At 41.7% G+C, this 72,089-nt stretch overlaps 3 protein-coding genes and 1 pseudogene across 5 annotated transcripts in view; 3 read left to right on the top strand and 1 right to left on the bottom strand.

Annotated features, from left to right (window-relative positions):
• FBXO32 (F-box protein 32) overlaps window positions 1-3,459 on the top strand; it is a 41,462-nt gene extending 38,003 nt beyond the window's left edge. The window contains exon 9 of the mRNA XM_019631392.1: window positions 3,152-3,459. Within this exon, the coding sequence (XP_019486937.1) occupies window positions 3,152-3,208 (57 nt within the window). The 3' untranslated portion in view covers window positions 3,209-3,459. The remainder of the gene's footprint in view (window positions 1-3,151) is intronic.
• A 15,759-nt stretch (window positions 3,460-19,218) lies between these two features.
• LOC109375871 (small nuclear ribonucleoprotein-associated protein N pseudogene) lies at window positions 19,219-20,284 on the top strand (annotated as a pseudogene).
• Window positions 20,285-36,110: 15,826 nt separating this feature from the next.
• On the bottom strand, window positions 36,111-45,775 carry NTAQ1 (N-terminal glutamine amidase 1). 2 transcript variants are annotated; one of them, XM_019631384.1, is made up of 5 exons: window positions 45,368-45,775; window positions 43,713-43,872; window positions 40,675-40,774; window positions 39,863-39,913; window positions 36,111-36,290 (listed from the first exon to the last, which is right to left on the bottom strand). In XM_019631384.1, the coding sequence occupies exons 1-5, from the start codon at window positions 45,444-45,446 to the stop codon at window positions 36,138-36,140; spliced, it is 543 nt and encodes a 180-aa protein (XP_019486929.1). In that variant the 5' UTR covers window positions 45,447-45,775; the 3' UTR covers window positions 36,111-36,137. The 2 variants fall into 2 exon arrangements, with proteins under 2 accessions (XP_019486929.1, XP_019486930.1); XM_019631385.1 differs by lacking the exon at window positions 43,713-43,872 and having other exon boundaries at window positions 45,368-45,748.
• A 7,013-nt stretch (window positions 45,776-52,788) lies between these two features.
• Window positions 52,789-72,089, top strand: part of ATAD2 (ATPase family AAA domain containing 2) — a 55,092-nt gene continuing 35,791 nt past the window's right edge. Inside the window, exons 1-8 of one of the 2 annotated variants that reach the window (XM_019631382.1) lie at window positions 52,789-53,547; window positions 61,779-61,909; window positions 65,728-65,777; window positions 67,726-67,891; window positions 68,206-68,308; window positions 68,572-68,659; window positions 69,505-69,675; window positions 70,283-70,400. In XM_019631382.1, coding sequence (XP_019486927.1) covers window positions 53,380-53,547; window positions 61,779-61,909; window positions 65,728-65,777; window positions 67,726-67,891; window positions 68,206-68,308; window positions 68,572-68,659; window positions 69,505-69,675; window positions 70,283-70,400 — 995 coding nt within the window. In that variant the 5' untranslated portion in view covers window positions 52,789-53,379. The remainder of the gene's footprint in view (window positions 53,548-61,778; window positions 61,910-65,727; window positions 65,778-67,725; window positions 67,892-68,205; window positions 68,309-68,571; window positions 68,660-69,504; window positions 69,676-70,282; window positions 70,401-72,089) is intronic. The other variant, XM_019631383.1, reaches the window with a different exon arrangement.

The following is a 72,089-nucleotide window of genomic DNA, read 5'->3' as shown; positions in this document are numbered from 1 at the left end:
AAGGCAAGAAAAATCTAGAGGAAGGCTTCAGAGGGCAGGAAGGAAAGGGAGAAAATCCAGAGGGAGAGCAGAATCTAGTGGCTGCAAGAGGCAGTCAGCCAACTACCACATCCTGAGAAATCATATTCGGCAGGTGCCAAAGAGTGCAACAAAACAGTCACTCATAACCCACATACAAGTGTTTCAGTGGCTCCCCTTCTTTGTACTTTTAAACTTGCATTGAATTGTTTTAATTATATTTAATGATTTAGCTTTTTTTTTTTTTCAAAATGATTCCAAGGAGCCCCCTACTGCCTTCAGAGAGGCAGCACAGCACAGGGGTCAAGAGCAAGGAATCTGAAGCCACACTGCCTGCGTTCAAACCCCACTCCGCCACTTCCTAGTTGTATCGGACACCGTGCTAAATCTTGACATGCCTCAGTCCCCTTATCTGTAAAATGGGAATGATGACAGTGCCTGCATCATAGAACTGCTGTGAGGAGTAATTGAGTTGATACATTTGATGTGATTAATACATTTTGTGTGGTTAGAGCAGTGGTTAACACATACTAAGCTTCATATAAACATTCGTTATTACGGATCACAAGTCCTACTTTCCATTTTGTTTTTACATCATGTGCTCCAGGCAAAAAAACCATGTAGACTTCACTGTCTATAAAGAGAGGCATAATGAGTAAATCAAAGACACCCACCTCGCCGCAAATCTAGCGCTTGTTTATTGTTTGAGCCAGTGGTCTCCAACCATCCCATCAGTAAACATTTTTTAAGCATAAACCCAAATATGTGCATTTATGAAGGGCAGGCAAGCACTATTTTTATTAACTAATATTTCAAAGCATAATGAACACTTAGGAGAGTCATCATTAGTAATGATGGATATATACCATATTTCAAAATAGTTGTGAGTATTTTGAACTTTTTGGCCAATTTCTTGGTCAGATCTCATTAGCTTATCATCGATTTTACCTCACGCTGCAACCAACCAAGTGGAGAGCTACGAGTCAGATCTGAGAGAGACATTATAAAATAAGCCAGACTGAGGCTGAGATATTGGAGTGAAACCACTTATTACCAACAGGAGATGAAAAACTACAGAATTTGGCCTGAAGGTCATCAAGGGAGATGTTCCCATGAAGCCTCGGGAAGAGCCATATGAGATGGTTGAGAGTCAATACTGAAAAAAAAAACATTTGTTTTTCATGTTTATACCTCAAACTGTGACTTCACAGTAAGCTATTTCAAATTTATTCAAGATTATTTACCTGCTGTGTGCCTGGCCCCAGGTCTGCCAAGTCAAAAAAGACAGCTAGAGTCATCATATTTGAGGAGCATATATATATGCTATATATGACATATTTTTTCTATGTTTTTCGTTGCAAAAATGAATCATGACGTTTCTGACATTAAAAGGTTTTTGTTTTGTTTTGTTTTTTAAATTGGGTGACAGTGTGTTTTTTCCAGGACCCATCAGCTCCAAATCAAGTCATTGTCCTTCAACCTAGTTGTGGAGGGCACAGCTCAGCTCCAAGTGCAGTTGCCATTTTCAATCTAGTTGCGGGGGGCACAGCCCACCATCCCACATGGGAATCGAACCGGCGACCTTGTTGTTCAGAGCGCATGCTCTAACCAACTGAGCCACCCGGCCGCCCTAGGAATCCATATATTGATGGGAGAGAGCCAGGCATATAGACCAACAGTTTTCCTATTCTACAATCAAGTATAGATGAGGTTTAGCAGAGACGCAATAATACTTACATTGAATAGACTTTTCTGTGTTTCCATTTCTTCATCTATAAAATGAGAATAGCACTAGCACCTAACTCATAGGATGGGAAAATGAGCTATTTTGAGTAGAACAGCGCCTGGCACAGAATAAACGGGACACTTGTTAGTGTTCAATATTATAGTTATTATTGTTATTTTTATATCAAATAACTAGGCATTCATTCTAAGCATGCTACATGCTCGATTATCCCAACAAGTCTATAACATAGGTACTATTGACTATGCCCACGTTGCAGAAGAGGAAAGTGGGAAGAGGGAGGATAAGCAGCTTGCCCACAGACACACAGTAGAAGTGGGATTCAAACTTAGACCATCTAAATCCAGAGGCGCGCTCAATGTGTAGCGGAGGGGGTTAAGAGCGGCCAATTTTGCTGGGCACTGGCGGGAATGCGAAGGCGAAAGTACTTTTTCCAAAACAGCAACCGATAAAATGTAGTCCTAAAAATAACTTGCAACCAAAAAGTCTGGCTCTGAACGTTTTGAAAACATTCGCATGAATTTTTCAATCCAATTACAATTAGAAAAGACAAAAAAAATTCATTCCGGGGTTCTGGGCACACAGATGTGAGCTCACTGGCTGGTGCGACTGGGGCCCATCCTGACATGTTGATTCTTTAACCTTACATCCAGCTCTTCTGCAGAAAGCTGTGCCCCTGCCCCCTCAGCCAAGTGCCTGGTTTGGTTTTGGATGCCACACCCTCCAAAGGGGGAATTTCAGGTCCTCAAAGTGCAGCCTGGGCAAGCTATGCCTGCTCTTGTTGTTTATATAACCATCCCAGCTCTGAAACAAGGGATGCTGGTGCTCTGTAATTACAGACTTCCCAGCCTGTCGCTGGGGAGAAGGAAACACGGATAATAGCTCCATCTGCCTGCGAAATCCAATCTCTCTCCAGAAGCCCAAGAAAGCTCCTGGAAAAGGAAGCAGCAGGCAAGGTTCCCTAGCACCACCATTCAAAGCATCCATTTTTATTAAATAAACAGAATTTGGCTGCCCCCAAACTGAGCGTGACTGTGGCCTCGTAAATGACATCATCACATCTGGGTAGCATTTTGTTAAATGGAGAGGCTCCTATAAATTTCCCAGCCACATATACATCCCCACCCCTCACTCCTGCCCAAAACATGTTCGTTAATCAAGAACAGCAAGAGTTCAACTTAAGAAGCATAAAAAAGGCATGTTCATTAATCCATACTGTGTATCAGAATTCCAGACACCAAAATCATGCTTCTCTTTTACACACTAACAAATTGTGAGCGCGTGTCCCCTGTTCCCATGGGGGGGGTTGCTGTCCCAGCTTTTCATTCTAATGCATTTTATCAATTCTAAGGTCAACATTCTTTTCGTCTTTAATGTCTTTGAATTCAGGCTGCATCTTACAATCCATGGCCTCTTAGACTCAGTGCTACACAGACTCATGATTGAAACACATACAGCCCATCAAGTCTACCATTGAAGCGCCCCCTGATTGGCCCTTCTCTGCTCCGCTGCTGCCTCCCCCACGAGAGCCCTCAGCATCACTTGCCTAGAAGTCTGCAAGAGGTGCTTGACCTCTTCTCCATGGAGATGTCTCCTCCTCTCCAGCCTGAATCTCTGCAACACATCAACTCTGCTGCCCAAGAGGTCTTTCTAGAACACGTATCTAATCATGCCACACCCCTGCTTAAAGTCATTCAATAGATAATAAAATCTGGGTGACAGGTAAATGAAAATTCTTTGTACAATTTTTTAAATTTTTTTTTTGGTACGGGTCTTAGTCTCAGGCTGCCATAAAAAATACCATAGACTGACCTTAAACAACAGAAATTTATTTTTTCACAGTTCTGGAGGCTGGAAAGTCCAACATTAAGGTCTGGCAGGGTTGTTTCTACTGAGAGCTCTCTTTCAGGCTTGCAGACAGCTGCCTTCTCACTGGGGCTTCATAGGGCAGACCATCTGAACTCAATTCATCTTTATTTTTTATTGAGATATAATTGACATAGAGGCATACCTTGTTTTATTGCACTTCGCAGATGTTGCCTTTTTTTTTTTTTTTTTTTTTACAAATTGAAGGCAAGACCCTCAACCAGCAAAAACATTACTATCCGCTTCACTGTGGTGGTGTGGAACTGAACTGGCAATATCTCTGAGGTGTGCCTGTATACCATTATATTAGTTTCAGGTGTACAACATAATGATTTGATATGTGTATATACTGCAAAATGATCACTCTAATAAGTCTATTGAACATCTATCACCACACATGGTTACAGTATTTTTCTTGTGATGAGAACTTTCAAGACCCACTTTCTTACCAACTTTCAAATATACTACACTATTGTTAACTAGTCACCATGCTGTATATTACATCCCTAGGGCTTATCTATGTTGTAACTGGAAGTTTGTACCTTTGGACCACCTTCACCCATTTCACCCACTCCCCACCTGCCTCTCTCTGGCAACCACCAATCTGTTCTCTGTATCTGTGAGTTCCCTTTTTGTTTTTGTTTTTTTAGATTCCACATATACGTGAGATCATAAAGTATTTGTCTTTCTCTGACATATTTCATTGAGCATAATCCCCTCGGGATCCATCCATGTTGTCACAAATGCATTTAATCTTAATTTCCTCCTAAAGACCCTATCTCCAGATACAGTCACATTGGGCTTAGGGTTCCACACATGAACTTTGGGGGGACACAATTCAATCTATAGCAGTAAGTCTAAAAATTTACATAATAAAATTTGTAACACATCAGTGGGGAATACCCCAGGCCATTAACAATGGCTACTTCTGTGGCGGTGGGGATGGGTTAGGGGGGATGCCAATTTGGATGGATACAGCTGTAAAAGGCAGCTTTCACATTTTAATATAAAATAATTCTGGGTTGTTTGAAAGTGTGGCAAGAGTTACCTTTGTCATTTTTATAATAGTTTTTCAGATCATTTCGAGGCTTCCTATTAACTGGTCTAACACGGAAGCTCACCCCCACGGCAGCAGGCCCGCTTATAATCAAGCCCTGCCTCTCCCAAAGCCTCATCGAAAGCCATAGCATCCTCTGCTCCAGCTCCTCCAAAGCATGTGCTGTTTCCTACTTCATGCCTCTGTTGCCTGTGCTGTTCTCACTGTTTAGAATACCCTCCCCTGTCTTGTCTGCCTGGTAAACTCCTACACTCCCTGCAAGGCCCAGCTCAAATGTCACCTCTTCCATAAAGACTTCTCTGAACCCCGCCCCCCAATTCCTGAGGCACTGTGTTCACAGTCCAATTGTAGACCTGATCTTGCCGTATTATAATTATTTGATTGCAGAGTTGTCCCTCCCAATAGACTAAGTCCTTAAAAACCTGTATTACAATTCATTCATTTTTGTATCCACAGCGCCTAGTTGAGTGGCTTCCACGTCATAGTGGTAAGTTACATATATACAGTACAACTACGATTAATGAAATGGACTTCTTTGTTCATACAAAACTGTGTTTGGTGAATTTAATTCCAAACACAACCTAGCTGACTGAAAGCAGAACTGGGTAATCTTTTGTAGAAGGTGGATTAAGATTAATAAAAATCCTGCTTTCACACAATATGTAACTAAAAAGTCTATTGTTAGTTTGCCATAAGAAGTGGTCTGGCTCTAAAGTACCTGTTGCTCATAATAATCTCAGGACAGGGGGAGAGGGGGAGGGCGCATTTCAAAAAGAGACCCATAGTCCTTACTGCAGGCTTGCTAAATCAGAATCTCCAAGGATAAAATCCCCAAATCTGTGAAATCTTAAAACATCCCTGGGAATCCTGATGTAGTCCATCCAAGGATAGATGTTTTGGGGCCTCAACTTTCGGGGAAAATATGAACAGTGTCAAAAAAAATTCAGGTAAATTCATTTGTGATACTGTTTGGTCTTATATTTATAGTAAATAATGCACTAACCTTAATTCATGTCATTTCCTTTGAAAACTTGCTACATCACACTGAGGGGTGAATTAGGTATTAGAAACAGGTGCACTGACATCATTATTCTGTGCTATAAACATATGAGGTAAAACCAAAGAAGTTAGAAGCCTGTACAATTCACAAAAGAGAGGGCAGCAGTAAGCAAGGGCGCCACTCTGAAGTTCCTACTTTATTATAAGCTCCCGATAAAGGGCAAACCACTCAGCGTGGTAACTACACTGGGCTGGATATTTTCTATCTGCTGCTTCAGACCCACTCTTCACTCTTCATCCCCTTCGTGGCCTGGGAGGAACTTCGTGGACTCCATCTGTGGGTCCCTTGCCTGTAGCTTCTGGTTAGACTGGCCAGTGGGAGGAAGACAAGGAGATCTGGAGGGTGAGGCAGGGTGGAGGAAGACTATTTATTCCTGGTGACACCTCCCTGCCAGGCCACAGGCTAGCTGCCTCCCTCTCCTGAAAGCCACAGTGGCTGTCAGTTGACCCACTCCATGTAGCTTTCTCAGTGGGTTCTGGTCCCACTTTTCCTCCGCTCACTCCTTTAGGCTTCAGGGCTGTAAAGTTTCCTGTATCCATTTCCAAAAAAAGCAAAGAATATTTATGATTTCGCTCTCTGTAGGTCAGAAGTCTAAAATAGGCTGGCAGGGCTGTGTTCCGTCTCGAAGTTCTAGGAGAGAATCCATTTCTTCGCCTTTTCCAGTTTCTAGAGGCTGCCTGCATTCCTTGGCTCTTGGCCCCACATCACTCTGACCTTGACCTCTACTCCCATCATCACATCTCCTTTTCTGTCTCCAACCATCCAGTCTCCCGATTATAAGGACTACTTGGTCCCAACCACCATAGTTTTTTATACAGACAACCCCAGCAGCATTCTGATCCTGTCTAGTCCATTCTTCACACAGCAGCAAATCAGATCATGTCACTCATCTATTTAGAACACTTTGGTGGGTTTCCATCACACTTAAAATAAAACCCAATTTCTTACCACAAGCTGCTCAGGCCCTCCATGATCTGCTACTGCCTTTTTTTAGTCTCCTCTCATCCCATTCTCCCTGTGATACTCCGGCCACTCTCACCCTCTCTCAGGCCCTTGAACTTCTCAAGCTCTTTCCCGCCTCAAAGCCTCTGCATTTGCTCCCTCTTCCTATGCTCTTTCTCACCATCAGGTCTTAAATGTCACTACTCAAGGAAGCCTTCCTCAGTGTGGAGATGCCTCAAAAAATTAAAAATAGAATTGCCATATGACCCAGCAATCCCTCTCTTGGGTATGTAACCCAAAAAATCTGAAAACATTTATCCATAAAGATAGATGTTCTCTGATGTCCATTGCAGCTTTATTTATGGTGGTCAAGACATGGAAACAACCAAAGTGTCCTTCAATAGATGACTGGATAAAGAAGTTGTGGTATATATACACAGTGGAATACCATTCTGTCATCAGAAAAGACGAAAAAGTGCCATTTGCGACAACATGGATGGATCTTGAAATTATTATGCTAAGCGAAATAAGTCATACAGAAAAAGTCGAGAACCATATTTCACTGATACGTGGTATATAAAACTGAAAACAACAAAGGAACAAGACAAACAAATGAAAAAACAAAAACACACAGACAATAGTTTAGTGGTTGCCAGAGGGTAAGGGGGGGATGAAGGTGGTAGATGAGGGTAAATGGGGTCAAATATATGGTGATGGAAAGAGAACTGACTCTGGGTGGGGAACACACAAAAGTAATATATAGATTACGTATTACAGAATTGTACACCTGGAATCTACGTAACTTTACTAACAATTGTCACCCCAATAAACTCTAATTAAAAAAAAAAAGAAAGCCTTTCTTTACTACCCCATGCAGAGCAGAACCTGAACCTTCCTCCCCCATCCCAACCCCCTTATTCTATAACTCAACTCTTTAAGTACTTCTTTGATATCACTTATCATACTTTGTAATGATTTCATTTGTTGTTTTTAATTTATTCCCTACTAGGTTGTAAATTCTGTTTCATCTAACATTGTATCGTTACAGCCTTTGAGTCTGACAAAACAGGCCCTTAACATCATAATTGTTAAATGTAGTATATGGTCATCTCTTAGACTCTAAGAAGCAATGGTTAATGAGGCCAAAATTATGAACTTGGTTGCAGTGTGGGCCAGTTCCCTGCACTTGTTTACAAACCCTCTAATCTGACCAGTTGTTGCCACGATTGTATCTCCAACCCCACTATAATGCCGTGCATAATAAATACATATGTTGAGGACAAACCCTCACCACTACTATCATTTTAATTCAATAGCTACTTAGGAGCGCTGAGTACTGTGTGTGTCTTAACAACAGGCGGATGAGTAGCATTATCTACTTCATACTGAAGAACAGCATTATTTTGCTTATACATGTAAATAATAGCAGGAATTAATTGTGATGCGTATTACGGGCTAAGAATTGTGATGTTTGTTACATACATCATCTCCCTTAATCATCAAACAACCCTACACAGTCCATCGTTCCTACTAAGAATATATTAATAGGTTCTAGAAAATTACATTGATTTGGGCTCAAATGCCAGCTCTGCTACTCTTGCAAAGTTCCGTAACTTCTCTGTGCTTCTATTCCTTCATGGGTAAACTGGAGTGATGACAGTAACCACATCTTTGGATTGTTGAGAGGACTAAATGAGATAATATATGTGATATGCTGAACTCAGTGCCTGGCACATAGAAAGCATTCCATAAATACCAGCCGCTTCTTCGGAGCTTGCTCTTCTGGGCACATTTGATGTCCTGCGGCACCAAACTATGCATCAAGCACAGAAGGGGAAGGCATTCTCTAGGTTGAGTTCCTGTCCTTGCTCAGCACACCATCGATCAGAGACAGCTGTGAGCACATCCTGAGGATTCAGAAGGAGACAGTGAACATGTTCGTCCAAATGGCTCCACTCGTGTTATGGTCCAAGCACGGTAAACCCATGTTCTCATTTCCTTTTCCACCAAAATAGCCATCTCGGCTCCCTGAAGAGGCCCTGGATTATTCTAGTTCCTTAAATGCCCTGAAATTCTCAGGGGATAAGGAATGTTTTTTTAAAAAACAAGCAGAGCTTGGAGCTAGAAGACAAAAGGTTAAATTCTCTTAAGCTACGACAATGTAACTCATTTCCTGTTTTTCTCAACTGTCTAGACACAGATCTCATAAGCATTAGCCATGAATCCCACCATCAGGTTAAAAATAGAAGGTTTAAATATGAAATGCTGTGGTGGAGGAAAGATTGTAGGTTTCTACCTTCATCCACAAAATGACTACTTTGAAAAAGGATTTTTTTTCTTTGTTCCATAAATTCTGTGAAGCTATATTTCAATGGTAGGAATAGAGAAGACCTTTTTTCTAAAGAATATATTTGCCCCTTGATAAAGCGAATGTAATTTCCCTGCAATTTAAGGTTTTAAAAGTCACTTGAAGACGTATCTTCTGGCAGCTTCTCTTAACAAGAAACATGGTCACATTTGAAAATCTTCAGGTGATTGTGCATTTTGTCCCAAATACATTTGTGGGACAGAAAATGCATATAGATGTGACATATTTACTTTTTCTTGTATCTTCTGCTTCCATAACGTCTGATGAACATTTTGTTTTGAACTTCATTTTTGAACATAATTTTTCTGGAAGACACACTTTAAAAACTTCCTTTAATGATCCATGGGCAGTGTTACACAGTGTGGGGGATCTACCATGCGGAATTTCCCAAACTTTTTGAATCACAGAGCTCTTTTATCATGATAATAAGCTTGTTACCACCACCCAGAACAGTATTCCACGGAATACCAGCCTAGGAAATGTGAATTGGATACCTCTATTATCTTTATTTCTGGTTTCAGAATTATATGAGGTAGGGCCTGATCTCTGACCACCTCAGCTATCTGCATGATAACATAAACTTGGAAGTAAACAAGTACTATTGACTCTGCAATATTGCAATGGACTTGTTCTCTTTATTATCATAAGACAAGAAGCCTGCCTTACACATACTCATGCACGTACCTCAGAATGAATGGCTTCATCATGGCTTTTAATCTTTATCCAGATACATATTAAAATATATGTAGATGTGTGTGTATGTTCGTACACATACAAATATTTCCTGTCCACAGAGAGGACCTAAAAGCAATGATGCCCCAGGAGCAAGGAGCTCACCCACCACCAAGATCTGGATTTCTAAATCCATTCTCCAGTAAAAGAAACTTGTGTTTCTTGGAGAAAATTCTGATTCCACGGCAGGGCCAGGGAAATATAAGACAAGACTAAAACAAAAAGTGCCAAAAAAAAAAATTGAAAAATGATGGGCACCTTGAAAGGAGCCTACCTGATTAAGCTCCCAAATGGCCAGAGCTGGAATAATTTGAGCAGCAAAATAAATAGTGATAATATTAGATTATAACCGCTAATAAAATAAATATACATAAGCCCATTCTAGTGTAAATACATAAATAGGGACAGCTCTTCCTTACGGAGGAATTCCAATTGATAAATAGAGAAGGCATAAAGGAAATAGAAAACCACCAGTAATCAAACATTACAGTGATAATTGTTGCAGGCAAGAATCATCCATAGATGCTACAACTAGCAGGCGAAACGTGTGAGAAACAGGATAGTTTCATTGTCTCAAAGTCTCTCCCCAAGATATGTGTTAGTTACAAAAAGAAAAAGGATAATGTACAGTGGAGAAAACTGGCAGGCACCACTTCAACCGAGAGGTCAAGGTTAGCATCACCAGTAATAAAGTATATTGACATTGCATACCTCCTGATATGGTGTATGGAGAAGAACATACTATCGCTTCTGAGGTATTCATCCCCAAACTGCATTTCCTCAATTTAATTGGAGAAAACACAGACAAACCCAAATGGAAGGACTTTCCATAAAGTAATGGACAATCTATCTTCAGAACTGTGGAGGTCATCAAGGAAAAACTAAGAGAAGACTAAGCTAGTCTCCTTCTCATAACTAAGTTTAATGTGGGATCCATGATTGGATCCTGGATCAGAAAAAGATCATTAATGCAAAAACGAGCAAATTTAAGTAAGACCTGCAGTTTGCTTAGTATTGTATCAATGTTAATTTCCTAGTTACGATCATTGTGCTCTATATAAGATATTAACATTAGGGGAAGGTGGTGAAGTAATATGGGAATTCTCTGTAATATTTTTGTAACCTTTTTTTTAAGTCTACAATTATTTCAAAAATGTTAAAAAGTTTTTAAAAGGAACAACTATGTTCAAAGCCAAGTATCTGTCACTCAGTGCCTATGCATACCAATGGCATTAAAAACATGAATAGTAATAATAATAATGTGATTATTTTTTAAACTTTCACTTCCTGACCATATATATATACTGCATCAGGAGCTGTAGTTGAGCTTGTGTTTGTTCTTTCCTTTAACCTTCACAACCTGATGTTATAAAGTAACATGAATAAGGTGTCAAAGTCATGGAAAACAAACAAAGATTGAGGAACTGTCACAAACCAGAAGAGACTAAAGATACATGACAACTCAATGCAACATGGTACCTGAAATTGAACTGTGGTACAGAAGAAAAGGACATTAGTGAAGAAACTGGTGAGCTCCAAATAAAGTCTGGAGTTTAGCTAATAGTAGTATATCAATATTGGTTTCTTAGTTTTTGACAAAAGTACCGTGAAAATATGTTAATACTAGGGAAAAATGAAACTCAGTGAGGGTTATAGGGTAACTCTGCAACTTTTCTGTAAAGCCAAAATATCTCAAAGTAAAAAGTGTATTTAAAAAAAAAAGATTGGACCTACGTTATGGAGTAAGAACTATATACGAGTTAAGGGACAGTTAACTTAAGCATAAATAATTTGTTTACAACAAAAATTACAGTTGGGTTTCTCATATAAACTTGACATACCTCTCAATGCTACTGAAAACCCTTCATCATACAGAGTTAAGAGAAGTTGTGCTGAGGGAACAGTCAATGCAAAACAAGACTCCAATTCACACCCGCATACCAACTTCACTAAAAAGAAATAAAACACCTAGCCAAATATATGGCTGCAAAACAAAGCATCTTGTTAACTCATACACAACTGCCATTGCTCAGCCCAAACGAGGGTGCTAGTGAATGTCTCTGTTAGTCTGTGACTTGCAAAAGCCATCTCTCTTTTTACCCAATTTTTTCTGTGTTTCTTAAATGGGGCACTTAGGTCCCTGAAACACCAGAAACTTTGGTTTCAATCAGTGTGGGATGCATCTGGGGAGACAGCGAGAATCAGCTCTACAGATGGAACACGGACTCCTTCAGAGATCTGGACAAAGCCCTCAGCCTCTAACACCTCATCGCCTTCATTCTCCAAGCCATGAGATGGGTCTGTCTCATCAGGTACCAGCCCTTAGCGAAGAGCAATGAACACAGAGGGGACCTGGGAGCTGTGATAAGAGGAAGCTCACAGGGGCCCTTGAGAGCAAGGACAGTGACCCACAGTCCCTTATATGCCTCTCTAAACTCCTAGCAGAAGGAGGGCAGGCACACACCTTTTTGCGGATGCTGCTAACAGAAAATGAGATTCTGCACAGAAACACATATCAGGGACTCTTCTCTTACACACACCTGTATTCCCTTGACCTGAGTAACGCCTGTATCGTAGGCACACAATAATCACTTGCTTGGTGAATTAGTTTGTCAATCAACAGACTCTCCCTTGGCATCGATGACATCTTATGAAAAGGTGTTACTAGGTCCCCATCTAATAGTCTCAAAGTTTTATTTACATTTCATGTTTTTATTTTGACCTCTCCACTTCATGCAAAGAGTCATGATAGCCCCCCAAATCTACCTTAAAAAAGAAGAATTCTGTGACCTTGTTATTTTTCCACCAATAAAAAATAATAATAACAACCTTTGATCATCTTTGACAAGGTTGCCAATACCACACAATAGGGAATGAATAGTCTCTTCAAAAAATGGTGTTAGGGGGGCAGCCGAGTGGCGCAATGGTTGAGAGCTCTGCTTGGGATGCCGGAGGGCCCCGGTTCGGATCCCACATATGAGGGCCAGTGACACTGCCCTCCACAGCTAAGATGCTGAACAACAGCTCAACCTGGAGCTGGGCGGCTGTGAGTCGCCGGCGACGGCATATGCTGCAGCCCCTGTGGCAGTGGGTTGCCATGGGCTACCGTGTTTAGCCAGCAGCCAGCGTGAGTGGCCAGCAGCCGCCGTGAGTGGTCATCCAGAAGCCGGCGACTGATCTGCCTCGCCTGGGAAGAGCGCAATGATGGTGCCAACTTGGGCCAGTGAAGCAACGTCCTCCACAACTAGACTGAAGAACAAAACGACAGCAACTTGTCTGTTCCCCTTCCCCCAATTCCCCAGCACTGTTCCCATCCCCCCAATTCCCCAATAAAAATCTTTAAAAAAATGGTGTTAGGAAAACTGGATATCCACAGGCAAAAGAATGAACTTATCTTACATCATATACAAAAATTAACTCAAAATGGATTAAAGACTGAAAACTATAAAACTCCTAGAAGAAAACAGAGGGGAGAAGCTTTATGACATTGGACTTGGCAATGATTTCTTAGATATGACACCAAAAGCACAGGCAACAAAAGCAAAAATAGACAAAGGGGATTACAACAAACTTTAAAATTTTGTGCATCAAAAGATATAGCCAACAGAGTAAAAAAGGCAACCTATGGAACAGGAGAAAATATTTGCAAATTATATATCTGATAAGGAGTTCATTTCCAAAATATATAAAGAACTCCTATAACTCAACAACAAAAAATAAAACAACCAGATTTAAAAACGAGCAAAGGACTTGAATAGACATTTCTTCAAAGATAATATACAAATGGCCAACAAGCACATGAAAAGATATTCGACATCATTAATCATCAGGGAGATGAAAGTCAAAATCACAACCTATTAGGATGGCTAATATGGGAAAAACAAACAAACAGAAAATAAGGTGATGGTAAGGATGTGGGGAAGCCGGCACACTCGTGCACTGTTGGTGGGGTTGTAAAACGCTGCTATCACTATGAAAAACAGTATGGAGTTTCCTAAATAAGTTAAAAAATAGAACTACCATGGGATCCAACAATCCTACTTCTGGGTATATATCCAAAAGAATTGAAACCAGGGTCTCAAAGAGGTATGTGCACATGCACGTTCATAGCAGCACTACTCACGATAGCCACAAGGTGGAAGCAACCCAAATGTCTATCACAGATTAATGGATAAACAAAATGTGGTCTCTACATACAGTGGAATATTATTCAGCCTTAAGAAGGCTGAATACCACACAACATGGATGAACCTCAAGGACGTTACGCTAAGTGACATAAGCCAGTCCCAAAAAGACAAATATTGCACTTATATGAGATATCTATAGTAGCCAAACTCATAGAAACAGTAAGTAAAATGGTGGCTATCGGGGCTGGAGGAAGAGGACAGGGGGTGTTGCTCTTCAAAGGGTAAAGAGTTTCCATTTTGCAAGATGAATATGTTCTGGAGGTGTTTCACATCAATGTGAATGCTTAGCGCTACTGAACCACACACTTAAAAATGGTTCAGATAGCAAATTTTGTGTCTTTACAATAAGTAAATTTTGATGCATTGATATTTGGGGAGGGGAGCATATTTCCTACCCCACTGCCTTGCTTGAGGTGTGGCCAGAACCTTCATCTCCTGAGTTCCTTTCCCACCTCATGTCCCAACCTCATGTCCATCTATCTCCTTTGTTTTTTAAAGATTTTTATTGGGGGTTGGGGGATGGGAACAGCACTGGGGAATTGGGGGAAGGGGAACAGGCAAGTTGCTGTCCTTTTTTTCTTCAGTCTAGTTGTTGAGGACATTGCTTCACTGGCCCAAGTTGGCACCACCATTGCGCTCTTCCCTGGCGAGGCAGATCAGTCGCCGGCTTCTGGATGGCCGCTCACTGCGGCTGCTGGCGGCTCACGCTGGCTGCTGGCTATACACGGTAGCCCATGGCAACCCACTGCCACAGGGGCTGCAGCCTATGCCGTCGCTGGCAACTCATGGCCACCCAGCTCCAGGCTGAGCTGTTGTTCAGCATCTTAGCTGTGGAGGGCAGTGTCACTGGCCCTCATATGTGGGATCCGAACCCGGGCCCTCTGGCGTCCCAAGCCAGCTCTTAACCAACACGCCACTCGGCCAGCCCCATCTATCTCCTTAACTCCTGGTTTCTTGTTTCAATTATTACCTCTCCCTCCTAGCCCTTGAACCTGTGTCTTGTATTCACTGGTTCTCTGGTCGTTACCTTTCCCTTTCCTCCTTGCCCACAAACCCTACAGGATTTGATCTTCTTAGTGCTCCAGGAAACCCTCTGGCAGCTGGATATGAACAGCCAGTAATTCATTTATAAAATCAGACCTTTAGCAATAATCTATACTCAAGATATAAATGCCAAGCTTAAAGAGATTGCTAAAACACCTAATGCGGGAATTGTCATATTATAAAAGCACTTTAAAAATGATTCCAAACCTCCAATAGCATTGAATCCCATTACGTTAACAATCTTATATTATCCTGTACCATTAAATATGTGATAAAACTTTCGTACAGTATCTGGTGGGAATGCAAATTGGTGCAAACTCTTTAGAAAAGCGATTTGGCAATGTGTGTTGAGAACCATAAAAATATCCATGCCCTTTGACCTATTAACCCCATTCCCAGGAGTTTACTCTAAGGAAATTATACTACAAAACAAGAAAAGCGCTTATGTATAGACATCTATTTCCAATTTATTTATGTAACTACTGTGTGGACATAATCAAAATACACTTTACCATTCTTTTCCCACCATCTTTTTAAAATGTATTCATTGTGATGGGGGGGGTGGCAGTAGGAAGGGAAAAGGAGCTTGTCCTTGACCCTAGTGACAACTCTTGCAGTACCCTGACTGCTCAGGTCATTTTCAGATGATGACAATCTGATGGTCACATCAAGTCACAAACATGGTCTTGATAGAGTAATTGAATGTGTCAGTTAGTTCATTACATTAGCTAACAATGCAGTTTTCATTCCAAAGATTTCTGCCTCTTTTCAGATAGAGCCAGTAGCTCAGTGAGAGGTGAGTAGAAGGCGGACTTACTTATATGCAGTCAATTTCCTCTCTCTTCCACTACGTCTTCACATCTCCTCCCCTGCTCACTAGCTGCCCTTTTGGATTCCGTGTCAAAATGGAAGGTGAAGACATACGTGGTTCTGTCTGGAAATACTGTAATTGGCTTGTGACTGCTGCTGTTGAAAGCAGACTTCACGCTCACTGGGCTTTGCCAATATATAAAAATGCCTCTCGCTTGTGGCACTGTTCGTGGACTCTTCGGAGATCCCCATCTTTGGGGACCTCTCCAGTTTTAATTCTCGGGACAAAGAAGAAGTATTTCATCCCAGCTGCCACTACCCACTCTGCCCCTGGTTCCCTGGTAATCCTCTTCATTCAGACTTCATTGAGTTCCTCTACACTCCCACAGGGTCCTCTTGGTTAGGACTTAAATGACTCCCACTGGGAAGGGATAAGCAAACTGGACCAATATACGATTGAATACTACTGAGATACAAAAAACGAATGAACACACGCAACCACATGGAACTCAAGGATGTTACACTGAACGAAAAAGCCTATCTCAAAAGGTTACGTGCTGCATGATTCCATTATAGAATACTCCTTGGAATGATAAAATTGTAGTGCTGGAGAATAGATCAGTGGTTGCCAGAGGATACGGTTGGCTGGAGGGTCTGACTGCAAAGCTGTAGACAGAGGGAGGTTCTTTGTAATAATGGAACAACTATTGGGTTGTCGGAAAAGTCATGACGCATGTTTGCAACAGATGGCATTAGTCGATTTTTGGAAGTACTAGAGTCATTAGCATCTGTGTTATTGCTTTGTCATTTGACAGGTGACAGGACTAACTTCATTCTAAAAAAAATTGAGAGATTTGGTTGAGTTTTGGAGATTTTACAACAACTTGAAGATGGAAGACCAAACTGTGCATTTTCGCCATATTTTACTGTTTTACTTCCATAAAGGGAAGAACACGCGTCAAGCTTGTGAAAATGGCATAAAGTTTACCGTGAAAATGCTCTACAAGAACGTCAGTGCCAAGGATGGTTCACAAAATTCCGCGCTGCTGATTTTGACCTCAGCGACGCTCCTCAGTCAGGGAGGCCCACCAAGGTTGATGATGACAAAATAAAGGCATTGTTTGATTCAAACCCACATTACATGACACGAGAGATTGCAGAAACACTGAACATCCATCATTCAAGCGTTCACGACCACCCAAAGAAGCTGGAATATGTAAGCAAGCTCGATATTTGGGTTCCGCGTGAACTCAAAGAAGTTCATTTGACGGCGCATATAAACATCTGCAATATGCTCATTAAACGTGAGGAAAACGATCCTTTTTTGAAGCGACTGATAACTGGTGATGAGAAGTGGGTTGTTACAAGAATGTGGTGCACCAACGTTCTTGGTCCCGACGTGATGATTTGCTTCAAACAACATCGAAAGCAGACATTCATCAGAGGAAGGTTCTGCTCTCAGTGTGGTGGGATTTTGAAGGTGTCGTGTTTTTCGAGCTCCTAGCAAGCAACCAAACAATCGATTTGAATATGTACTGTCAGCAATTGAACAGTTTGAATGAATCCATCATCCAGAAATGTCCAGAGCTTGTTAATGGTAAAGGAGTTGTGTTCCATCGTGACAACGCGAGAACACAGACAAGTCTAATCACCCGTCAAAAAGTATTGGAGCTTGGGTGGGATGTGTTGCCACACCCACCATATTCGCCTGACCTTTTGCCATCAGACTTCCACTTGTTTTGCTCTCTTCAAAGCTCCTTGCCGTGGTACAATGTTCAATTCAGATGAGGCTGTAAATCAGCAACTTGTTCAGTTTTTCTCAAATAAAGACAGGTCCTTCTATGAACAAGGAATTATGAAGCCCACTGAAAGATGGCAAAAGGTTATCGAACAAAATGGGCAATATATCATTGATTGATCTTTGTTCTTTATATAAATAAATGACCTTTGAAAAACAGAGACAAAATACATCATGACTTTTCCGACAACCCAATATGTATCCTGACTGTGGGAGTGATTACACAAATCCACAAATCTATTTCATGTGATAAAATTTCATACACACACACACACACACACACACACACGGGTACATGTAAACATTGATGAAAACCATGTAAAGTCTATAGATTAATTCATAGTATTGTACCGATGTCAATGTCAATTCACTAGTTTTGAGAATGCCCTATGGTTTTAAGACGTTACTGGGGAAAGCTAGGTGAAGGGCACACGGGAACTCTGTTTTATTTTTGCAACTTCTTGTGAGTCTTAACTAATCTTTTTTCTAAGGTTCTTTTTCAAATCTCTCGAACCCAGTCCTCTCTTTCCCAGGGAGCCCCAAGAAACCCTGGGAGGGCAGAACTAGACCCCACATTCTGTGTCCTGCTGTCACAGGCCACTCTTGCCAGTTCTTTGCCACCAACTATATATAGAAACTGTTTTTCAAGTTCAATAGGTGACCCTAAGGAAGACCCCATCATACACCTTCAAAAAAGGAGGTAGCACCCCAGCCTTTCCCCTGGGGAGTGAGGGAGGGGTCACGACATGCCACGCTCTCTCCAGGGGCATCGCTCAGCCCTCCCCCTCCTCCCTGTTTGTGCATTCAGTCTGGCTGCGGGGGTCCAAGATTTCACAACAGGTTCATGAGACCCCCTGGACCCCCTGGTATAGTGGATGCTGTGGTCTCTGCCCACATCTCCCCTCAGGACTGAGGCCCTCGGTCCCACACTGAGTCTCTGAAAATTGCTCTAAGGTGAAGAGAGCTACCTCATCTAAGGTCACATCCCCTCCCCTGGGGTAGTCTGCTTCTGAGACTGGTCCATGGTCCATATAGGCATATAAAGACCCGCCTCTTTGCCTCAGTAAGGGACAACTCTGCAAGACCATCTCAGCCCCAGACCTAGCGGAGGTCAGCAGAGGCCTTTGTGGTGACCGCATCCAAGTTCAACTACTCCCTCTGCCCAGTCCCACTTTCTTTATTCTTCCACAGGTGTTGATCCCCAAGCACTCTCCAATAAACCTCCTGTACACAAATCTCCATCACAGAGTCTTTTCCTGGGCACCTGACCCACTGTGACACTTGGTGAATTCTATGTATGATGGTCAGTCTCATTCTCACTTTGGAATCTGATTATCTATTGAATTGGTTCCTGAGTCAAAACTGAGGGGAAAAAAACGTTCCACTTAGCACATTGTATTTATAATAGGAACCACCAAGGAGAAATTTATTAATAAATCATGGCAAATCAGCTTCCTGGAATAGTAAAGAGCCAGTAAAAACATTTTGCAGCAAAATATTCCAGAAAAATGGCCATGATCTAACACAAAATTGAGTTGGCCCTGCGTCTGGAGATGCCTGACGTTCTGTTCTGAGGGATGGCCAGCAGCACGATGCAGTGGGCCAGGGGCGGCTTACACCTGAGGCGGACCACAGACCAGCACCTACCAGAGGTGGAAGTCCAAGTCAAATGTAGAAGGGCAGCCTCACTGAGCAACAGAGGGCGTCAGCTGTCCCGGAGGCGATCTCAGCAGCACCAAGGACCTGTGGTCAACTTCCAGGCAGAGCTGAGGCAGGGATGCTTAGCCGAGACACCCCAGAGGTGGTTAAAGCAGTCTTGGAACATTCCAGGTGCTGATTCCACGTGAAAAAACAGGTTCCCACCTACTGATTGAAGCTTCTGCCCCAGGTGGCATTCTTTGTAGCAGAACCTTTATCGGCAGCCTTCCCTTAGGTCTTAAGGATTCCTGTCTTTATTGTGGACATTGGATTTGGTGGAACAGCCATCGTGACTGTGGGAAAGAGCAGACAGAATAAGGTGTATCCTGTACAACAGCCGAATCTTCACTGGCATCTTTTAAGGCTTTTGACAAGCCAATGAACTTGATCCTCTGCGACTGTGATGAGTTCAGGGAGATCAATCCAAAGAATGCGAAGCAGCCAGAGCAGGTTTTGGGTCTGGTGTTGCTACGCGGGGAAAACTTGGTCTCCATGACTGTGGAGGGGCCATCCCCCAAAGATACTGGCATTGCTCACGTACCACTTGCTGGAGCTGCAGGAGGTCCTGGGCTTGGCTGGGCTGCTGGCAGAGGGGTGCCAGCTGGTGTTCCAATTCCCCAGGCTCCTGCTGGGTTAGCCCTGTCCAAGGCGTTGGGGGAACACACCGCAGAAAAGAGGCACCATAGCAGCTGCTGCTGTTGCTGCTTCTGCCAGCATTGCTAGAGCCCTGACGATGAAGTACCCACCAGGTCGGGAGACTCCCCCACATCTGTGGGCCAAGCACCCCCACCTCCAGGCATTATGGCTCCTCTACCTGGTATGAGACCACCCACGGGCCCACCAAGTGGGCTTCCCCCTGCTGGAGGAACACCAATAAGCATGCCCACTCCAGGAACGAAACCCCCTCCACCAGGAATTAGAGGTCCACCTCCCCCAGGAATGCATCCAACAGGGCCCTAGGATACTATTGATCCTTAGTCACTTTTACCTGCAATGCATCTCGTGAAACTGTAGAGTATTTGTGAGCTTTTGTCCCCTCTTTGCTGCATTAATATTTACTAATACATGCATAGAGCAATTTAAAAACACACACAAGATTGATTCAGGACTGACAAAAGGCAATAAAGGACATCTTGGGGAGATTTGGAAAAATTTGAATACAGGCTATGTATTAGATAATATTGTTGCATCAATGTTGAATTTCTTGGACATGATAATGATACTGTGATTAGACAGATTAATGTTCTTAAGCAATCCTGCTGAAGTATGTGTAGGTGATGTCTCATGATGTCTGCAACCTACTTTCAAATGGTTCAGCAAATAATCATGAGAGAGAGAGGGAGAAAGAGGGAGAGAGAGGGAGGGAGAGGGAGGGAGAGCGCTCTTCCTTGCAAAAAGCAAAATCCCTTCTGCAGCGATCTTACTCCCATTCCTGGGCTAAATGCTCCCCCTTGTGTACCAAGAGGGCAGAATGCTGTCATCAAAACGCATTATAAAACTCCCCTGTACAGTGAGAATGCAAGACCCTAAGACTTTTAAAGGAGGCCATCCAAGTGCGGCATGTTTTAATGTACTTTTTCCCAACTCCCAGCCAACAATGTAATTCCCATGTCCCGTGTGCTCTCCATGATGTCAAATCTGAGTATCAGACGGCATGGCTGGCAAAGAGGCGGGGAGATGGGTAGCTATAGCCTTGCCTGTAAAGGGCATGGGCTCCAGAGTCACACAGCCCCGGGGCTGAATCCCACTTTGTCCACTTACTAGCTGGGCAACCTCTGAGCATCAGCTTGCTTGTGTGTGAAGCAGTAGCGCCTGTATCATAGGACAACTGGGTGGATTGAGATCATGCAGACCAAGACATAGCACAGGGGTTGGCCCATGGTCTAATTAGAGTTCAGTAAGTGTTAATCAACAATGAAGATCTATTAACCTCTCCTTGAGGAGGCTTCTAAGAAAGTTCCTTAAAAGTCCTACTGCCTTGTAGAGTACAGTTCGAAAATTACTGCCCCAGAATATCTGATTTGCAGAATTTACTCTTTGGTGAGAATCCAGCCAATTTTGCCTACAAAGCTAAGATTACTAATCACATGTTAAAAACAAAAAATAAATAAGAAAAAATTCCCTTTCACGGTTACATGCACTAAGACTTCCGGGCTATTTCACTCAATTTATCTTTCCTCATGAGTGATTTCCAAGAAAAATTGACTTTTTGAGCTCACCAATGTTTCTGCTCACCATTGCGCCTCCTTTGGGTCTTCTGCTTTTGATGCTTTAATCGTAGCCTCCTCCAAGGCAAGTCACTCTCACACCCCATGTCAAGAGGCCCAAAACAGGACATGCAATGGGGACTGGGGTACTGTGTATATGTGTGTAGGAGGGTTGACAACATCTGCTATACCTTCTATATGGCGGACATGTGAGACTACGAAAGCCCTGAGCAGAGAACCTGGCAGAGCATTAAACGCACCTGAATGTATGAGAATGAAGCCCCTCCTCAGCCCATCCCTGGACCACAGAGCACGCGAAGCATGTGATGCTCTCTTGCTTCCCTTTCAACCTTCAACTTCTAGGAACCCTAACAAATCCTCAAAACACAATCTGCCAGATACATCCTCCCTCCCATTTCCACAGCGGCCTTCCATTTGTATGCAGGGGTCTCTTTCCTCTAGTCTTCCCTCTCCCCTCTGCCAACCCCAACCTGCCAACCAGTCGATGGACAATCTGCAAAATGCTAGTTCTCCCACATCCCTCCCGTCGAAGAACTTGCCACCATAGGCCCGCCCCTTTTTCCTAGGAGGTTAAGCCCTAAATCTCCGGCGGTTCGAGGCTCTCCAGGAGTAAAGACAGCCCCTATAGCAAAGACAGGCCACCCCATTCCTTCCCTAGGCTCTCACTTTCATATTCCACCCTGTCCCTCAACCCCGAGAGAGACCAGCATGAGAAGTAACGCTGTGGTTTTGCCTTTGGACGCATTCCAGTGTGTCTGGATCTTCATTTTACGAGGTAGTAATTCTGGAGTCGGACCCAGGCTCAAATGTATGAACTGGATGCCCATGCCTCAACTGAAAAACAGAGATAGTCATCATCCCTACTTCATAGGGCTGCTGTGAGGATTAATGATTTTATACACAAGTAGCTTCGAGCAGTGCTTGGTATAAAATGAATGCCCAGTAAATGTCAGCTATCATCATGGGTTCCCGGAAGGTGTTATGTCCAGATTCTCAAAAGAATTCGAGAGCTATCTAAGAAGGTTTTCTTGCTTTGCAATGAGCTCATGGGCTTCCTGAGCCCTGCTGTCCCCAGACTGCAGCTCAAGGTCACATCTGACACAGAAACACACCCCTCATTAGCACGCACAGCTCCTCAGCTGTTGAAAGGTCTCATCTTTATCTCCCAGCAGCGAAATCAAAGGTTAAAACTGTTGAGCAAAAGGCTAAGAACAACAGAATAGAAAACCAACGTGAGGCATTTTTTTCCTCATTCCTCAGCCTCCCGTCATGTGAATGGAACCTTCAGGTTCCGTCTGTGTGCATCACACATCCTGGCTGTTCCCGCTGTTGGTCAATGCAACCTTAACTATGCAGAGCCTCTGAAGCTGCCCCTGTTCAATGCTGTGTTTGTTTAAAAAAAAAAAAAAAGAGTTGTGCGGGTACATGTGTGAAGGAAGGTGTGGCTTACTCATGCTTTTAAATGTTTAAATCTATTTTTAGTTAAGTAATATATCCACAAGCTCACAGCTTTTAAAAACACGAAAGGCTGTACAGCGACGTTTCTCGCCCCCTCTGATCCAGCCATGCACTGTCCTCTCCAGAGGCAACCAGCATGACCAGTTTCTTTGGGATATTGGATGATCTTTTAGATAGTCTGCACAAACACAGGCAAAGACACATACATTGTTTCTCTTTAAATACATACTTTTTCACTTGCGTTTTAAACTTAATTTTACTGATTTAATACATGCAAAAGAATACACCATAAGCTTAAGTGTAAAAGAATAAAAACACTACGACTCCGCTCAAGAAACATAACCTTCCTCATTGATTTTCACGGCATCATCGTTTTCTTCAGCTGTATCGTAATTTATATCCTCAGTCTCCAGTTGGTGAACCCCCACCCAGGCTGTTTCCAATCTTTTGAGGTTATCCACAACACTATTCTGACGAACCCTGTCTGTCCATCATCTTACGTAGATCTATAAGATAAATTCCTAGGTGGGGAATTACTAAGTCAAAGGGTATGTTCATAGGTCAGTTTTACAGATAAATATCTGGATTGCCCTCCATAGAGATGGAACCAAATTGACTTGTTGGTTTTTATAAGTTGCCAAGAAGCCTCGAAGTTCAATAGGTGACAAAGACCTTTAGCTGACAAAGCTAAGAGGGTAGGAAAGCAAAAGGAACCTCTTTAAAGTGACATTCAAAAGAATAAGCACTATCTTTTTTTTTTTTTTTAACCTGAGGTAATCATATAAAAACAACTCCTGGCTTCTCCTTCACTGCTTGGTGAAGAGTCCAACTATATACTTTCATTCTGGTGTAATTCTTATAAGGATTGATACTGCTTGGCACTGATCAACATTATTATTTCCTGTAATGAGGTAATTATTGAATCAAGTTCTGCAATACTTTTTTTTGTAACTTTGTTTACTTTAAAATGCCTAATGCCTTAGATACTTAAGATGTGCATCTTGGGTTCCAAGTTTTGGAATAAAAATCCCGGCCATAGATAAGTTCACTCAACATTCAAAAGCATCAGGAACAAGCAGGATGATTATTAACTGAAGTGTTTACCCGGAAATATAACCACCATCGGCTTATAGGAAACCTTGAAATGCAATGTCACAGACTGTGGAATGTGGCACTGGAGACTCGTGTAACTAAATACAGTGAGTTACAGTAACTTACCCAAAGTCAACATTGCTTCCGATCACGAATCCATTTACAGAAAAAGAAGTGAGTCCGTGTGCTGGCTCTGCCCCAGGATTCTCTGGTCTTACTGTGCTCCCTTAACCCGGAAGTAGCTGATCTTCTGGATGGTATAACGAATGGCCCCTTGAAGGCTGAGGCACGGCACCAGCTTGGAGACTACTGGTGACATGGGGAGTCTGTCCTTTAGGATGCAGTGTATGCTCTCAGTCCGTCATGGTGCTGCCCGAATTCATGGGACCAGGCACCAAAAGGGAGAGAAGTGAGGCACCTCATGACCCCTGTCTCCAAATGTTTGCTTCCCTTCTCTGTGACTTTGAACCAAATCCCTTTTGGCTTCAAGTAGCCAGAGGGGGACTTCTGTTACCATCTGTAGCTGAAGCCCAACCAGTGTGCTTACAGAACCAGCATCTCTCAGGGAGGGGTCTGAGCATGCGCTTTTTTTTTTTTTTTAACACACCGTTTGATAAATCTTAAGCTCGCAAAGCTTCAAATTCACTGATAAATATTCTTTGCAGTAACTACAGGGTAGGTTACTTCAGTGACTAGCTCTGAAGGAAACTTTGCCCAGGACATCAAGGAGAAGCTGGATGCCCCTGTTCTGCCCCACAATAGAGAACACCTCTTTAGTGACTGGAATGTGGAATTCCAGAATTCCAGCTGGTCCTAGGGGGGGATTACCTGGATTCAAATCTGGCCTCACTAGCTATGTGGCTTTGGGTAAATGACTTTAATTCACTGTGCCTTGGTTCCTCCATCTATAACATGGAAAGAATAAAAGTATCTACCTCATATTGTTGTTTTGAGGATTAAATGGATTAATACACAGAATTAGGCACAGAATAAGTGTTAGCTATTTAAAACTTTACAGTTTAGAGTATGAAACATTCTCTCTCTCTCTCTCTCTCTCTCTCTCTTTTGAGCTTTTACAATAACTCTTTCTTAAGGCAACCAAGGCCCAGAGAGGTTAAGTGACTTCTCCAAGGCCACACAGCAAGTCACTAACAAAAGCACATCTGTAACAAGGACTACTAAGGACTCCAACCTGATTTTTCCTGTATTCTGAGTACAGGGACTAGGTGACACCTGGCCTCAAGGAGGTCCTACACAGCTCAGCACCCTGTGTGCCTTGAGGGGGAAGTGACTCATCCATCACTCATGGTTCTAGAAAGATGTGTGCTAGAACAGTGTATGACTCTATTAACATTTTGCCCCTTAATTTCTTTCCAATGTTCTTCCCAGAAATTGCTCTAAAACTCCAGGTCCCCATGGAAACCTCAGGCAAGACTATATTGACTCTAAGTGAAATTCTGCTACGACTGCTCCCCTGATAACAAATGGATGTTATTAAAAGCCTGGCTCCAACAGATGCTCATGGCCAAAGCCACGTTCTCCTCAGACTGAGACTGTAGAAGAGACAGTTCACTCTCCAGTGCTCAGCTGTAGTCAGCTCGGAAGAAAGCGGGAAAACGTAACCTGAGCCCCAATGTCATGATCAGACACAGGACAAGGTGCTTTCCATACACATTTTAGACAGGAGGCTGGCGTGAGGTGCCCACTGAGAGTGTGAGAGCGACACTAAATGAAATCAACACCTGATCATTTCTGCTATCCGCAGAAGTCATGCTTTCCATACTAAAAGGTGAAAGAGTAAGGCTTGGACTTGCGGCTTGAGAGACTGCAAAAGAAACCTATTTTTTGAAAAAGGTTAATATAATCTAAAAAAGGAACAGAATCCAGTCAAAGGGAGGAATTCGAAGAGCAAGAATTTAGCAGCATTTTTCCAGCATTATCCAGAGATCAGTGGAGGGGGGACTGGGTCTTTCAGACTTCTTTATTGACAGGGATTGTTCCGTCATTAAATCATCCAGGGATATTTGTGGAGTGCCTACACTGTGTCACACACCGTACTAGGCACCAACATTAGAGTGGAGAATAAGGCACAGAGAGAACGTGCAGGCTGGTGAAGGGAGACAGAAAACAAGCTTTTCAACAAATAAATACACAAGATCATTTCAGCTAGTGATCACTGCTACGAAGGAAAGAAACATCGTGAAGTCACCTGACATTGATTGGGACGATCAGCTTTCAATAACTGACCCGGGAAGGATTAAACGACTTGGAGCTGAGACCTAAATGTCAGGGAGAGGTCAGCCAAGAGGAGATATGGGAAAGAAAGGTCAAATCAGGGCAAACAGAACATGAGGTCCCTAAGAAGGAGTGAGCTCATCCTGCTCAAGGACAGACACCAAATGGAGGAGGCAGGGCGGGGAACGGTGGAGCTGGAATCAGAGGTAGCCACACTCCAGGCCCACAGGGCCGGGAATTGTTGCAGCCATTGTAAAGTGGCTGTTGTTGTTGTTGGTTTAAAGCAGAGGAGTGAGATGAACTGATTTATGTTTTTAAAAGATCACTCTGGCTGCTTTGTGGAGAAAACGCTGCAAGGTGGGAAGGGGACAAGAAAAAAGGCAGGGAGTCTATTAGGGGTGGTGCCCAAGGCTTCTCCATGACCTGGATGAAATACCTTTTCCTCCAAGTCGATGCTGAAGGACTGTCTGAACCGAAGGATGGATCTAGTCAAAGGCAGTACCACCCAGAGCAAGAGCTGAGCAGGGTTTGAGCTGCGTGAGAGAAGAGTGGACCTGGAGGACAGGTCTTTGATGTCACTAGCAGTCTCCTTGGGAGGAGTAGAAACGGGTGACTTGTTCATCACAAAGGAAGAACTGGATGAGGGCCAGGCACAGAACGGGCTCCCCTGAGCCAGGTCCCTGCTGCAGCACGGTCCCATTTCTCCGCTCCCTTTACCACCCCACTCTCTTTCTTGTCCCCCATGGTCTCCTGAACCCTTCATTCCCATCTCTCTACTGAAAGTGCCTCTGAAGACACTGCCAAAGCCAAGGTCATTTCAGCCCTCAGCTTACTCAACTGATGAGTGCCATCTCCCTCTGGAACTTCTTTCTCCTCTGGGCTTTCCTCGTTTCTCCGGCTTCTTGCCTGACCATCCCCTGTCCCTGCCTCATCTCCTGACATCTAAATGTAAAAGCTCCCAGGGCTGGGTCCCCAGACCTCTTCTCCATCTACACTCATTCTCTCAGTGACCTCACCGAGGCCTATGCCTTTAAATACCATCTATTAACTGATGTCTCACAACTGTATACGGCCCGCCGGAACTTCTCCTGAATCCCAGTCTCGTTTATCCAACTCCTATTTGACGTCTCCTCTTAGCCATCTGACTTCTCAGATGTATCATGTCTGGAATAAAACTCCTGATCTTCCTCTCCAAAACTGCTTTAACCACAAGGCTCCCCAACTCAGTACATAGCAACCATCCTTCCACACATAGTGTGTTCATTTTGTCTTCTCCACCAAAATGTGAGCTCTGTGTGTCCAGGGGCTTTGACTTCCTCACTGCTGAGTTACCAGGGCAGGAACAGTGCTTGGCCCTCTGCTTTACTTGCGAATGAGAGTAATGTGGCAGCCATGTCCCTTGAACCTGGGCACTTTGCATCTGTCTTCTTTTAGGACAGTTGTCTTGTTCATCAAGGCCTAACAGCAAATGGCAGGCACGCAATAGACGGGTGAGTGGGTGGATAGTTGGATGGATGAATGGATAAAGTAGAGAAAAATTGGTGAAACCTTTCTCCCTGTAACTTCTGTGTTCCCCAAAATTTATTCAAGGCAAATGACCAAGATTTCCTCTTCCCTGAATAGTATGTATCTGGTATGTCCCATGCTTCCAAACACTGGTGAGTGCAAACCTGTCACATGTATAGTAATCCCAAATCTTGATGATTTAAGCACACACTCACCGACACTAAATCCAGCTTTTTAAATACGTATTCTCTGCCCAGCATTTCTACAAATTATCAGATGTACTCAAGCCCCCACTAGCTTGTAAATACCATGCAAGGTCATTTTTTATTTTAAAGTCCTCATGAAATGGGGATTCACTGAGAATCAGAGTCACAGCCTACAGACTTTATCATGCCTTAATGCATGATAAAGACCAAACACCAAAATTTCAACCACTGTCAGACCATTAATCTCCACTGTCCTTCTACTGCCCAAGACCAGCTAGTTCCAAAGTTCCTACAGAGCCATGTTGAGCCCGTGCTTGAATGAGCATTGTATTATTTAGAGAGGGCTAAACTGCTGAATCAAGACTCACCAGTAATTCTGTGACTTAAAAAAATATACGTTGTCTCTTAATGAACAGTTCCATGCAATACTTGTCAGGCAGGCATACAACTTGGCTCCATTGGGTCATTCAGGAATCCAGGCTGGTGGTGGCTCTCCTATCTTCAATGGATAACTTCTGAGGTCATTCTAGTCATCACCATTCCAGCCAGTAGGAAAGGGAAGAAAGGTTTGAAGGAGAAGGCAGGCAATGTTTCATAAGTCAGTCCTGTAAGTGGTCCCATCTTCCCCCTACAGTCCAGTGGTGAGAACCTGGCCACACAGCCACACCTCGCTGCAAAGGAGACTGGGAAATGGGATCTCTGGCACAGCAGCCGCAAGCCAGGCATAACTCTATTCCTCTAGAACAGCGGTTCTCAACCTGTGGGTTGCGACCCCTTTGGGGGTCGAACTACCCTTTCACAGGGGTCACCTAAGACCATCGGAAAACAGAAAGATACTTACATGACGATTCATAACAGTAGCAAAATTACAGTCATAGAGTAGCAAGGAAAATAATTTTATGGTTGGGGGTCACCACAACATGAGGAACTGTATTAAGGGGTTATGGCATGAGAAAGGTTGAGAACCACTGCTCTAGAACAAGAGACAGCCCAAGGGTCAAATCTTTGAGCCCCAGCCCCACCCCTCCACCCCCCATTTTGTGAATGGGTGTGACTGGATCACATGCATTCATTTACACATTGTCTACAGCTGCTTTATCTGCTACAGAGGCAGAACTGAGCAGTTACGACAGAACTTATGGCCTGCAAAGCCTAAAATATTTATTATTCAGCCCTTTATAGAAAATATTTGCTATCCCCTTCTCTAGGAAAAAAAAATGGGAGAATGGATTCGGTTGGCAACTAGCAGCCAACACTTTCAAAATTTATCTGGGTCATTGTTAAAAAGACACAAGGACAAAAATATCCCTTGATGCATTTTCTGCCATACCAAAAGACTAAAAACAACTTATAAAGGACTGTTAAATTTTGGACCATGCATACCACAGAATACATGTAACCTTTAAGAAGGATGAGGAAGTTCAACATGTACTGATTAGAAAAATATCCAAATATATTAGCTTTAAAAAGTAAAATGCACAATGGTATGTTTAGAATGTTACCCCTTGTGGGAAGGGGAAAAAACCCCAGAATTTAATCCATAACATCTATATGCTCACACGGGCATAGAAAGCTCCTAGAAGGATATAAAGGAAACTGAAATCAGACGTTGTTTCTGGCTACAGAAGTCAAAAGATTGAAGGACAGAGGGAAATTTACTATTTACCATATACCCTTTTACATGTTTGTTTGTTTTTAAAAAAACAGTGTTTTTTTCCAGGACCCATCAGTTCCAAGTCAAGTAGTTGTTTCAATCTAGTTGCGAAGGGCGCAGCTCAGCAGCTCATGTGGGGATCGAATCAGCAACCTTGGTGTTGTGAGCACTGTACTCTAACCAACTGAGCTAACCGGCCGCCCCCACTATCTACTTTTTAAATAATCACTTAAAAATTAAACTGAGAAAAACCACATACACAAGAGTTTGTCTTTATGCTCACTGCTAGCATAAAGACATTATCTGAAAGACATTATCCTTCTTAAAAGCCATGGTAATATCTTCGTTCAGGAACAGTCAGTCCTACTGACCTGGAAACCACTTCACATTATTGTTTGCTTCTCTGCTCCACTGTCTATCAGATTCTCAGAGATACATTTTTTCCTCTTATTTTCATAGTCAACTTACAAATTCTATCTTAGTCCCCTGCTTTTCTTGCAAGTTCCTCTTTCCGAAAAGACAGTATTTATCAGTGTTTATGCAGTTCTCTCACATATTAAGTAACAAGAGAGGCAAATCTGACCTCAGAGAAGAATTAAGCCACGGAAAGACGAAAGTAACAGTTTTTAAGCCTGATAAAATGAACAGCTTGGGGGAAAAAAATCTTGTAAGGGAATTCACCTTTCAGTTAAAACTGACAGTGCTAAAACTTACACAAGCTGAAGAAAAAAAGGAAATCCACTGGTTAGTGTAACTGGAAAGTTCAAAATGTGGGCTGGCTTGAAACACAGCTAGATCTGGCTGCTCAGAAACGGCCTTGGGGCTGTTGCTCTGCTGGGCTGCGTTCTGCGTTCAGGCTCTTCTCCTGTGGCAGCAAGACGCCCACAGCAGCCGCTAAGTCCTGGGCACCTCGCTTAGCAATCCCGGTGGAGACAGACTTTCTCTCTCTGACCTCAACACAGTAAATCCAGAGAACACTGTGACAGACTATTCCTAGACTTGTCCAGGAGTGGGGTCCAAGCCTGGTCCAGCTCAGGCTATATGCCTTTACTTTTGGACACCAGGACTATATGGATGCGCAGAGATAGAAGGGTTCCCCAAAGGGCACTGGATGAGTGCTAAGTATAATAGAAAAACAGCAAATGTCCTCTGTTGCTTCTAACAAGACAGGACTGTGACCACTGGATATCTTAACAGACTTAAAATGATAAACCTTGCTCCCTATGCTGGTGAGAAGTTAGGGGATTTTCAATTTCAAGGCAAGGTGGCTGAGGACTTCACACTTAAACATACACATCGTCTATCTGTGTGCACTAGACATAATTGTAAACACCAGATTAGAAACCTGCTCATACATTAGCCAAAACGAACCTCCAAAAATGCAGTTTGTAAATCAGATTGCACCGCTTCGGTCCCTCTGAAACGTTTTGCTCAGGACCAAGTATTTCCGTGGTGCAGCCTGCCAAAATGCATCTTCTTCATTTTAGCCACATCCTTTTTAAATCGCCATCTAAGCCAATGAAAATACCAAAGTATGAGGTCTAAATTTAGATCTAAATTATAAAATAACTTAAGAGGTTGTATTTGTATTCCTCTTATCAAAAGTTCATTCGCTTTCTCCCAGAATCTTCCTGGTCAGCTAAACCAAATGGATATGTGATATTTCCTTAGATTGCTTGATTCTTGAGTAAATGTTGTCCCTCCATAGTACAAGGCAGGAGATTTATATTAAGTGAAAGTTTCTTAATAAGCAGAAAACTCACCTGAGATCAAAAGCTCAGACATCCTTACCATGAGAAATTACTAATTTTTACAGTAGAATCATGAAGACATGAACGACAGCTAGTGCTATATGCTGGTTTAATGCCAAACATTTTTTAAGTGGAATTATATGATTAAAGGCACATTTCCAAAGTATCATCGAGAAGGAAGATGGATAAATGTATTGTAAAGCAATGCTTCCCATCTACAACTGAGATACTCTTGGGTATCTCAGGTCATCAAGAGTGATGCAAAATCTTTAAAACAAAATTAATTTTAAATCAATTTTATTAAAAAACAACAACAACATATATAAACAGACCAAATAACACTCAAGCCTGGGAGGGCTGCAATCTTTTTTAACAACATAATAGTCCAAAAAGACTAACACTTATTGCTGATGCAGCTCACAGTATCAGCCCTCCTCAAGCAGCAACACAATCACGCGCACACATTTGATGGGCACCTGTCATGAGTGTCGGTGATTCGCTGAGCAACGGGCCACAGCCCGGCCCTTCCGGAGCTTCCAGTGGAGCTGAGAGAAACGAAACATCCAGAACAGAAATACAGTCCACACACAGCTATCCCAACAAAAGCAATTACTGGCGTAAGTCACCACATGTTTTAACAAATGAGCCATAGGACTATCTTAGCAGATAAACACTACATCAAGTTTCAACCTGACATATCAAAATAAAAATAAAAAGGTTTTCATTTAGCTAGTTTTTGTTCACTCATGTTTCAACTGAATTGAATTAAAAAGAGGAAAACACAATTCGAAGCCAAATGTACCATAGCGTTTACTTTCCTGTTGTTCATGTCCTAGATAGAGCTGCTCCACAGTTGAACATCCAGATGTCAAGTTCAGAAGTTCTGACTGCCAAACCGATGTACAAATTCAGATAGCGAGTAGACAGCTCCCCACCCTACCTCAGGATCCATACTGATAAAATCATTCAGGTTCATTTTGGATTCTAAAAAATACATGAAAGAAATGTCCACTGAAAACACAATTTTGGTTTAACAGCAATAAAACAACCGAAAAGACCAAGAGTAGAGAAAATTATTCAGTGAATAAGGGTTCTATATCACTTCTCTGGTATTCTTGTCACAAATGTGTAACCTTGATCTAATCATGACAAAACATCACACAAACCCAAACTGAGGGATAGTCCACAAAAGAACTAATGAGAACTCTTTAAAAATGTAAAAGTTCTAAAAGAAAAAAAATTCACAGATTAGGAGGACATGGGGGAGACATGACAACTAAATGTTAATTTCCTGGGTCAGAAAAAAAAAATTAGTGGGAAAACTTGCAAAAATTTAAATAAGGTCTAAAAGTTAACAGTATTATGTCAATATTTTTGTTTCAGTTGTATCATTTTCTTGGTTTTAAAAATTATACTATGGTTTACTCAAATACTCAGAATCTGAGTGAAGTGTATACAGGAACCCTGTCCTATTATGGCAAATTCTTTAGAAGTCCAAAATTATTTCAAAATAAAAAGTTAAATGAAAACACTGCATGAATCATCAAACTGCCAATGTACTGGATTCAACTGCCAATTTACAGGAAATTCAGAGGATAAAAGAGATACAATCAGCAAAATCCAAAGTTTCTCCCAGACTCAGTTTCTTCAACAAATAAATTACAAGGAAAAAAAAAAAAAAGAGTTGGACAAGGAATCTATATATTTAAAAAGACCACCCTTACAACAAAAAAAGCAGGATAATCAGCAAAACCAGAAGTTTCGCTGAAGTCATCAGAGAGCTGGGATGCAGGATGACCAAGTAACCAAAAGAAAGGAAAGACAGATACGTCCAAAGAGAAAGGGGGTGGAAACTCTTGCTTATTTGGGATAGATGCCAGATTCCATATGAGCTGGTAAGTCAGTCAGCTAAAATTTGTAACAGATTGCTAATGGAACCTCAACTTCTGAAATATGATAGTTATTTGTTTTCTAGGACTTTCAGCCCAAGACTTGGGAAATGTCTTTAAAAACTCAGTCACTGGTAGCTGGTGCCAGAACTGAGTCTTTAGAGCAAGGCTATACGACTGTAAATCTCAGCTTCCTCCTTATCAGGAAAAAAAAAAAGGGGGGGAGGATTCCTTTCTTTAAAATATATTAAATGCTAAATTAAAAATAGTGGTCCTGCAGACCCATGACCACCAAAATTGTTAAATGTATAGGCTTAATCATAAAACACAATACGCATATATAAAATGTATTAAATTTTAAGTCATAACAGTCAACCCCTAACTGAATGCAGAACTGAGTGAAGTTGCTTTTAAAATATCTAAAACATACATTAATTTCATGTTCGATGTTTTCTTGAACCACTTTTTTCCTTTTGGAACCTTTTTTTAAAAAAATAAATCACTACTAATTAGCGAAAAGTAATTCCCACTTATCCTAACTTTGGACATATTCCTTTGACAAATACAGGTCGTAAGGAATTTACCACATGAGAGAACATTATAATGTGGTTAAACTATTACATGAGAAACCGGTATGTTCACGCCATATCTCAGAGCAGATTCCTTTTAGTTTCAATCTCAAGTTCAGGAAGCCCCTGATGAACTAATTACATGTGCGATAGAAAAAGACACACCCTACTCATAAAAAAACTCCTCCTCAAGCACAGTGTGCTGACCCTGCCACTTTCTAGAGCCGTATACCTTAGGCAAAGGGCTTAACCTTCACATGCTTCAGTTCATGTGTCTATCAAATGTGAAAAATACAGCTTGACACGTTGAGTTGGGGTGAAAATTAAACTAATATGAAAGAGGGTTGGCACAAAGCCTGGCACAAAATAGCACCTGCTGGATCGTAATCATCAAAACCCAAAGGAATGGCTCAAAGAGGATGAGGGCCGACGAGGCGATGTTTACTGAACACCTACTATGCGTTAGGCTCTGTGTTAGTGCTCACGTCAAAGAGAGAGCTGGGGAGCTGCTGGGGCATACTGTCCAAGACCACGCCCTGTGCAGCACGTTGTCCAAGACTGAAAGGTAGACCTATGGAGCCCTCTCCTAACCCAGGAATGGTCCCAATTCTAATACTAAGCCCAGGAAGCAGGCTGGTGGACCAAAAAGTAATTCCGCTATAAATTTTAAAAATGATGAGAGCTTTTCACAGAGGACCTCAAAAATCAGAGTTTGGATCCTCTTTTAGTTCCAAAATATGCCAAATATATTTTTTACTTTTTTCCTTGCTGAACTCTGAATACTTTTGTCCTGTTTTTCTGGCATGCTGCACAGCTTACAAAGCGCTTTCACACAGACAGTATCACCCATGTGATGGGATGATCTCACCGCAAAACAGCAATGCTATGAATTCCATACAACCATGAATGATGTTTCAACTCACGTGAAGGCCAAACAATAGTTAAGAGGCTGAAGGATCCTTTATTGCCTCAAATCTCAAAAATTATTAGTTGGACGGATGCCTAAAAGCACACAAAGGAGATGAGTGGTACATAAAACCTGCCAGCTCTCACCTCCCCCTAATGCAGATTTAATATTTAATCCGAGAGCCGGGGAAATGCCATTTCACCAAGAACCACGGGACATTTGCTCTTTTCTCCCCATAGCCGGACCCTTCCCCGGTCCAACGTGCTCCCTTTCTAAATGACACGAGAAAACAGAACACAGAACTCCTAAGTCCAATGACCCAGAACCCCGAACACCCAATACCTATCAAGTTTTTCGTCCTAACGCTTACCGTCTCCTCTGAGCTCTTACTCCTTCCACCCCCCAGTTCTGTTCCTCAATCCCTGATTTTAGTACATAATAAGAGCTATGCACCATGCTTCCTCTTACCACTTAGGAGGTTGTAGCCATTAACCAAAGACAAATGCTAACTTTGGTCAATGGCAAAGGTATATCTGCTCACTCCACGGACACCCGTATACCGAAGCATGTAGCATTTATGGCCCATTTCAAGGTTCGATTCTGGGATAGGATGCTGGCTCCAGTTTCCGCTGGCCTCTCGCATGTCTCATGTGACATAAGTCAGGTGCTACGTATTTGAAATTTCGCGGTTCACGCGACATTTCATGCTGACTGATCAGCATTCAGTAATCACTTAGAGGAGGCACATATGACATTCGAAATTAGAATTCAGCTAGACTCTATACTCATTTCCCACGCCATGCAAAAGCAGACATCAGGAGTAATGTGTAAAAAGATATGCAACTTGCTGCCCTGTTACAGGAGCCATGAGCAATGAGCAGTGAAAATCTGAAATCACAAATGCACAGAGATCTGCAAGGTGCCTGGTATTTACTAATTAGTCAATTGGGGATCAAGTGCAAAATGCACAAGTGCTACGTGTGGCCGTGATCGCCTTATGGTTACAGAATAATTCGCACTCTCATCCCACACCCACAACACTCCCTCACACACAAGCGAAAATGTATAATTCCTACAAAAACTGACATAAAGAATTTGATAGTATCTCACACACTAATTATTGACAGCCAGCCTTCGATTGAAACAATGACCATCCTTCCAAACAGTATCAACTGTCTAGCACGCCCATCTCTCTCTCAACTCACTGGTTAGTCCAGCCCAGATAACCTGCACTAAAAAAACAACTAACAAAACAAACAACTCCATATGATTGTCGAGGTCTCACTTCAGAAAGTAGGCAAATCCATCCTGAACTTCCTCACCTTCTGAACTGTGGATGGATGTCCTCGTCCGATTTAAAGGCATCTTCCACGTAAGCGTCAAAAGCACAGGGAAACGGCAAGACAGTGTCGAGATCATAAATGAAGCTTTCTCCTCCACTTGAAACGTGAAGCAAGACAACATGGTAATCCTAGAAGGAGAAGTTGCTAAGTTAACCAAGTTACTTTATGATGGTGAGTTCCAGGATTACATGATGTATAATGCATGTATTATACATCACCGAAAACGGATACAAGACTAATACAGCCCTCCTTATAGTAACAAAATAAAAAAACACAAACCCTGAAAACAGACCAAATGTCCAGTGACAGGGAACACTGAACTAAATAGTGGAAATGTTCATAGACATTAGGTGTATATCCATTAACCCAGCAATTTTACCTCTAGGAATCCATCCTACATAAAAACGGCCATACACATGTAAAGGTATATAGACTAAGAAAATCTCTGCAGCACTGTTTGTAATAGTGAAAATTCAGAAACAACCAAAAGTCCAAGAGGGAAATGGTTAATAAATCATGATGCAGCCACATGACGGAATACTACTCAGCTGGAAAAAAGATTTGGGTAAATTTATGTGGGAAACAGAAAAATGCCATTACCAAGTTGGATGGAAGAAGCAAACTGCAGAATGTGTGTAATATATTATTTTATAAAAGCTGTACATGTATAAGGACACACGTGCACGCTCAGAAGTAATCAGCATGCATATGAACAGGGGAAAAATCTGTAAGGATATTCTCCAAACTATTAACAAAGGGGAAAGCTTGAGGTTCTCCCAAAGCAGGAACGAGGGCTTTAACTTCTTGATTTATACTACATTTGCAGTTAAAAAGAGAAAAGTGTAGGTTTCAAGTTTGGGTTTTTTTAATCAGCTAAGCCCTCATCCGTAACCCTTAAAGGAGAGGGATAGAGAGAGCTTCTCCCGCAGAGCTTGGCCACGGTGTGCACGTGACTTCTCACTCGTGTGACTCCCAGATACCTGGCACTGCTGCAAGGGATGTCAGGGGGGTTATCAAGGGATACGAGGACCGTCGGGTGCTGTGAGTCCCTCAGAAGAAAAACGCCCCCACTGAGAACAGCTCTGTGAGATAAAAAGTTCAGCCACATCAGGACAACATTCATAATGCTGTCTTCCATTTCTAGCACTTCAGAGCTCACAGAGCACTTTCTCAAACGTTATTTCATTTGACTCTGGGAGGCGGGCAAGAGAATTAATCGAAACTAGAGATGTTGGACCATCAGAGCCTAAAGTGCTTCCTTTGGCTCCAATTCTATCTTAGTAAAGCAGAAAGAGCATCAGAATTGGATGCTTATTCCCTGTACGCGCCTTAATGCACCCTGCCCTCCAGGTATAAAACACAGGGCTCTCCCTCTAACAGTCCACAGTTTCCTCCCCCTGGGCTTGTTCATGCCATTCCGCCATCCGTAGCAACCTTCTCCACTTCTCTCCCCAGACCCATCATTCAAGCTCTGGCTCAAGTGCTCTCTCCCCCATGGACCCATTTTCTATCTTCTCACACCCCCTGCCAGGAGTAGTCTCTGCCTTATCCAAAATCTGTTTCTCTTTGACATTTTCTAACTGATAATGCAGTGTGGTTTTTTGAAGCACATACTCCCTATTATTTGTGGGAAACTGTGCTGTTGAAACACAGCTATAAAGATGAGACAGACTGGCCCTTACCCTCAAGGAGTTCCCAGAGGAGTGAGTGGGAAACACAAGCCAACAATGCATGGGAGTGTGAGGACACGAGAGAATGAAGGCGGCAGGCGAGGATGCAGGGAAGGCGTTCTGAAACCAGACCACCTGGCTCACACTTCAGCCCCTGCACTAACCTGCCTCAGTTTCCTCCTTTATAAAATGGAAATTGGAAATAGCTTTAGCGCTTACCTCAGAGTGTTACTGGGCAATTAACGAGATTATGTATGTAAATGTATTTTTAAAAGCCAACCAAGAAACCGAGGGGATGGGGGCCCAACAGCCAAGGAGGGTCTCACTGAGGAAGGGCTGCCATCACTGAATCTCACCTGAAGGGGAGAGCTTTCCAGAAAGAAGATACAACTTGTGAAAAGGCATAAATGATGACTATCCACAACCTTCTAGTTAGTTCAGGTCCATATTCCTACATACCACATGGATGATGAACTTGAGGGAAAGCAGGCCTCAACGTGGAATCACCTTCCTGGCATAGAGGTGAAGCCACGGAATGCAGATTTAAGCAGTGGCCTTACTCTTGAGTTGGCTTCAGTGCTTACCCAAATGCCAGGAAAGACCCAGCGGGGCTGGGGGAAGGGGTGCCCACCCCGAAGTGATCTGCTCCTTGGGGTTTGGTGTCTCTACCCACTCAGGGAGGCCTCCTCATTTCCTACAAGAGGACAGCAGTGAGGCAAAGATAATATGCTAGAGGGTGTGGGGAGACGTGCCATATCAAGATTCCCCACCCTGAGCTGCCATGAGATGTTGTGTAAGGGAGACACGGCCCCAAGTCCTTTCCCTGCGAGCTTCCTCAAGACAGGAAGCAAGGCCATGACTCAGAATCAGCTGAGCGGTTTAGCAATGGGGATGACCTCTAGGGCAGGTGGACAGCCTGCAACAGGGGTTATGCAGTATTGCTAACGGTAACAGCTAACGCTTCTCGAGCACCAGCGCCAGATACCACACCGGACACCAGGGTAACGCTTTAAATGCATTATCTCATTTAAGCCTCGCCACCTCACTGACCAGAGGACACTGAAAAAAGAGGGTGAATAACACATCCAGTTCACACAGTCCACCACTGGGAGGACTGGGGCTTAGCCCCAGTTGGCCTGACTCTGAGCCCACGCTCCTAACCCAACGCTGCTGGATTTGGGTTTGAATGTCAGAGCAGATCACCTGCCGGTGAAGGAGTCCAGAAGGTGAACTTCGTGAAGTCAAGGATTTCAGTCTATTTTGTATCTGGCATATAAACAGGCACTCAATAAATACATGTTAAATAAATGAGTGAAGCCAATTCAAATGATATCTTACTTGAAACAGGTATCAGAAACTAGGTGTTTATTATATTATCATGAATGGAGTTTTACTTTATCTCCCCGTTTATCAACATAAACCATTCTGTTCTTCAGGGGGCCGGGTTAAGGCCACACACAGATGTGCCCTGCAAAGGACCCAGGCCTGAGACCCAGTCCTGCCACTGGTCAGCTATTACTAGATGACCTGGAGCCACTCACTTTGCCTTTCTGGGCTTGTTTCTTCACCTGAAAAGTGAAGGGGGTGGAGTAGATCCGTGTTTTTCCATTGCCAGTCATGTTCACTCGGGAGTTTGCTAAAAACACCAATTCCTGAACCCGTCTCTAGGTCAACTAAATCAAACACCTGTATCTTTAACACAGTCTCCAGGTAATTCTAACATGCAGCTGGACTAGATATTGCTAAAGTTCTTTCCGGTGCTAAATGGGTAAAGTTTGGGAGATCACAAATACATCTGCCACGTCAACCCTTTAAAATCATTCTGGTAATAATTTCAAAATTAAAAGAAACCATACCTGTAAGTGCTCCTACCTTAGACCAAGTACCATCTATTCTCAAAAGGTCAAATTATTAGTAATTATCATTGCCTTTCTCTACTGCCCTATGATTTCTGCTTTCCCAAAACATAAAGACCACTCAGGGATCAAAAGGATGAAGGCAGCAGAAGCTCTCTGTGTTGACCATCTTACCCAGATCACAGGTCCATCTCCAGGTCTGGCCTGCTGTTTCCAGATAGGTATCTACAAAACACAATAAGCTTCAATTTCATGAGCCATGACTTCAGTTAAACCACTACTAAATTCTTTAAAGCAATATATAAATGAAAAACAAAATATTTCTAAGCAACCAACAAAGTGAAAGAACGAATCGGTAAGAAGAAATTGAAATCCTTCCAAGTGTTCCTAACAATGAAAGGGCAAAAATTAACTGCATGATGTTTTCTGGAGTAGAAAGAGACCTGAACTAGGAATGAGAAGGCCGGGCAGGTTCAAGTCTTGCTTTCCCACTTAATTATTTATGGGACTTCCCTGAGTCGCTATAAAATGGAGACAGCTGTCTGACCCTTGCCTATTTCACAGGGTTTCCATTAGGATCAAATGAGGTGACAAAACATGAAGGGCTTACTTTTTTTAATACTTCATGTAAATTTACTAAAGTTCTATTTAAATTCCAGAAACAAAGAACTCTTTACCTCAAACCTAAGAGTACGTGCCTCCAACCTAAGCAATTTAAAAAGCTCTAACTTATACGTAAAGAAAAGGGAGGTAATCTGTGTGAATACGGCATCACGTATTTCCTTCCTACAAGCAAAGAACTAAACTTTCCCTAAACCAACCATGCCCTGGAAGGGGGAAAAAATGATCTCATTCCAAAAACAAACTTTAAAATGTCGCTATATTTTATAAAGCACATTTCGAACAGTACTAAACCCATGCTATATTTAGCTTCTAATGTCATCCTGAATTTCTTGTTCTCTTTCTGCAATCATTTGCCAACTTACCATCTTCCTCTCATTAGATATGAAAACAGCGTAACATTCTTCTAACGGATACTGGTTGTGGTTTTTGATGTATTCACAGAGCTTCCAAATATTTTCTTCACTGAAATAAAATAATTGTTAATATAATTAAGCAAGAACGCTGACTTTCAAATTTGAACAGGATTAATGATGACATTAAAAAGTTGGAGACCTTAAACACCATTTCATCCAACAACTGGCTAACATTTGAACCTTCTCTGAAACATCCCCAACAAGCTGTTATCCAACCTATATGGCTGTGGACCCCTCTGCAGACAAGAGTTCACTACCTCCCCCATCAGTGTTTGTACATGGAAGCATTTTATAACTGACAAAATGCTACGTAAATATTCTATAAGCTTTGGGTTCAGGGACTTGAGATACAGCTAGAATTTAACTCAGCCACTTACAAGGTAAAAAGCTTTGAACACTGTGACTTCTTAGAGTGCCTGCTTTCCTCATCAGTAAAATGGGCATAATCACATCATATTATGAACACTCAATAAATCTGTTAACATTGGTTTCCTGCTCCCCCAAGGAAGGGGCAGGGCGGTGTTTTGGGTGGGAGGGCTCCTGAGTGGAAAGGATCGGGCAGGTATGTGGTATGTCCAGGAATTCTTCTGGAGGGGCCCCGTAAATGGGATTCCTTCCCCAAGTCCCTCTGGTGGGGAAGAGGGCCTGACTTAGAAAGTTCTTTCTCATAGTGAACTCAAATGTATCTTCCTAGACCTCTGTCCAGTAGAAATCTCTCTTCTCTACGAAAGGCCTTTAGCACTTTGAAGAAGCGGTCAGAATTTCTTAAGTAAAGCAATGACCAGTGCATCAAACTGAGCCACACTGGTAGCCACAGCCACACCCCTGCAGAGGCAAGCAGTCACTGCTGGCAGGGCTCACAGCTCAGCCTCTGAGTTCCTTTTTCTAATGAGCCACACAGCACCTTTGCTCAAAATGAGCTACACCCACACTCTGCTCACACACACGACGCAATCTGCCAAAGCCTAATTTCAGCCCCCTACACCATGCCACCCAAAAATGAAGCAAAGCACCAACAGCACTGAGGACTGTCACCATTTTATGGAAATACACACATTCAATTTAAGTCTTAACCCTTGTCTACCAGTCTCAATGCTCCATACGATTAGGCTTCAAGTACCAAAGTTCAGTGTCTGTATTTTTCTCCTATGATTTCGTTTTCCTCTAAAATACCTAAGAAATCTTATGGAAAAGGTGTAGCAACAGGAGATTACTGTCTACTTCCACAGGATATGTAGTATGCAGTAACAAAAATGCAAAAATGTACTACTTCAATGGGACAAGTAGCTAAAATTCTTTTAATCTGGATATTCTAAAACCAAGTTTCAAGAAGACATTTGTCTGTCTTGCCTGTAGATGTTCTGGAGAGTTGACCACAAACATCTTCAAGACATGATGTACAAAGCACTGTACTAAGTGCTTAGAAGATATGATAAATTAGAGCTTACGGACAGTGAGAGGGGACATACAGATCCATAAATCAGTAAGCATCCATGAAGGCCATAAAAGATGCATAGAGAAGGGAGTCATTAATTTTAAGGGATACGGGAAGATGGAGGAGATACAGGTCAGTGGTTTTTCTGTTTGCTCCCCTTCCCTCCATCCCATAGAGTTAGGGCAAAAAGTTCATGAATCCATATGTACCACAAGTACTACTGGCAGGCTGAATACATGTGGCTTGGACACACTTTGCCAATTATTTTTCAAATACATGTGAATATTGCACAGAGGAAAAATAAATTTAAACATAAGAGTTACTGAACTTCTAGTCCCTTTTTATATCCATTTTGTTTTCAAGAGTACAATTAATATCATGTAGGAAGATCTCATGATACTTTCAATGTTAATAAAAAAGAGGGCCTTATATACTTGAAAAGCTAGGAGTCATTTGGAATAGAAAAAGCACTGGATTTGGTGTGAGTCCTGGAACCCGCTTAACTGGTTTTAAAAAAAAATGGGGAATGATGACAGTAATGTCCCAGCCTGTCAATTGATTGTTTTTGGCAGCAGGAAGACTAACAAAGCAGCATTAGGGCCCATGGTGCTGCAGGGTTACTGGTGATGAGCTAAGTTCAGAGAAACATGCAGATGAGGATTCCTGGCACACAGTAGGTGCTCAATAAGTGATTGAAAAACACAAAACAATTACAAAAGAATCAGAAATGTTCTGCAAACCGCACAGTGCCACATAAACATTGGCCACCACTGTTATCACTAAGCTGGGTCTGAAAAGATAAGTTAACCTGACAGAAACTAACAGAAGTAGAGACAACATTTATTTCAAGTTAGAAGTACTCGCAGGAGCACATGTCGTAAGGTGTACCTACCCCACATGTTCAGACAGGATAAGGCACTGGTTCTCAATCAGAGACGATTTGCTCCCAGGGGACATTTGGCAATGCTGGAGACATTTTTGGTGGTCACCGATTGGGACAGGATGCTACGGGCCTCTAGTGGGTAGAGGCCAGGGATGCTGCTACACATCCTACAATGCACAGGACAGGCCCCCCACAACAAGAAATCAACATGGTCGAGATGTCAACAGAGCCGAGGTTGAGAAACCCTGGGGTAGGGCAGAGAAGGCAAGTTCAAAATGAGGTTTTGGAGGAACAGATGGTGACCAGACCTTAGAGGGCTTGCTATGCTCAGTGGACAGACTTTTTGTCTATACCTATATTCCCTGAAATGTGGCCGACAGGCCAGGCTCACCGCTCCACTGTGCTCCTCACACATCCAGGCTCTGGTGGGACCTTAAGAGCTGTATGTGTTACAAGCTCCCAGCTGATTCTCTGGCACATTCAAATTCAGAATGGCTTTGAGAAGTGTGAAGAAGTTAGACTTGACAGGATATGGGAGAGCCGAGCAGAGAGGCCTGTTAGGAAGGACTGGAACAGGCCCTCAACAGCTAGTCAAGGAGGATCTGGCCAATGATTGAAGGAACTAAAAAAAAAAAAAGACAATCTATTGAAAAGATGTTCATCTCCTACCATTCTTCCACCAAACTGCTCCACTCCAACCATGCCAGCCTCCTTGTTATTCCTAGGATATTCATGGCAGGCTTCCTTCTCAGCCTCTGCACCTGCTGGTCCTCTGCCTGGAATGATCTCCCACCAGTATCCATGAAGTTTCTGCCCTTTTTCTTCAGATCTGTTCAAATATCACTTCATCAACAATGTCTTCCTTAAATATCCTAATATAAAATAGTAAGTCTCCATCCTTTACCTTGTTTTATCTTTCTCATAACACTTAACACCTAAATATGGTTTGTTTTTGTCTGCTTTCCCCCAACCAAAATGTAAGAACCATGAGATCTTACCAGGGATTTTGTCTATTTTGTTCACTGCTGTATCCTTAGTACCTAAAATCATGCATTACACACTCCAAGTGCCTAATAAATATTTAGTGAATGAATGAATAAAACAATGAATGGACGTTAGGGGCAAGAACTAGTAGGATGTAGGTGAGCAGGAGGGCAGAAATAAAGTGCAGTATTTAAGCGTGGCTTTCAGCATTATAGAGATTCGTTTCAGGAGTACCACTTGCTAAATGTGTGTGATCAGTGGGCAAGCAACAGGCCTCTCTATGGCTCAGTGTTTTCATTAATAAAATGAGGGAAATGATAGTAATATAGAACCTATCTCCTAAGGCATGGACGGAAGCATTTGGCACTGGGCCTAATATGCAGTCAGAGCAGCACAAATGTTAAGTTCTGGGTGGCACTGGTTTGGTGGCCAGCTGAAGGAGGGAAAGATAGTTCTAGATGGCCCTTCGGTGTTTTGTACAGGGACTAGAAGTGGAGAACTCATTACACAGGCAAGGAAAGGGTAGGTGTGGGAGTGAAAAGGACCAAGGTAGGAGCGGTGATTCAGCCACAGAGATGGCCTAGGACGGGTACGATGTGCGGACTCCAAAGCCAAACTCTACCGGTAAATCCCCATTCCTTCACTTACAAACTATGTGGCCTCAGACAAGTTACTTGCACCCCCGTGTGTTCAGTGTTCTCATTTTCAAAATGGGGATAACAATGATATTTACCTCCTAAGGTAATTGTGGGCTTAAATGAATTCGTTTACATAAACCACCCAGCACAATGTTTGGCATCTAGCAAGAGCTACGTTAAGTTTAACCATTATAATGACAACACGGTACCATGGTTTCTGGTACAAGGGGGCCTGAAATGGATTTCTGGATGCTATTAACTGGGTGACCTTGGGAAAGTTACTGCGAAACCTCTGTGCCTCCATTCTCTTCCAAAATTAAAATGACCAGCACATCAGTGTGAAACACAAGTTTAGGCAAAGTCATTTCCATAGGCTCTCTGCGCTCCACCCTCCGCCTCCAACTCCCCTTCCTAGCCCCAGTGCACTGAGATCTGCTGAGAAATGTCCAAGCGAAAAGCGCCAGGCAAAAGTAATACACTGCCGACTCTACCATTACTGGCGAATCCCGCACCCTCCCATACAAATGCCCACGCTCTACTCAAAAGACGAGACCTGCCATTCAAGCTCCCTCTTTGCACCAAACAGAAAAATCCGCCAGTAGGGACCCAGAAAGCCCGGGGGAGGAGCCGGGAAGAGGCGGGGCCCAACTGCGACGTCGCGGCCGCCACGGGGATGCTGGGGTTGCGCCCGCGCCCCCTCACCAGTAGCAGCTGTTGTAGACACAGGCGTCCCTTGGGGGGCTGGCCGGCTGGTAGCCGGCGGCTGCGGCGGCGGGAACATTCCCCTCCATGGTGGCTTGGGCCAGGGCACCGGCTTGAGGCGCGCCAATTGGTCCAGAAACGCAGGCGCGCTCCGGGGAAGGAGCTGGCGCGTTGCAGTCCGCACAGGTTCTCGAAGCGGAGTGGGCGGAGCCCGGGCAGCTGGTGCAGTTCCCGAGTGGTGGAGCCTGGGACCTGCAGGCGGGGATCTGGGCGGGGCGAGCGGCTCAGGTTCCCAGAGCCCTGGGTCCAGAAGAGCGGTGCAAGTTCCGGTGGGTGGAGCTAGGGGCTGAATGAGCCGGCCCAGGGCGGCCCTGAGCAGGCGGAGCTGGTTCCGGTGGGCGGTGCCTGAGCGGGACGCGCGGGGCTAGTTCCGGGAGGGTGGAGCCAGGGCAAAGTGGGCGGGTCTGGGGTTGGGTGAGCGGCTTGAGTTTCCCGCGGACTGAACTCTGGCGAAGACTGCGCGATTCCGATAGATGGGGCTGGGACCAATGGAGCCAGGGCGGGGAGGTGCTGGTGGCGCGGGTTCCGGGTGTGGCGGGGCTGGGAGTGCGGGAGGGGGGGGGGCACGGTGGCAACGGCAGGGACCCAGTCAGGTGGAGGAAAAGAGAGGTCACTGGCCGACGACCTGAAGCGTCAGGGGAGGACTTCAAGTTGGTCAACTGCCGGACCCTGAGTGGCGCTTCGTGACTCTCCCGGAGGAGTCTGAGCCCCTCCAACCTGTGGCCGGGTCGCCTGCTGTGGAGAAACCAGATGAGATGCGGAAGACGGGACGTGTGAGAGTGAAATAAGAAACTTGTGTGTGAAGAAATGAAGCTTTAGCACTTTGAGCCTAGAGCCGCGGGAGCCAGGGGGAAAAAGGGGGAGGGGTTAATTCCAAATACTGCATCTGCATCAAGGATGGTTTGAGAGAAGGACATCACCCTAAAATCCACACCGTACAGTAACATTTTTTCAAACTAAAGAATTGTATATATTGGCTTAGAACGATCTATGGATTCCTTGATATAGTAAGTTAAAAACCAGTGTTCACCAAGATTCCACATGGTACCCATCGTGTTGGTCATGTATGTTCATTTGCTGGCAGCGTGGAAGGAAAGACACCAAATGGTTAAAGCCGTTAGTCTCTGGTGAATGAATGGCATGGAGTATTTTCACTTTGTGCTTTAATAACCCTCTGAATTGTCTGTGTTTGCAACGGGCATATATAGCTGATCAGGGTACTTCCCATTCTCAGAATTGAAATTCTTGTTTTATAGGCCATCTGCAGTCAGATGTTCCCAACTCATGAGATCTCAAGCCCCCCAAATCCTAAAGACTGAGCATAAGTCCTTGTGTCAGTTTTCAATTTGTTGCCTCTCAGCTCTGCATACACACTTTCATATAAAAGCTCTATGACAAATAATTCCTTGAAGCATTTCTCTGTTTAAGTGAGAAGGGTGTTAAGCCGTCTCATGAACGCGTGTTGCAGGAAGAAGATTCCTGCAGTTTCTGGGACGGTACAAAAGTTTGGTGAGTGGTCAAGAGAATTACCATCCCGCGGGGCCTGCCCCAGCCACAGGCCCTGACCTTGCAGCTTTAGCTTGACAATAACCTTTCTGCCGTCCTCTTGACACAGAAACCAGAGGCCAGGGAGGCCTGCAGGCAAGTGCCTGCCCGTACTCCTTCAGCAAGCCTACACACAGTGACCTGTGGCTGGGGGGTCCTCACACTGAGCAGTGTCCTTCAGCTTCGAGTCTCCCCTTCTTCCCCAAACCCCTCCATCACCCCCCACCCCACCCCAATGCATTCTGAAGGCCTTCTGCCCCCTGCTGGCTCCCAGACTCCCAAGGCATCCCCACAATGGTTGGTGGTCGCTCCCTTCTACCTACTTCTCTACCTTGCTTAAAGGAAGTTGAATGTCAAGAATTAACTACGATAAAAGTGTAACTATAGGATATAAGGAAACTTTACATGGTCCCTAGAGCTGAGGAAGAGTACTCAAGAAGGACAAATTTGAAAGGGGTTTGGACCTCATTGGACATGGTGTGGGTTGGTTACCAGATAGCAGAGAAGTTCACTGGTTTACCCGGGCTGGAGGTGGTCTGGAGTCGCCGGGCAAACAAAAGAGAAGGGGTAGAGGAGAGCCAGCAGTCTCTGCCATAATGTGCTTTTTTTATGCTTTAAATTTTCTAAGAAGGAGCTACTTTTTAAATTGAAAACAAAAATAGATCATATTTTAAAAATTCATATGATTTCATAGTAGAGACTATAAAAAGGGATATGGTAGAGGAGTAGGAGGTGCTTAGAACCAGATTCTAACCTACAGACTCCAACGAGGAAGGAATAAGAGATGCCCTCCAAGAAGCCAATACCCAATGAAATCAAGATGTTAAAGGGCAGGGGTTTGGAGGAGGGACACATAAAGGAAAGTACGTATGAAAAAGGGCCACATATGAAAGGGGAGTATCAGGAAGTCTACAGCACATAATACACAGGCTTAATAACAAAAGGAGCTCCTATTTTTTTATTGGGGCCGGGGGAAGGGGGATATTTGTAATCCTCAATATTAAGAACTATAAGAAAAAGGAAGAGATAATCCCATTGCTTGGGACCGTATGATATGATGTGATAAGACAGCTGAAAGAAAACAAATAGCCAATGACTATTTTGCTTTATCAAAGAAGATGATCCTCAAACTGTAAAGAATAAGGAAAATAGCAGTAAGAGGAAATGAAAGTCAAGATAAGTACAGTGATAGAAAGCACTAAGTTGCCTTAAATAGGTTAAAAATCTTCAGATCCAGATAAGTTATATCCCAGCATACTGAAAGTGCTTTAGATTATGACCCCAAAACCTTTCTTATGGCTCTGAGAAAATACGTTGGAGGAGATGACCTAAAGCTAAATATGAATACTTGCTATCTTGAGTCACATAAAAGGAAAAAATGTGTTCCAGACACTATACCCTGGTGAACTTGATGCCTATTCCCAGGATGGTTTGTGACCACAACAAAAGGTGATTATCTAGAGGGCTTTAGTGATTTGCCAAAGTCCATTTCATGCCAAATGGACATCATTTCAAGTTGTTGGAAGAATTAATTGATCATTAGAATAGGATTATAGCACAAACAATAAAATTTGATTCTAGCAAAGCAGCTGGCCCCGTTTTATTAGTCATGACTCGTTACTTGTTCAGTTAAAAGGCAAGGCAGAAAGGCTATTTATTAGCTCATTTAACAGGACACTGAAGTAGCTCTTACCGTCAAGGATGAGCTGCAGAAACCACGGTCTCAAGGGATCAGAAGCACAATTCACCTCCCAGGCCTTCTTTCTTCCTGTCTCAGTCTGCTCCTCAGTGTTTGGCTTCATGGTCAGGTGACTTCACTTATTGCTGTGGGGAGGATGGCCGTTGGCAGCCCCATATTCATATTTTCCAGGCATGGCAACCCCAATGGAAAAAAAGCTTCTTTTTCCTCATAGCAATCACACGGAGTGACTTGTACATTTATTTTTCACATTTCTATACAGCTGGAATTTTTCTCATTTATTACTTTTTAATAACATTTTTAAGAATAAAAAATTTTTCTTATATCAACACTAATATAAAGAGCTCTGTGGACAGACTATTGCTCACTTAGCTTTTCCCCTACTGTTGTACATTAGTTTGTTCTCAGATCCTAGCATTATAAATAAAGCTGCAATCATCATCTTTATACATAAATCTTGGTCCATGACTGATTATCATGTTAGGGTGGAGTACTAGAAGTGGAATTCCTGGGCCAAAGTTTTTAAATATTTTCAAGGTCTCTTGATACATGTTGCTATATTGCTTTTAAGAAATGGCCCTATACTTCAATATCACATTGAGTAGATTATTGTTAAATATATATATGTGCCAAAAAACTGTCATTCCCGTTGTTATTTTAATTTTCATTTATCCAATTACTACTTACCTGTACTAAAAGGGATAATTTCAGTATGAAGCAGTAAGTGCTAAGGTAGCAATGTACTATGGGAGCTCTGGGTGGAGCACCTTACCATTTGGAATGGGGTATTGGGCCGGGTTGGAATATTACTCATCTTACTTAGAATGGGGTAGGAGGGAGGCAATACTCCCAGAGCCCTCTGCATGGACCAGCCCATGCCTGTGGTATTAGGGAAGGCTGATAAAAAGAGAAAGTCTGAAAAAAAGCACATCATCAAATTTTGACATATCTTCCCTGCTCATTTTCTGTGCCTACTCTCTCCCAACCCTCCATCCCCCAAATCTGAAAGGGGTGTCTGTCTTACCTGGCCTCCCAACATTCCTTTTGTCAGTGCCCATTCTAGGAAACCACTGGTAAAATTCCCCTTTCTGACCTCACACCTCTATACCAGTTTGAACTCTTTGTTGCAAATAACAGAAACCATCTCTGGCTAAGTTAAACAGGAAATCAAGATTACTGGGAGGGTGAGGAGGAGGGAGGTTGTTGGGACTTGGAAGGGAGGAAGCACAGTCCAGTCATGCTGATATAATGCTCCAAGAACCCAAGAATCATCTGGTTAGGATGCTACCATTAATGCCCTCTGCTCCTGCCACCATGAATAATCTCTGCCCCTGCATCTTTGGGTCACTTCTTCAAGAGGTGATGACTATCTGAAGTGGGAGCAGTCCACTGACTGAGTTGAGGTGAGGCCACATGCCTGAGTCCTAGTTACCAGGTTAACAGGAAAATGAAGTATCTGTCCCTATAGGATTTGTATTGAAGGAGGCAGGGCCCTGCCCAACCCAAACCCACTCCAAGAGGAAATCTCTCAGCTAGGAGAGGTGTTTGTTTAAATACAGAATAGCTAAAAAATGGAAAATGTCAACTATGACCCTCCCCACCTTCATGTGATTGATTAATGGTTTTCTCTCTTTTGTGGAAAATCAATGAGATTAGCTATCAAATTTAAGTAAGGCCAGATTTACAACATTCCAAGAGAAATACCTATGCAAACTGATTTTTACTTTCTAACTTCGTCATCAAAAAACAGACAGGGACCCACCTGTGACCTCATCTCAAATGAGGTAATGGAATTATGATTAGCCCTTACCTCAGCCTTCTTTTTTGTCATACTTGAGGTAAAAAACACTTGACCCTCTTTAAGCAGTCAGGGATTATGGGAAAGAACCTGTTTCTACTGCCCTTCCTTTTTTAAAATCAAGTCACTCCCATCTCCAATAGCTAAGATTTTGGAAAAGGCAAGAAGTATCACCAGCTAAAGACCACTTCCAGACCGACTCTATAAGTTTCCTAAGGCTGCTGTAACAAATTACCACAAACTAGGTGGCTGAAAAAAAATGATTCTGTCACAGCACAGGAGGCCAGAAGTCTGAACTCAAGGTGTCATCAGGGTTGGTTCCTTCTGGAGGCTGTGAGGGAGAACCTACCTATTCCATACCTCTGTCCTACTATCTGGTGGTTGCGGAAAGTCCGTGGCGTTCCTTGGCTTGTTGATGCATCACTCCAATGTTTGCCTCCATCTTCATATCACCTTCTCTGTGTGTCTCAGTGCATCAAATCTCCATCTCTTTTCTCTTATGAAAAGTGAACATATCAGAAGGGTAGACTATGCTACTTTAAATGTTGTTCTTTCCTCTTTTGTTTATATTGGATCAACAATCACTTTAAAGCTTTATTCTATTGTAAAATTAATACATATTCAATGCAAAAAAAATCAGAAATATTGAGAAAAGTACAAAGAAACCACACAGCAACCATAATATTACTATCCAGAAGTGAACCATTCACATTTTGTTGTAGTTTCTTACAGGCTTTTTTCAATGCAAATGTACAGAAATGCTCTTTTTTTTTAAACAAAGTTGGAACTATGATACCTATTTCTCTGTAGTTTCTAAAGTTACAATGCATTGTGCACATATATTTTTCCATATAATTAATATAGTTATATCATAATTTTAATGGCTATATAACATTCTTCTTAAGAAAGGCCCCACCGAAGGACATCCAAGTTGTTCTCAGTTTTTTACATACATAATGCTGTGGTAAATATCATGATGCACACATTTTTGAAAACTTTTAAAAGGCAAAATTTTGAGTTCAGAATATATAATAACTTCTGTATCTTAAATGTGCATCAAAGGAATTCCTGATAATCCCTCCAAACTAGCTTTTGCCACTGCCTTCCACATGTGAATACAGCTTCATCTCTCCATTAGCTAAAACAAAAAACCAAACACTGGAATCATCCTTGACTCCACTCTTTCTCTAATGTCTCAGTCCAATTAGTCAGCAAATTCACTTGGCTCTTTCTTCCAAATATACCCATAATTTGACCATTTCTCATTACATGCATGCTCTCACACTGGTCTGTGTCACCGTCATCTTTTGTCTGGATAATTGCAGTGACCTCCTAACTAGAGCTGCCAGATATAGCAAATAAAAATACAGGACACCCCATTAAACTAGAAGTTCAGATAAATGATAATTGTTTTTAAATATAAGTGTGTCCTAAATATATCATTCTCCATGCAGCAGCCAGAAGGATTCTTTCAAAAAGTCAGAATAAGTCACCCTGCTCAAAATCCTGTGATGTTTTTTCATCTCATAATAAAAAGTAAAAAAAGAAAAAACAACAAAAAAACTCAACCTTGCAGCTGAGGCCCACAGCCCTGCTGGATCTGCCACCAGCGGCTCTTTGCTCTTTGATTTCATTGTCCTCGCTGTTATCACCTTTCCACTGCTGGCAACTCTCTTCTTCCAAATATACCTAACCTCCTTTAGGTCTTTGCTTATACTTCTGAGCAAGACCTTCCCTAATTCACTGTTTAAAATTGCACACTTCCCTCCCCCTACTTTATATATCTCTGTAACACTTACCACCTCTTAACAAATATATTTAGTCTTTCTCCTCCCACCAGAATTTAAGTTCCATGAGAGTATTTTTGCTTTTTGTTCACTGCTGCATCCGCAGTGCTTAGAATAGTGCCCGGCATATAACAGATGCTCGATAAATATTTAATAAGTGTTAAATTAAAGAAATGTAGTTATCCAAATCAATAAATAGCTTTTGTTTCTGTTTCGCTAGGACTTGCACATTCTGATCATTCAGCATGTTATCTATTTCAAAGTAGTTGAGTAACTACTGTTATCTTAGAGAAGCCATTTTCTGTAATTCTATAATAGCAAACATTTCTAAGTGCAGATACGGTTCTAAGGTATACTATCTTAGATCTTCAGGTATTATTATTATAATTCTTTTAAAGAGGAGGAAATTAAAACCCGGAGAGGTGAATAATTTGCTCGAGATCGTACACGTGGGACATTTGGCAGTGTTGGATACTGAACCTGCACTAATTGCAGTACTCTACCGACTCGCTTTTAACTCCCCTTCTGTTTTCTTTTTAACTTGTTTTGGTTAAGCCATCAGTAAGAGGCTCTTAAGGGTTAAAGTCAAAGCCCGACAAAGGCCAACTGCTTTTTACCTCTCCAGTCGGACTCGGCATTTAGCGCTAGCATCTTGCACTGGGAGAAGCCGGAGGCAGGTGTCGGGGCGGGGCGGAGCCGCCGATCAGAGCGGGCGGGAGTCTCCCTTCCCCCTCTGACAGCCACGCGCCAAAATTCCAAACGCGACTTCGCGCCGCTACCGGCCATCTCCCTCCGCGGCGTCCAGCGAGCCGGAACTATATGAGAAAAATAAGTCAGCGTTCTCACGCCCCTGACTGCTCAGGGGCTCAGCACCGCGGGCGCAGGTTCTCAAGTTCGGCCCGAAGTCCTTCGCTCTCCAGATGGGAGGGTAGTTCCGATCCCGCCGTTGGAGGGTGGCAGTGTGGGCGGGACGGGCGGCGGATGGATTCCGGGAGCGCGCGCGGAGCCCGCTGGCGCGGAGCTTGTGGCGCCAGAATTCGGAGCGCGGAAGAGCCTGAGCGTCTGCAGCCCGGCGCCCGGCCCCGTCTCCCGCAGCCGACGTGGGCACCAGGAGCCGGAGAAGATGGTGGTGCTCCGCAGCAGCCTGGAGCTGCACAGCCACTCTGCCGCCCCGGCCTCGAGCTCCCTGGACATGTCCAACGGGTTCCTCATCTCGGAGCAGATCGGCCGGCGGCGGCTCCGCTCGGCCCGCGCGGCTGAGCAGTCGGCCGTCAGCGCGGCCGCCGCGGGCGTGAGTACCGGGCCGGGGCGGGACGCTTGGGCCGGGCCTGGGGGGACTGCTCGTGGCCCGTTCCCCGGGTGGGGCCTGAGGGTGGGCGACGCGGCCGGGGTGACAGTTGGGGGGTGGGGGCGGGGGCGGTTGGGCGCAGTCTTGCGGAGGAGGAGTTAAAATGGAAGGCTTCTTAAGATCAGAGCCCCAAGGGGTGTGGGTCGCATGACGAGATCGGACGGGACGAGGGCTATGCTGTTGCTGCCCGCTTGTACACCAGAGGAAGCCGAAGCTCCCCGGAGCTAAAGTGAAGTAGCGGGGCGAGCCTTGGTGTGGGGGGCAGCCCCACCCCCAACCTCACGCACACACGCTTTCCCTAACCCATCGCTCAGGCTCCCGCCCCAGGTTCGCAGCGACCGGATGCAGAACACATGTACTGACTGACAACTATGCCTAGTGACGGTGTTAGGGCTCACGGGGACAGAAAAACTGGGATCCGGGTTCCCTGACCTCCATTCACGGCCCAGAGAGGTTCCGTAATAAGAGCGCAGTGACTAAAGACCAGCTTGCATAACCCGCAGGGTCGGAGACCAACATTTCACGTGCACCCTCGTCACTCAAAGCCCCACGAACAGCTCCACGAACGTGGGTGGTTACACTCGTTTGACAGACGAAGACGCGGACTCAGGAAGGTGACCAGTCCGTGGTAGATCTCACGTTGGAACTTGGGGTTCTCTTCCTCCAAAACCCTTCCGTTCGATCGCGCTGCAGTTATAAACAGCGTCTCTAGGGGAAGTGTCCGAGGGGGTGGGGCAGCCAGGTCCCCTGGAAAGAAGTGCTTCTTGGAGGGAGGGCGTCCCCTCCGCCTCTCCACCCTCGCTGCTGAAAGAAGCACACAGGTGGAGGGGACCGCGTTAACAGAAAAGGCTGGAGAAGCCGAGAAAGCAGCGCTGGTAAAAAATTAAGGCCGCAGGAAGTTGTCTCGTTCAGTTCGAGAGCGGCTAGGCACGGAGGGGGCGGGGAATAAGAGCCGCGAGAAGGATAGGAACTGGGAAGTCCCAGCGACAGCCCGAGGGGGAGGTCTACGTGTGGCAGGAGAGAGGGACGACACTTAGTTAAGGGAGTGGTCGCTGTATGACGCGAGTGGTCAGTTTCCTTAGATGCCCCCACGCTAGCTGCTCCTCTACTGAGGGCAGCGAAAGAGCCCGTTGAGCCTCTCAAATTGTGATTCTGGATTGTAAAAGCAATTTCCTGGCTTGCAGGATGTTTCCCAGTCGTCCAGAAGTCGGTAGTGATCTGGGGAGGCCAGACACTTCTGCACGGAACTCTGGTCACCTGATTTGTTAGCCTATGTTTGGAAAAGCTAATTACTTCAGTAGATATTTATTGAATGTTTCGTGCCTTCAGGACAGGGCTAGATTCTGGGACTGTGATGACGTGTTGAAGGCTGGTTAAGTAACACAGGTGCTTAATACAACTGCGAGCTTTGAATCTCAGCTTACCAGCCATCAGAAGGCTTCTACGTGTTAAAAGGGGTGATACCACATGCATGGGTAGCAAGAAGCAAATGTGATCATGCATATAAGGAGATTACCTGAACACTCGGCATATAATGTAGCTAGGACTTAGTCACTGACAGCTGTTAAGACCACAATTTTAGTTAACAGTCACTGTCTTTCCAGTTCCTCATGTCAAAAACCTTAGAGTCGCCTTTGACTCCTCTCTCATTTCATATTAGCAAATTCTGTTGGCTCTGCTTTCAAAATATGTTCAGAATCTGACCACTTCTCAGCCCCTCCATTGTTGCCATGCTGGTTCAAGCCATTATTGCCTGGATTATTAAAATAGATTTTTGACTGGCCTCCCTGTTTTCCACCATTATATATAATAGCCCCCTCTCAACATTCAGTTCTCAATATAGCTTACAGAATGATCTTTTTAAAAGTCAAAACACTTAAGCACGCCTCTGCTCAAAAATCCCTATCAAAGGGTAAAGGTTTAAAAGTTTGGTAGCAACCCTGCATCTTTTGCCCCCTTCCCTTTATGATGAAATCCTCTTCCATTCTCCCTTTTGCAAAACCCAGTCTATTCCAGCCACACTGGCCTAGCTGCTCCTTGAATACCAGGGCCTTTGCACTTGCTCTACCCTCAGTTGGGAATTCTCTTCCCCTGCATATCTGCATGACCCGTTCTTTTATCTTTCACATTTTTTAATTAAAAAAAAACAACCCAAAATCTCAGAACTCATGGTGCTTAATGTATTTATGTTGACAAAGCCCACCAACACCAAATCTGAAACATACCTTTGTGATTGGAATATCTTCTGATTTGGAACTTTATTTTCAATACATTTGATTCAATTATAACTTGCTTTTTACATCAGTCACATATTTCAGAAACTTAGCATCCTGACTGTATTTGGGTCTGAGTTGTTTGTTTGTTTGTTTAATTTTATTGGGGGACAGTGTGTTTTTCCAGGATCCATCAAGTAGTTGTTTCAATCTAGTTGTGGAGGGTGCAGCTCAGCTCCAAGTCCAGTTGCTGTTTTCAATCTAGTTGCAGGGGATGCAGCCCACCATCCCATGCGGGAATCAAACCGGCAACCTTGTTGGTAAGAGCACGCGCTCTAACCAGCTGAGCCATACGGCTGCCCACCAGCAGCTCAGCTGCAGCTCAACTCAAGTTGTCTTCAATCTAGTTGAAGAGGGCACAGCTCACTGGCCCATGTGGGACCTGAACCGGCAGCCTTGTTGTTCAGAGCACGCAATGTAACCAACTGAGCCACCCGGCTGCCCCTGTTTGGGTCTAATTTTAGTTCCTAGTTTCCTCAGCCACATATTTATTGACAGAGCATTTCTTAGGGTAGGTTGCTTTTAAATATGGTTAAATTTATTCATACTAACTCATTAACTTGATTTTTTCTTCATCAAATCTCAGAGGCTGACCTTATCTTCAAGTTCTGAAGGTACCTATAGTCACCTATTTATCAATCATATTCTACTTTGACATTATGAATATTGTCTCACTAAGCTGGATGTGAGGATTTTTTCCTTCCTGACTTGTATGGATTCTCCAAATTTTTTGTTATTTTTAATTTTTCTTTTCTTTTTTAACTTTAATTTACATCCTACCAAACTTTTGAGTTTGGATGCATCTTCTGTGGTTTGTTTTTCCTTCAGAGTCAAACTAGCCTTGTATATTTCTGTGCTTTTATAGGTCTGAGGCTCTTTGATTCGTTAAATTTAGTGTTGTTTCTCATGCTGAAGAGTCACTTAAGGATGGATAGTAAGGAGTTTTTCTGGTGATGATTACACATTACTTTTGGTTTGTGTTTACGTACATTTTTATTCTGTATGTTGTTAGGCAAAATAAAACATGCTGTAGTATGTAAAGTAGAAGTTACTATTTTTATGGTTTTTTAAATATTGTATATTTATTTAAAAGTCTGGAAAGATATTCCAACTTGACACTGATGTGTACATCATATGGGAAATTTTTTAAAACTTGAAGTATAACACAACACAGAAATATGAAAAGTGGACGACAGCTCAGTGAAATATCACAGAGCATGGATAGAGAAATTTTGACATGTGGCAATGAGTATTGCTACCTAGAGTTGAGTGACATGGCTGCTCTGCATTCAAGAGAGTATACTTGTGCTTGTTTTGACTGGCCCTTGACTTTAGATTAGAAGCTGCAACTTTGAGATTAGGGATCTGATGAGCTCCCTATTAGAAAATGGATTATAATCAACAAATCTGGAATTTGGAAGACCAGTTAAGATTATAATATTAATTATATAGCACTTGCTTTGTGCCAGGCAAGGTACCAAATATACACACGCACATTTGCCCTATAAAGTAACTTGTTATTATCCTCATTTTAGATGTGGAAACTAAAGCACGGAGACCGTATATAACTTGGACAAGATTATACAGCTTTTAAGTGATATGTCAAGAATGAATCCTAAGTAATTTATCTTAGTTTGGGCTCTTAATCAGAATACTATTATCACAATAGATCAAAGCAGAGAAAACTAGAACCTAAATTAAGATGGTGCTAAAAGGAACCGAGAGAAAAATGCCAAATAATACTGCAAGGGTCTAGAGTTATTCCAATACAGGGAGGGAAGGCTACATTGTTTCCAGCTGAAGAAGTGAGCAATCGACCGTTGGGGATGTGCCAGAGTTTGCTGAAAGATTAGCTCTATGTATCTTTGGGAGTGGTCACCTGTGTAGAGGTGATAGTTGAACCCTTGAAGGTGAATAGAAAACATAGCAAAGCACAAAAATATTTTAGAAGATCTAGAGCAATGGCTATATTTTAAGGGTGAGAAGAGGATGAATTATGTAAAAAAAAGACATGTAAACCAAAGGGTCAAATAAAGCATTTAAAGAAGGGAGCAATCAACTCCATAGAAGACAGTGAGTTAGAGCACGGGCCATTGGATTTAGCTATTGGGAGATAGTTTTAGATCTACTGAAAGAGCTGTAGATGTAGAACTCAAATTGTTGAAGCTTGTGGAATAATAATAGATGGATGGTGAGGAATTGACCACACCAATGTTTAAAGATAAAGCTAGGGAGGGTATATCACAACTATATGTGTATAACGTGTATACCATTGTGCATTAGAATATGCTGCTGTTCAAGCTTTCAAGGAGCCCTAAGTCTGGAAATTTTTTGTTGCATGCTCCCTGTACTAATTTACAGATTCTGCAAGATTATAACACACTCAAAATCTAACAATATATTTTTCTTCCTTTAAACCTTTTAAAGAGCTATCAGTGCTCTCAATATTTAAGTAGATTTTAGCCAGAGTCACATCATCTGTGACTCTGTCAAATGAGGACACATCATCTCCAGGTTTAGTTTTCAGATTAAGTATGTTTTCATTTTTCACATCTTAGGAAATTTGTTTCTGGTGATACATGTAAAAATGTAAAAAATAGAAAGTGAAAGTCCCATATCTATCATTCAGTGTTAATTACTGTTGTGATTTGGCATTGAGCTTACCTCTTGGAATTTTTTTGGCTTAGCTATATTAAAATGACTTTGATTCAATAATGTGTTGGTTTCCTTAGGAAATCAGATGTACCTAAGGTACGTGATCTAGAGGTATTTAGGACACAGAAAAAAAATTGCAGATAACCTAAATGTGTGATACATTAAGCAATTTGTTAAATAGATTCATGTAATGCTGGAATAATATTCATTTAAAAAGATTTTTAGAATATTTCGTGACGTGAGGAAATGTTTGTATTACTAGAAAAATGTTGCAACACATAAATAGTATTATCCTAATTTAAAAATCCTGTAAATATGTTTGCATAGGAAAAGAATGGTTTGTGCACCAAAAGGTTAACAGTGATTACCTGTGAATGCTTATTTCACTTAGCATAATGTCTTTTATAAGACATGTTTTTAAAAGTTATTGATATTTTAAAATTCCCCAGTATCTGCCTCTATATAGGTGATTCCCAAAAATCTGTTTTGTTTTTTTCCCCCACACTGTTAAGAGCCTTTCTTGATGCCTAGTGCATATTTAGGGAGGATGAACTAAGCCACTTGCTATGCAAATCAAAGATTCACTTATACCACTTATAAGATTAAATCTTCCAAGTTTCTCAAGGAATCTTTCTTCCCACTATTTACCACCCCCCTCCTTTTTTTTTTTTTTCCTATAGAAACAAACCATTTTTATTATCCCCAGGAATATGGTGACATTTATTTTCTTTTTTATTGTAATAAAGTATAGATAACAAAATTTATTGTTTTAACCTTTCTTTAGTGTACAGCTCTGTAGCATTAAGTACATTCACATTGTGCTGCAACCACCACCATCATCTCCAGAATACTTGCATCTTCCAAAATTGAAACTGCCCATTAAACACTAACTCCCCATTCTCTCCTCCCAGCCCCTGGCAACCAACATTCTACTTTCTGTCTCTATGAATTTGTTTCTCATATTAAGAGAAACATAGAGCTCCATACAGTATTTGTTACAAAAGGACAAATATTGTATGTTTCCTCTTATATGAGGCTCCCAGATAAATATTGTTACCAAAAATAAATATATATATGCTTATTTCACTAAAACTCTTCTTAGAGTTCCTAAATTTCTTTTAGCTCTATGTTCTTGTACATTTTTAAGCTGCTCTCTAAGGTTCCTCCAGCCCCATTGGTTTCAATAGTTACAAAAGGGATCATTTCTGTCATCTTTTAATTATGTTAAAAAGTAAAACTGTTACATCAGATTTTACAAGTATCCACTGGAATCTAAAAACCATAGTTATTTGATATCTGCCTTAGAACATTAAAAAACAATGAACAAGCTTTTAGCAGACAGAAGTTTTACCTTGATTCTTTCTTTCCTCTTTTAATTTGCAATTCCAATCCACTTAACCTACAGCATTTTATTTTCATGTATTTTTATGCCTTAAAGTAATTTGTTATTATCCTTTCATACTTATAAAACAAAATTTGAAGTTATTTTCCACTTTTCTCTGATCACAAGGCTCCAAGATAATAGTTTTTGTGTGTTGTCATAATTATTAATATTCAGTTGATCAAAGCAACAAAAACATGTATGTATTTTGATTTAAATGATTAAACATAGAAAGTAATATTTCATTGGGATTTCATGTGTGAAGTTCCCCTACTCTCTTAATTAGTTCATGTATCTGTGCATGAATCTTATTGCTAAAGACAGTGTTTGATATCAGTTACATTGTTTTTATAATTTTAAGCTCTGGGAAACATTGTTCATATAAATAAGTAGATAGTAATGAAAGGAGTTTTGTTTAGCAGTGCCACTCAGTTTTTCTGACTTATGTCCCAAAAATCATTTGCCAATATTTATTTTTAATGGTCTTTTAGCTTAATTAAGTCTCCTTTCAATTTTGTTTATCAGGAAAGAATTGGAAACCACTAAAGGTAAAGATTTGTTGCCTAGCATAGTCATGCAATTTCTTAACACCTACACTAGTGTGTTTCTTTGTTTGGCTTTAGGAAGGTTTTTAATAAAGCCTTGAAGCAGTCCACAATAGTAAGATTCATGAGTGAGAGATAGGACTTTCTTTTGTAAAATGGGAGAAAGGTAAATGAAAGAAGATGCCTTGTGTTACAGTGCTTTCTCAGGCAGATTGTTTTTAAGAAAAAGTGGAAGTTGAGGTTACACTACACCTATCTAAGATGTAGGTGTTTGTTTTAAAAATAGTACAGCAACCTTGAAGTGTAGGGTTTTTTTTTTTAAACGACCTTAAATATAAGTACACTGATAAAAACGGTAACAAATCATACACATCACTTAATATTTTATGAAGTACCTATCCAATTCCTACACAAATCCTGTGGTATGCATATCCTTATTTTATTTCCAAATATTCTGCCCAAAACAAAATTAAATGACAAAATGTCCTGATAAAACAAAATGAAATAACCAGGTAAAGCCAGCTTGGGATGGGAGGAGGGGAGACATTAATTTTATTTTTTTTAAACACTGCCTGTTTTTCTAAAATTATCAATTTTCATACCAGTAAAGCATAGAATAATGGAGTTGTTAGGTACTTTTCCTTTCTCTTCTAATGTAAAAGTATCCTTTATACGATTTCAGAGAGGTATGTATGAACTTTTGAATAATTTGTGACAGCACCTCTGTAGCTCATACAGCAGCCCACTAACTATATCTATGATGCAGAAATAAAGTTACATAGAGCTCTATGGTTTTGACAACAGATTAATGTACCTAAACAGTCTTTACATTTCAATTGTTGCATTATCTGGGTAAAATAGAGAATAACTCCTTTTTGTCATCCATGCCAAAATTATAATTCTCATAGTCCAGTTATTTTAAGATTGCTGCCAGTGGTTGCATGGCAGATAATGGTGTGTGTGTGTATCTTCCTAATTTATGTAGCCTTAAAATAAAGGAGTACTTACTGTTATGAACAATTATAACTTTTCCAGTGATGGAAAACTTCACTCTCTAGACTGACTACTTGTTATGAAATAGAACTATAAACCTCAATAAGTTTTATATTAGCCATTTCATAGACATTGCTGATATTTATTATAAAATGGTTATTTATTTGTTATTTTTAGATATTAAATATTGTAGTTGCTTGGGGAGATGCAAAATGATCCTGCACAAAAAGCAGCTGTTACAAACTCATAATCAGAGAAAACTATTAGGAGGTGTTTAACTTGGGGATTTTGACTAAAAACTTAGATGGCTTTCTTAATTTTTCTTAGGAAGTTGAAACCTACCACCGGAAACGTGTTTTAAGGACTTTGAGAAAAAGTGCCCAGAATTCTTCAGATTCTAGTTTTGATCAGAATATGGAAATAACGGAGAAACATGCTAATGGCAGGCATTTTACAAGGTAATATAAGATGGCCAAATGCCAATTGAAAATAGTTTTAAAGTAACAATTTAGGATTTGCATTTAATTTTTAAGAGCATTCTTGACTGGTCATCAAGATTCCGGGGTTGTAAAATGTAATTTATTTGAAATGGAATTGCCACAAGTGACTATTGGATTAAAAATTTAATGTGTACAGAGGTTTGTTTTTTCTTTTCTTTCTTTTTTTTTTTAAATTGGAGAATTGGGGGAGGGAAACAGTGTTGGGGAAGGGAACCAGCCAAGTTGTTGTTCTTCAGTCTTCGTTGTGGAGGGTGCCAGTTGCCATCTGGCTTCCCGTCGGCAGCTCGTGGCCTCTAAGCTCAAGGGGCTGTGTTACAATCATAGTTGCTTGTGGGTGTAGCCATCATCCCATGCGTGAGTTGAACCAGCAGCCTTGTTGTTAAGAGTGCATGTCTATCCACTGAGTCATCTGGTGGCAGCTCAACTCAAGATGCTGAGTTCAGTCTTAGTTGCGGGTGAGCATAGCCCACCATCGAACAGCCAATCTTGTTGTTACACCAGCTGAGCCACTCTGCCACCTTTTGGCAGCTCAGCGACAGCTCCGCTCGGGTGCAGCGTCACTGGCCCATGTGGGAATCAAACCAGCGACCCTGTTGCTCAGAGCTCGCGCTCTTAAGCCAACTCTTAACCAACTGAGCCACTCAGCCAGCCCTGTTTTTTATTTTCTTGTTCAAAGACATTTGTGATATGTGTGAGTGCAACTAAAAAGGCTGGTTGACTTATTTGTGATTTGTGGTTCTGCTTCATAGTCTATACCAAGAGTTGGCAAACTGTGGCTCGCAAGCCACATGTGGCTCTTTGGGTACATACATGTGGCTCTGAAGTAGAATTGAAAATGAAAATAAAACTGTCATAGTTTCATTTATAAAATTTTTAAAAGATATTATTCACATAATGGTGATTTCATTTGTTTTATGGCTCTCGAATAATTTTTAAATTGTTGTGAGAGACAGGATTGGCTCTTCGTCTCAAAAGTTTGCCGACCCTTGATCTATACAAAGCTTTAATTCAAAATAGTAGTTATGTTTTTGACTGCTTGCTATCGAGTTTTTCATCAATTCTGAGTCATTTATGAATTTCAGTGTGTTGTGCTTCTAAAGCAGTCTTAACATAGAGGCAGAACATGATTTTTTTTTTTTACTTGTCTAATGGGACTAGATGCTTTTTACATATTTAAATTTTCTTTCTCAAGAACCCTGAGGTGGGTGACGTGAATTCCATTTTAATACTTGAGGGATTGCTTTCAATGAATTAGATAGGTAGTTCGTGGAACTTGGGTTTGTTTGGTTTAGGGCAGATTTAAATCTAACTTTAATTGGCTCAAAACCTTCACTTCCCCCCCACACACACACTTTGGTGGGGCCTAATATAAATGGGAGAAATGCCAATTAGAATAAAATTTGCTTGATGAAATAATTGTTTTTACATTAATTCTTATAAAGAAATTATTCATAATGACTTAGAAGACTAAGACCTTCCCACTATTAAATAGAATTTTGATTCTTGTTTTGAGTAGCAGGTTTTCCAGATAAGTGAGGTAGTGCCCTTTTTAAGTTTGTTTTTTGTTATTATTTTTTCAGTTACTTAATCTTTTGTTATATATTTTTTAATTGGCATCTTATTTCACCCATTCTTTCTTTTTTTTTTAAGATTTTTATTGGGGAATTGGGGGAAGGGGAACATACACGTTGCTGTCCTTTTGTTCTTCAGTCTAGTTGTGGAGGATGTTGCTTCACTGGCCCAAGTTGGCACCATCATTGCGCTCTTCCCGGGCGAGGCAGGCTGCTGGCTACACACGGTAGCCCATGGCAACCCACTGCAGCAGGGGTTGCAGCCTACACCATCGCCAGCGACTCACGGCAGCCCAGCTCCAGGTTGAGCTGTTGTTCAGCATCTTAGCTGTAGAGGGCAGTGTCACTGTCCCCCATATGTGGGATCCGAACCGGGGCCCTCTGGAAACCCAAGCCAGCTCTTAACCAGTGTTCCGATTGGCCCGCCCTCACCCATTCTTTATGGAGTGTTTACTACTGTGTTTCGTAGAGTCCGAGATAGCAGCAACTGGAACACACAACATTATAAGACAATAAAAAATAAAAAAAAACACTGAAAGTTAAACTGTAACATGTAATTAATTGTAAGATACATCCCAATTTCAGAGATGTTAAAATGGGGGGAAATACACAACTTTTAGAATCAATGAAATACAATTTAAGCTACCCCACTAGTATTTCTGAAACTGGAATTCTTTTTGGGGTAAGGGCAATAGTAGTCCATGAATTCTCCATGAGAATTTTATAATTTATTTCAGGGTCTGAAAAAAAAGTAAACATTCTGGATCATCCAAATTGCTACCTATAGAGAATAGCTACAAAATCCTACATTGGTGTTTACAATTAAATTGGCACTGTTAGAATAACAGAAGATTTGTATAACTGTGCCTTGAGGATGGAATCTATATTTCTTTGGTCCTTGAGTTCTTAACTAGGGTCTAATTGTTACAGTTATCAGGGGGCACGTGAAACCTCTGAAGTAATGTTTAATCTTGTATGTGTATATGCGGTTTCCTAGGGAAAAAAGATCTATAGCTTTCATCAGATTCGCAGGGGTTGACAAAACTCCAGGCACCTGTTTTTGTAAATAGTTTCATTGGAACACAGCCATACCCATTCATTCTGTCTATGGCTGCTTTCCTGCTTCAGCTTAAGAGTTGTGACAGAGACTGTATGGCACGCAAGTCTAAAATCTCTAACTATATTTAGGCAACAGTTTATCAACCCCTGTAAGGGGAAATGTGCTCCCTTACCCTATAGGCAAAAAGGAAAGAAAAACACCCCCTTAATCTTTGTGTCCCTACCATCTAATAGGGGCCTGCTTTATAAAAGTGTAGACTATGTGGTATGGCAGGAGAGGCTCCTTTATGAGAAAAGTCTTATGAGCCTGTGGACAAACTAGGCCTTGACCTGTAGATGGATTGCTCAAAGGTTTTTATGTTGTTCTTAGTTCTTACCTGTGTTCCAAAAGAGGTAAGGAATTAATGATGACTCTGAGGATACATGAATTAATTTTTCTGGATAAGATGGCTTCATTTATTTTAAAGAGTCACATTTGAAATTCCACGTGTACAACCAGCCCACTTGCAAATAACTTGACACATAGGTTGATTAATAGATGCAGCCTATACAAGTATGGAAAATTGAGTTCCTAAAAATAAATTAATGAGACACACTGTTTTGTTAGCTCAGTGGATTTTGGGGAAAAAAAGATGAGTGGAGTGTACATTTTTTTGTCTTGGAAAGTGTACTTTCCAATTCAGTACATTCTGCCTCCCAATTTATGGGTGAGAGATCTGATTCACAAATGGGACTGTTTCTACATGTGACTGATAATGCAATGTCATGTAAAGACTGTAGCCAGCACATGTTCTTAGAAGGAAATTAACATATCACTAAGGGACATTAGTACTGTTTATAAATTCCTCAAGGACCTGGGACCACTGTACCTGTGGTATAAACACTTTGTCTTGTTTTTGCTCAATGCTTAGTTCTAAGTCAAAGATTTCATTTGTTTTAAATAAGATATTTTTATTAATTTTGTTTAGCTAAGAATTAATACATATATCATTGAATTTCACAAACAGGATTTTCAGTGTTTTTTATGTTTTTATGTATCTGTTAGTATTTACTCTCCAAGCTGATTTAATTTTTCCCCCTAGTTTGTAGTTTTATGAACTACAGAAGTTAAAGTTATGTCAGTTATTTAATATTTTTTTCATATAGGCAGTTGGCCAGACAGCAGGCTGCTAAAAAAAAAGAAGAGTGTAAAGAAGGTAAGTAAGGTTAAAGGCATTTCAAATTTTTTAAAAATGTAATTAATATTTTGTTTACAGGTTTATTGAGGTACATACAATAAACTGCCCACATTTAAAGTATACAGTTCATTTCGTTTTTGCCATAAGTACATGCCATGAAACTATCACCACAATAAGGTAGTGAAGATAACCGTCACACCCCCCGAATTTCCTCAGGCTCCTTTATAATCCCTCCTGGCTCCCTCAGCTCCTGTCCATGCCCTCTACCCCGCAGAATTCCCGAGAAACCGCCGCTCTGCTTCCTGTCACTATCAGTTAGTTGGCACTTTCTGCAGTTTTATGTAAGTGGAACTGGACGGTGTGCATTCTTTTTTGCCTGGCTTCTTTCCTGCAGCGTAATTACCTTGAATATCATCCATGTTGTTGCTTTTTGTTTCTGAGTAGCATTCCATTATATGGATATACCACGATTTGTTGCCCCTATCCTGTCAGTTTTTTGGTGTTTTCTTTTTAAGATTTTTATTGGGGGTTGGGAGCAGCGCTGGGGAATTGGGGGAAGGGGAACATACACGTTGCTGTCCTTTTGTTCTTCAGTCTAGTTGTGGAGGACGTTGCTTCACTGGCCCAAGTTGGCACCATCATTGCGCTCTTCCTGGGCGAGGCAGATCAGTCTCCTCTTCTGGATGGCCGCTCACTGCGGCTGCTGGCCGCTCACGCTGGCTGCTGGCTACACACGGTAGCCCATGGCAACCCACTGCAACAGGGGCTGCAGCCTACGCCTTCGCCGGCGACTCAGGGCAGCCCAGCTCCAGGTTGAGCTGTTGTTCAGCATCTTAGCTGTAGAGGGCAGTGTCACTGGCCCTCATATGTGGGATCCGAACCGGGGCCCTCTGGCATCCTAAGCCAGCTCTTAACCAACGCGCCACTCTGCCAGCCCTATCCTGCCAGTTTTATTGTGATATAGTTGATATATAACATTGTGTAAGTTTAAGGTGTACAAAGAATGTTAATTTCATACACATATATTGCAAAATGATTACTAACATAGCTAACATCTACATTATGTCATATAATTCTTTTCTGTGGTGAGAACATTTAAGATCCTCTTAGCAACTCTCAAATATATATTATTAACTATAATTGCTATGCTGCAGATCCCCAGAACTTACCCATAGCTGGAAATTTGTACTCTTTGACCAGCATCTCCCCTTATCTGCACCCTTTAGCCCCTGGCAACCACCATTCCAGTCTCTGTTCCTATGAGCTCAGCTTCTTTAGATTCCACATATAAATGATCATACAATATTTCTCTTTCTCTGTCTGACTTATTTTACTTAACATAATGCCCTCAAGATCCATCCATGTTATTGCAAAAAACAGGGTGTCCTTCTTTCTCATAATATTCCATCGAGTGTTTACAGATGGTCCTTGAATAACATCATTTTGTTCAAATGTTATTTCATTATAACATTGATGAGATGTTGTAGGAATTTAACCCTTGATTATATCAATTAGCCTACTATAAAATTGGTTTCATTATATGTCATTTTACTTAAAGTCTCAGAACATGTGGACAGCAGTAAGTGAGGACTTAGTGTATTCCACATCTCCTTTTTCCATTCATCATTGACGGACACTTAGGTTGTTTCCCACGATTTGCTGATTCATCTTTTGATTGATGTTTGTGTTTTTTCTGGTTTTTGGGGCTATTTCAAAACTGCTTTGAACATTTGTGTACAAGTCTTTGTATTATATAGATTTCCTTTTTTCTTGAGAGGGGAATGACGGGATCATATGGTAGGTATATGTTGGAACTTTATTTTTGTTTTCTAATATTTTTAAGAAAGGTTAAGTTCAAGATACTATAATTTTGTTATGTGGAAGTATAGCTATTCAGTTGTTCATTTTAGAATTGTTTTATAAATGTTGTTATTTCATTCCATTTTTTATCTACACATCTATGAAGACAAAGGGATTCCAGTTACTCAGTCATTGAGGACCAGAAACATCGTTCAGACTGCAGAACACTTGCATGAAGAGAATGGTGATGTCGAAGTTCGCCGCAGTTGTAGGATTAGAAGTCGTTACAGTAGCGTGAACCAGTCAGTGCTATTTGACAAACTTATAACGAAGTAAGTAAAATTTATTTAGATCAAGATGATTTAGCTGGCAAAACTTTTGTTGGGGCAGGATCATAAATTTCGACTAGGGAAATACTTAATGCATTTAGTTTGTATAAAGCATAAAGGAGAATGATTATTATTAGAGGACTCTGTACTAACTGCATATACATATTTAAATTCTTTAAAGAAATTTAAAAATTTTTATACAACTAAATCAAGAAATAGATATTTAAAATCTTAGCACTCAATATAATAGAACATTAAGTTTCTAAGAATGTACTATTTTACAGTTTTACCTTATATTTATATCAATTTTTTTTAAGCACTGCAGAAGCTGTACTTCAAAAAATGGATGACATGAAGAAGATGCGTAGACGGCGAATGAGAGAGCTGGAAGACTTGGGAGTGTTCAATGAAACAGAAGAAGTAAATATATTCTTGCATCAAGGGGATGATTTAATAATCTTCAGTTTAACTTCCTTTCTGTAGTACCTATCTAATTTGGGTTAAATTGGTCATCATTTTATTCAGCATTTGTTTGATCTGTTATTTGATTAGTTATTGCTGCAATTGTAAGACTTTATAGCTATAAATAACTTCATTTTGAGTAAGATTGAAACATAAAATTCCTACTGAATTTTTTAAATAAGTGTATTAAATGTTAATGGCTTTTATTTATATGTTTTTAGGGGAATCTTAATATGTACACAAGAGGAAAACAAAAAACTATTCAAAGAGCTGATGAAGAAACAACTGACAATCAAGAAGGCAGTGTGGGTTAGTCCTTTCTCTTGTTCTGTCTTCTGGGTTTGAATTTCAGTACTTTTATTTAGTAGGACATAGCCTTTTTATTCAGAAGCTGTGACACTTACAGTAGTTTGTGAGAGATCAGAGGATTGGCCATAATTTGAAAGAAAAGTGAGGTAAGAGAGCTTAAAAGGATAGTATGTTTTGTCAGGGAAAGTACTTGAAATAAATTCTAAAGGAAGTAAAATTGGTTTGCTTGTATAATACATCTACAGATAACATAGCTCTCTACTTGTTTTAATTTTAGAAAGTGATTAAAGTTAAGTTTTGCTATTTTATTTAGGACTTATTGCTGTAATTTATTAGAATTTTTCTTGACTGAAAACCAGTTTTCTCAAATACAATTTAAATGTTTGGTTGTTTTACATTATCGTAAGTAGATATTTGAGTTATGCCCTCATGGGATTCAATGAGAGCCGGAAGGGCTAGTTGGATTGTCAAATTGAAGTTTAAAAGGCAAACGCTAAGTGAGGAGATATTCAAATTTGTCAACAGTTAAATATTAATTTTGCAGCTTAAGTGTAGTCACCTGTGTTAATGAAATTAACAGTAATAACATAAATTTTAGTTTCATGCTTACTGACAGTGTAGCCTTTAAATTTGTTTCTCTACTTCCTTTTTTTCCTTTTTCTAGTTGTTTTAATACATTTAATTTCTTCATTTTTAAAAAATAATGTTGCAAAAGAATTACAGATTCTTTCTATGAACAATCTAGAAGTAAATAAATTTTAAAATTCCCCTATATTAATTCCCCTATATTAAGAACCATTAACATTTTGTTGAGTAGCCTAAAAGTAAATGTTTCTTAATTGTAGAATCATCTGAAGAGGGTGAAGACCAAGAAGATGAAGATGATGGTGAAGATGAAGATGATGAAGATGATGAAGATGAAGATGAAGATGAAGAAGATGGAGAAGAAGATAATCAGAAACGATATTACCTTAGACAGAGAAAAGCTACTGTTTATTACCAGGCTCCGTTGGAAAGTGAGGGCTGGATTTTTTTTTTCTAGAAGACATAACTATATTACCTTTGTCTTTACTGTCCTTCCTCTGTTATTATTTCTCATGTCTTTATTTTGTGTAATACTCATGGCTGTTGTCTTCTTAACCTATCTTAAATATGCAAGAAGTCAGTTCTTCCAAAGAGTTAAATTTTAGCTTTTACCAAAGCAAACAATTGGGCTATTTTGAAATTTCAAGTCTCTCTTTATTTTAGATTTCACAGCGTTCTACTTAATTTATTTTGTCAGTTTGTATAAATAGGACTGCCTTTGATTTTTGTTAAAGTTGTATCTCAATACTTATGAGCATTTTACATGCAGGACTGATAATCAGCTGTTATGCATCAGTACAATCATAATGGTTGTTTATGCCAGTGTATGTTTCAGTTGGTTGGTGTCTGTGCTATACATGTTTTCAACAGCAACCCTGCAGACATATGATTTAAAACATGATCTGTAATATTCTAGAGTAGATTTGTACTAGTATTTTCATAGAATACAGTACCTTTGTAAGTATTTTATGAAGAGCAAAATCATCTTCATATATATTTAGATGGCATATACATCTAACTCTTTGTTTTTGTTTTTAGAACCTCGTCACCAGAGAAAGCCCAACATATTTTATAGCGGCCCAGCTTCTCCTGCAAGACCAAGATACCGATTATCTCCTGGGGGCCCACGAAGTCCTTACTGTAAACGAATGAACAGGTTTGGTTCTGAAATAGTGATTTATTTATGACAACATAATTTTGGCTATTTATAAGGTAGGATTCTAGAGCCTTAGAAGTGGGTGTATCAGGATAAAAATTCTAGAATCTTATATTTGGGAGAGTTAACTATGTCTTTCGTGCTCTAGTCCCCACTACCACTGACTAGTTTTTGCTTTTGCATCCACTAGTAGGAATTGTTAATAACTTACCGTGGTAAGGTAGTTTTCGCCATCATTCCACACTACCTGTGTTTCAGCGTTTACTGTATTCCTGATTTGGTGTTAAGCATTTTACATAGTCTCTTTCATTTAATCTTTACATGCTATCACAGGTGTATTTTACTACCAAGACAAAAATTCTAAATTACATTGCTTCTAGACTTCTCTGGACTCTGACCATCCTTTTCTGGATCGATTTTTTTAATTTGTTTCTCTTATTTAGTAGGAAAATTAATTTTCTTTGTTCAGATTATTTGTGGGTTTCTTTTCCTTCTACATTCCAGCAGTGATTGTTTGTTTGTTGTATTTAAATTCAAAGAGGTAATTCTTGTTATTTCCTCATTCTCCAAATTAATAAAAGGTTTTCTGATGCATTGGAACTTTCTGGGTAATAATAGCATTATAGTAGTTCATGAATGAACGAGCTTGTTGGTGAGGACTAAAAAGGCAGAAAAAAATGACACTGGAGGGGGAAATGGTACTTTTTTCCTAATACTAATTTGCTCAGAAGTAAGACTGAAGTCCTATGAGACTTCAGCTATTTGAACAGTTCTTGGAAGTCTCCTCCTAGAAGCAGACTATCTGATCATGTTTTGGTCATGGAAAGCAACACTTTCGTAGGTGCTGACAAATTCCTCTTTTCTAGGAAAAATATGAAATACTACTTGTGTCCCTGGGTCTTGTAATTTCATTTTCAGAATGCCCAAGTCACAAGTGTATATTCTAGACTTCTTGTTAACATCGATCCTTTTCTCACAACTGAAGCCCAGAAGGGTGGACGATCAGGAAGGCAGACTCAGTCGGTCAGGGCTCTCCAAGAGAAATCGGACTTGGAATGAGGCCATACTGTCACCACTTGTCATAGGCCCCTTACAATATTGTTAAAGCCCCACATTTTGATAGTGAAATTTAACTACCTTCAGAATAGGAGAGTAAGGTGTAGTGCTCCCTGGAATCCATAACAAGCATAGGGTCCAAGACGGCTGTCTTGGTTGCCTGACTCAAAGGGCAGACCTCTGTTCGACCCAGCAGAAATGAGAGGCTGTCAGTTACTTTGAGATTTAATTTCTTTCCCCATCTTTACTCTGTTATGTTTCTCGAAGTAACATACTTGTTGATTGTTTCTATAGTCATCACCTACAATGCATCTTTCGCAGGTAGGAATTTTTTTGCTCCTTTGGTGTTAGAGTTCCCATATTAGGTTCATAGAGTCTACTCTTTCTCTCTGTAAAGTGTCTCACATTGTGCATAGCTCCTGGGTGTAGAATTTTTCCCCCCTCCAATTATTTAACGAATGTTTCAGTACTATGTGCCAAGCACTATGGATCTAAAAATAATGAGCCAGGTTTCCTGCCCTTGGATCTCATAGACAAGCAGAGAATCCTGACACATTTAAAGTATGAACTAAGAGATTTAAGCTGTACCCTGGAGTCACATTGTTTGACTTAATCACCTTTTGGTGTTGGTTT

This window comes from Hipposideros armiger, unplaced genomic scaffold (assembly GCF_001890085.2).
Source record: "Hipposideros armiger isolate ML-2016 unplaced genomic scaffold, ASM189008v1 scaffold_997, whole genome shotgun sequence".
In the NCBI taxonomy this organism is placed as follows: Eukaryota; Metazoa; Chordata; class Mammalia; order Chiroptera; family Hipposideridae; genus Hipposideros; species Hipposideros armiger.
Note: the sequence above shows the minus strand (reverse complement) of the source record. Positions and strands in the feature narration are given on the sequence as shown.

Excerpts from the sequence above, each read along its gene's own strand:
- NTAQ1 (XM_019631384.1), bottom strand. The coding sequence starts at position 45,446 with ATGTTCCCGCCGCCGCAGCCGCCGGCTACCAGCCGGCCAGCCCCCCAA. Across the intron at positions 40,775-43,712 it reads AGCAGTTTGGTGGAAGAATG|TGAAGAAAATATTTGGAAGC; the intron begins GTAGGAGATGAA and ends ATTTTATTTCAG. Across the intron at positions 39,914-40,674 it reads TATCTAATGAGAGGAAGATG|ATACCTATCTGGAAACAGCA; the intron begins GTAAGTTGGCAA and ends TGTGTTTTGTAG.